We start from the raw sequence: 51,111 nt of genomic DNA, 5'->3' as shown, positions 1-51,111 counted from the left end.
ATTAATGTTGATACCAAATTACAGAAAGGATGGATGTGTAGTTATTGAGAAAAATGTGACGAAAGTTTCATGGGACGGACTGACGGACGGACGAACGGACTGACAGACAGAGGTAAAACAGTATACCCCCCATTTTTTAAAGCGGGGGTATAAAAAAAAAAGCGGGGGTATAAAAAGATTGAATGTTTATGTGGTACATATCACTACAGGGAGATAACTCTGTAAAAAACAGCTGAATGTTCTATTGTAAAGAAAATATAAAGCTTCTCATAGATCAAAATTTGTGGTTGTGAAACTGCTATATATCCAATGAAATTTTTTCTATAGTGTGTGGTTCAAGTTTTTTGTAAAGGTGCTGGGTACAACCTTAAAAGGTTTAAAATAAATATAATTAAAATCAATTTCAATGTGATATTTCATTTATTCAGTATCAACACTTGACATGTTGATTAAACATCAAACACATTCCAACTTTCTTCCAAACAAACGTATCATTAAAACAGGCACACAAATAAAAGACTTGGTGACACAGCAGTTGTTATATAACAGGAAGATTGTATTATTACTATTACTCTGCCACCAATGACGGGACAAACATCAAACAGGAAGCTGCTATATGATGCTTATTGTAAGCACAGTTATGTCCCCTGTCCAGTTCCTCAGGTCAAAACAGGGGAGATAAATAATGGAGTAATAGAAATAATGTGTAATATTGACTCAAATTAGCCTTCAATAGAATACATAGTTCATAATGCCTTCCTTTCCATAATGTTTGGCTTGTCATTAAAACTTCTTTTTCTGAATTTCAGAAAATTATTTAAAAACAAAATACAAGCAACTTGAAAATAATTAGCAGACATTAAAATCAACAAGCAGTTTGTGATGAACAAATTGCATAGATTTCTTTTAAATAGTACACTACAAAGTTTACAGAACTACTACTTATCAATAAATAATATTATTATAATACTATCAGTATGTGTGGTGCATTTACATTCCCTCGAAAAAAAATCATTAAAATACCAAGTTAAAATCAATTGTAAATAGACAACAATATATTAATAACAACAATCTCTTTATTACTTAGAGAAATGTAAATACACCACCATCACTGCTTACAGTCAAATATGGAGGAGCACACAAACATGCATTAACATTAGCAAACTTAACAATAGAGTAGGAAGATTTCATATACATGTTATATTCCAATGCTTCGCAGCAAAACAATATTGAACAAAAGTTAAAAAGAAAATTTAGTTATTTCAAACACATTAAACCCAATAAAATAAGTTAAAAGAGACAAGCTCTGGCACCATAAAGCATGGCTGTATTGAAACATTCTTAAGAATGACTATGAAATTCTATAAAATGAAGGGGAGACAATTTAGTTCTTGAATATGATATCTGAATGAATAATTGTAAAGTAAGACAGTCAAACACACATGTTAATAATGGACAATCTCTTTATGGTGCCAGGCTATCAAACTGCTCCTCAACATGATTTTTCACATTTTAATAGACTAACACTATTTCAATCAACTCGTAACTTTTCTCCATAAAATAATTAATTCACCAGTGCTAACATATTGAAAGACATTGAATATCTAATGTTGACAGTCTTTTCTAGTATTAAATTGCATAGGCAGAAAGCAACCAATAAAAGAAAAAAATCAAGCAAGTTCTCATATCTATGGATGTCTAGGGAGTGAGAAACACTAAAATACCTCAAATTCATTTCACTGTATGGTAGATTGACACAAAAATTTTATTCTTAATCTTACTGACCAAATGAAACACTCATTTAAATAGTACATGGTTATGAACTTTTAGTGAAATGTTTTTTAAACAACTTCAGATTGTCTTCAATTCATGATACAACTAAATTTTCGTCAGGTTATTAAAACATACTTTGACTCAGTAAATTGATAATATCAGTATGGTCCAAATTGTTCTCTACCTAAACAGCTCATTAGAAAGTGTTGTTTATTTAATTATAACACTTTAATTTTCCTTACTTTCCCCATGTAGGGAAGAATCTCAAATGTATGTCTATTCTTTGTTTATAAAAGTCTTCACCAAGTACTTTTAATTTGATTTTTTTAAGTATATAAACAAAACTTTTCAAAAACTGTGATATTACAGGAATTTTCATATTGAGAATTTGTTAGCAGGGGACTAAACATATCTATGGATGCCATTAGGTGCAGCTAAGTCCAGACTTCTTCTTGACAAAGATATCTTTAATATTCATGTTGACTTGTAATTTTTCTCTAGTAACTGGTGTATAATCCAAACAAAATCTGAAATGTAAAATAAAAGTTTGTGTGAAATCAATTAAAATGATAGATGGCCTTCTGTGGTTCTCATTCTCTTATAAGATGTGTCAGCTAATGTTGATTGATTGTTGGTGCTTTAACACCACTTTTTAGATCCAATTTTAAACAATGATGGTCAGTTTTTAAGGGTGGAGGAAGATGGAGTGCCATGAGAAAACCGCTGACCTTTGTAATTGAAGATAATTGGGTATACATTAACCAACTGTGTCAAACAATTTATTTACCTTCACTTCAATCATTGATTGCATAAATACTTCACAATTATAAATTGTGGTAATGACATAAGTCCCCCCCCCCCCAAAAAAAAGGCATATAAATGGCCACTAAAATTGGAAAGGGCTAAAGAGCATAAAAAGTATCAAAAAAAATAACTAGTTAATTGTACATTTTCTATTTTAAACAGTTTACTTATATTTGTTTTCTTTGGGGTTTTTTAATATACAAAATGAAAGATATATGTACAAGCATATTAATTGTTGTAAAATTCAATTAAAATATGTTGTAGACCATTCAAATTAACAATTGATCAATAGTTCTCATCACAATATGTATTACCTTTTGAAGGCTTCAAGTTCTTTTTCAGTTTCATCCAATTCACCATTCTCAAGGTCTGATTCAGACTTGGGAAGGAAAATTTCATCTGTAATAGTGAAAGAAAGTAAATCAAAACAAAAACTCGAAATTAATCTATTCAAACAGCATTTTAGAGATTTCTATATCACTACTGGTATAGATAAAACAAGTGAAACTGCGAGCTACTGCTCACTGATGATACCCCCGCCGCAAGTGGATAATATTAATAGTGTAAAAATATGCAAGTGTTCGGTAAACAGGAAGTTGTTGAGTGATGAATCTGAAAACGCATCACACGGTATAGCTGACTTATAAAAATCCTGAAACCAAATTTCAGAAATCCTTGTATTGTAGTTCCTGAGAAAAATGTGACGAAAATTTTTAACTTGGTTATCATGTGTAAAATCATACAAGTGTTCGGTAAACAGGAAGTTGTCGAGTGATGAATCTGAAAACGCATCACACAGTATAGCTGACTTATATAAATCCTGAAACCAAATTTCAGAAATCCTTGTATTGTAGTTCCTGAGAAAAATGTGACGAAAATTTTCAACTTGGTTATCATGTGTAAAATCATACAAGTGTTCGGTAAACAGGAAGTTGTCGAGTGATGAATCTGAAAACGCATCACACAGTATAGCTGTCTTATATAAATCCTGAAACCAAATTTCAGAAATCCTTGTATTGTAGTTCCTGAGAAAAATGTGACGAAAATTTTCAACTTGGCTATCATGTGTAAAATCAGACAAGTGTTCGGTAAACAGGAAGTTGTCAAGTGATGAATCTGAAAACGCATCACACAGTATGGCTGACATATATAAATGTTGATACCAAATTACAGAAAGGGTGGATGTGTAGTTCCTGAGAAAAATGTGACGAAAGTTTCATGGGACGGACGGACTGATGGACGGACAGACAGAGGTAAAACAGTATACCCCCCCCTTTTTTAAAGCGGGGGTATAAAAACAATATTTGAATGTTACCAAAGCTAATCACTGTTTTACTTTGTGTATAGCAAATATAGTATACTTGTCAACCGTTATCTAATAATATTCTCAGGGGCATGATTTTTATTAACTTTCATTCCTCTTGTGAATTAATGTTAACCTGAAGTACTGGAGGTTGTAGGCTTGATCATGATGCAAGTGTGCAACATAGTAGAAATGGAATAACAAGTTTTGCGGTCGTATAAAAATGGGCTAAAACATGTTTTAATTTTATTTACATTTCATAATTTAGTTCTAGATACTACTGTGCACTAACAACTCATTTCTCAGTTAAATGAAGATTCTATAAACTTACCAATTACGCTTAAATCTTCACTGTTCCTATTTTTCTTTTTGTTCTTGCCCTTTTTCCCACCTTTAGGCTGCTAAAATAATAAAATAACAATTGTAATGACTATTTTCAAATTATTTTTTTAATAAAATATAGATTTCATGTGTATCAAACTGTGTTTATCATAAATCAAAGTCAAATCTCTTCATAAAACTTGAACAAAACAATTAAAATTATGCACACTAAGCAATTAATTTCATTAAAAAAATTACAGGATAAACAATTAAATGTACTTCATATCAAAATTAAGAAGAAAAACACCCCATAACTCTAGGTTTCTTGGTTGATTAAAACTTGTAAAAGCTTCAAAAAATATGAAGAAAAGAAAAACCCTAGAGAAATAGATTTCTTGAGTAGGTTCAATACTCTTTACATTTTTTACAGTGTCATGTCTGTTATCATTGGGTTTGTTTAATGTAAATTGTTTGTTATAAATAAGGCCATTAGTTTTTATTTATTGAATTGTTCCATTTTTTTAATGTCAAGGCTTTTTATAGTCCACTCTAGACTGGTGTTGCTTTTATCCCCTTCATTTGAACTTTGGTGGAAAGTTGTCTCTTTGACAATCATACCACATCTCCTTATTTCTATACTGTTAATCTATTCCAAGTTAATGCCAAGTTTAAATTAAGTTTACATAGGAATAGTTTTAGTGATAATTTTATTACAGACTGATACTAACCTGATCCTGGGGTGGTGATTGGTTAACAACTGCTTTTGTCTTTTGAGTGTCGGCTTTCTTAGGAGAAGATGGCGAGCTTGTAGGACTAGATTTGATTTGTTGTGGAGGAGGAGGAGACGATTTAGGAGGCGTTGGAGTGTTTGCAGCTTTCTTTACTGTTTTATTGTTATTATTCCCATTTAATTGAACAATGTTTTTATTGACAACAATATCATTATTATTGTGAACAGTTTTTCCTTTCCTTGGTTTTACATCACCAGTATCCATTCTTTTCTCTGTTGTATCAACATCTTTCTCATTTTTATTGTCTTTTCTCTTCCCTGATGATTTAGTTGTCTGTTCGGGAACAGGTTTGGCACTGCTTGGAGACGACTGGGAGGCACCTTTAGTGACTTGTACTTTAGGCTGAACAGGGGATGATTTCAGAAGATCTGGCTTTTTAATTGCCTTTAAATTTACTTTTCCATTTGTTTGAAGGGGTTCAACTATTATTCTTTGAGTTTTAACTGGATCGGTCTTGACTATTTTTACTGTTTTCTTAATCTCAGTGGAAGGAGATTTTAATGGAGCATCAGAAAGTTTAACTTGAAGTTTTACATTGTTTTTGACTTTATTGTCAGTATCTTCTCTCCCTAATGGAGGAACCCTAACTAAGTTTGGATCCTCTCGTTTATCACAGCCATTTTTAATCTCTGCTTGCTTAATTTCTTCAACTTGTTTGCGTTTCTTTCTCTTTTTCTTTTCATTTTTACTTTCTTCAAGCTTGGCAGCATTAAGCAAATTTTTTGCCAGTTCTCTTTCCCTTTCCAATTTCTCCTGGTGTAACTTTTCTGCCTCTATCCTGGCCTTTTCTTCAGCCTGAAATGCATTTACATATATCGATGTATCATGGTTTTTACAAGTTTATGTATGCAAGATAATCATAACTGTAATCTAAGCTTTTAAATATTTAAGTTAAAATTCTGTTTCCCATTATAATCTTATCATGCAATTGGGTCAGATGAGATATAGACAGATTCCAGAAAAGAAAAAAATATCTTTTTTACAACACAAAGCAAACACTCTATTTGACTGAACAAGAAAACAGTGCTGAGAAAGTTTCTTATTGATCTAACCTTTCTTTGTTTCTGTCTAGCACGTTTAGCTGCTTTAGCACTAAGTTGTTTATCTTCCTGTTCCTCCTTCTGATTATCTGTACCATTGATATAATGTAGCAGTTCTTCCAATTCTTCTGAGCCTTTATCTTCTAAAGGCTGATGCTCTATCATATGATGATGAGAACAGGTGTCTTTATGTTTGGTGTCACCCTAAAATAAACACAATCATTAATATAAGTATAACATGATGGGAGAGTTAAAATGAAAGAAAATACTGGGTGACTAGCATTGGATTCATATCTGAAATACTGTAGTAGAGGGAATACAGCTAAAACAGTTGATGGGCGTTTCCAATAAAGTGGAAAACTAGAAACTGTATCACACTATTTATAGGGAAACCTTGAGAAATAGAAAAGGATGGATTTGGGTTTTCTCATGCAAAGTTGCACTAAAAAATGCTACTATATATGTCTTATCTTGCAAGTTTTACTGGAGTATGTGTAAATTTGACATTGAATATATCAGTATTGTGCACAATTGTGTGGTGAAACATATATTTTTACATTTAATAATATTTATCAGTAACATTCAAAATGTCTCAGTGGTGCTACTATTCTGATAAATACTTCAGAGAGAAAACATAATTTACCTGAGTAACATATCTTACAACAGAATGTCTGAGTTGCCATCTCCAGAAGTAAAACATATAATCCTTTGGTATAAAACTATGTAAATGAGGGAGTAATGACATACTAATCTGACCAAACATTGTGTTAACTCTGTCATCAATAACAAGGTCAGTGTGGCATTACACTGTATTTATCAAACATCTATTGACATTTGAGCTCACACTGAGTTAATTTGACATGTGTGTACTGATTGGTGATCACTAATTAAGAAGTCACAACTACAGTCTACCTGGACAGGTGTTCTTGTCTAATGATGTCTTAGTCTATACTTAATTGCAAAACAGAAAATAGCTTGATGGTAATAAAACGAGGGAAAGTTGCAGGAGAATATAGATATTATTATATTATACATTTTGCTTTCCTATCAAATATTATAGGGGTACCCACTAATTTATTTTCCAATAATATGGAAATTTTCATTTTTATACAAATCACTATTTACTGAGAAAGAATTTTCAATTCTTGCTAGATTTATTATTTATCCTAAGTCAGTTTGTAATTGTTTTCATCACACCAACAATTTGAGATTAATTTTTTTTTATTGTTATTAATTTTTATCATCTTTAAAACTTTACTAATTGGATTTTCAGATTCAGTTGAAATTTACTCACCTACATTCAACTGTTAAATTATATACATGTACCTCATAACTTTTTAAATTTCAATTTTGAATTTTCAGTAAAAGTTTTGATCAACAATTTTGATAAACATGATATATTTGAGAAAATATGAGGCTCTTGTCTAAAAAGGGAATAACTTGATCATGCTTGTAGATGAAAAACTAAAATGATTAAATAAATGAATGAATCTGTAGATTTTATAGTACTTTTGTTTGTAAAATGCTTTTTTCAGAACCATGAGTACCTACAATGTATTGTTTGAAACAAAATACAATACAAATAAATAAAACCTGAATGTTGTATAAAACTGTGGATATGTCCTTAAGAAATGAATTAAACAGTGACTGCAACATTGAACTGTATATATAGGGCACCCATAAGAAACTAGATGACCATAAGGACTTCAAATGTTTATCTAAATTAATTAATCTGAAATATAGATATCAATTTCTGATAAAATGAGTTTTTAGTATACATGTATATTCAATGAGATAATACATGTTTGATTAAAAATGATGACTGAAAAATATCTTACTTGACTTCCAACTTTCTTCTTTAATCTTAATCTCAGTCTATCTCTCATTTCAGCATAATTCTTACTTGTTGGTGTCTGAGGAGGCTAAAATAGTTCAAATGCATATACATTTTTATGCTTCAACTATTTATCAGGCTATTTAATAGCACAAACATATAAAGAGAATTCAAACAGAGAAAGGTTTTCACTCACTATTATTTGTTGGTTACTGATTTTATTGGATTTTATTGGTATCGGTTAACCAGGGTTTTAAATATTCAACAAAGTACACATTATCTATAGCCTAGTATGCAAATTAAACTATGACACCAAACATCCTCAATAATACATCAATGAACAGACTAGAATAGTATTTCTATTTGTATCCATCTGATGAGTTAAGCCTTTTTAAACTGATTTTTATAGTTTGTTCTTATGTTGTACTGTCCCAGGTTACGGGAGAGTTGGGACCCCCCTTACATGTTTAACCCCGCCACATTCTGTATGTATGTGCCTGTCCCCAGTCAGGAGCCTGTAATTCAGTGGTTATTGATGTGTTACATATTTGTTTTTTGTTTATTTTTTGTACATAAATTAGTTTTCTTATTTCGGGGCCTTTTATGGCTGACTATGCCTTATGGGCTTGGCTCATTGTTGAAGGCTGTAAAGTGACCTATAGTTGTTAATTTCTATGCCATTTGGTCTTTTGTGGAGAGTTGTCTCATTGGCAATACGGCATCTCCTTTTCATAGACATTCAAACCCAACAAATAAACTTACATTGCCATGTCCAAAGAATTCACAATAACAACAATCACAGTATTTGCCATCTTTCTGACTGGAATTGGTTGAGCTTTGTTCTGAACAACTATCATCTATACCATCTCCATTCTCATCACAATGACCTTCACAATCAGGCTCCATACAGACAGTGGAAGTTCCTACACTAACGTTGTTCACAGAGGAGGGAAGTGCTACAGCGTTACGACACCCAGGGGGAGGACCTTCAGTACAGGATTGAACATTTTGAGAATTTCGACAGTTGTGATTGCATGTGTGAGTGTTCACATTAGCATTTAAACTGTTGGCAAACTGACGGATCATTTGCATTCCTTCTTTGGCACCTTCACGTATATTTCTAGCCGCTGTCTGAATGAAGTCCTGAGTAACTTTATCAGATATTCCACCATTGGAATGATTGACAGGAGAGTTATTCACATTTGTAGAATTTGCTGAATTCTGACGTTTACGTGGCTGAGCAGGAAGTTTCTCAGAAAGCACAGGCTGCTTCTGTTGCGGAATGTTTCCTCCAAGAGTTACTGGCCTTGTACAAGGAGGTGTGGCACTATTTTTACTACAATCAGTAGTTGTACTAGAAAGTGTTTGAGAAATACTTTGTACACTAGAAATAGCAAGATGATTGTTAGTAATACTGGCAGTCTGGTCACTATTGGCCTGAGTGGTGGCCAGAGATGTGTGGACGCTAGTGGTGGTCCTGAAAGAACTGGTAGAGGGTGATGTTGATGTCATGACTGTGTCCATTCCTGTCTGTGTTGACACAGAGAATGGCTCAGTTAGAAAGTTTGTTGTATAATTTGTTGTTAACGGAGCAGCTGGCAGTAGTTCACTTCCTAATCCATGACCATACTTTGGTATGTTTGACAGCATCATACGTGAATCATATGTATTGTCCCAGTCTCCATAAGCATGGTAAATATGTTCATGAATTCCATCAGGTGAATCGAAATCCAGTTTAAGCGGAACTTTGGGTGACTGAATTAAAGGTTTTGGTTGTCTTAGTGGCATATGTAAGTCATAAAGTTGTGGTTGTAATAAGGGTCTAACATGCGATCTGAAGCCATGAAGGCCAGCTGAACCATGAATGTGAGGATATAAATGTAGTTCACCAGGTTGAGATGTTGGTGCTACTTGTTGAGGTAAAGATGTAGATACAGCTTTTCCTTGTTGTCGCAAACATACATAGCACTGACACTGATTTTCTTCCACTTTTATCTGAAAAATTGCATTTTCTTTTAGAATAGAGAACCAAATCTGGCAAAAAACATATAATGTATTCTCCTGAACACAAAGAGCTCTTTTATTCTGTCTTTTTTTTTCAATATTGATAGAATGTTACTTAATGGTACCATGTTATGCTGTTATTTTATAATTCAATTGATTCATGTATGTATTTTTGTATTACTGCTTTTTTACACATATACTGTGGATTCAATTGTTTTCGTTGGTATGAATTTTTGTCGATTCAGGAAAACTTTCATTTTCGTGGATATTTGATTTTGTGGTTTTGTTAAAGTCTGCATACAAGGCTTATAGAAAATTTGTCAATCGTTGAACTTTGAACTCATGGTTCACCTGTACCCACGAAACCCAACGAAAATTGGTATCCATTGAATAATAATGAATCCACAGTTCTTATGGCTATGACTTGGCTGTATCTCAAGGTCTTAAAATTCAGTTGAAAAAAATATATTTATATATGATTATCTAAACTTTTGTGTCAAAATCATTGAAATAAATAACTTTGCTTTTCATTGGCCCTTCCAATAGAATAAATATATCTTAGCTTATCTTATACAGAACAATTTTAAATCTAACAGAATTTAAAGGGATCTGTATTTTTTTTTACTGCAGTGATACCCTTAATTATTCACTATAACATAATTTTGAAGTTACCATTTGTTCAGCTTTTGCCTGTGATACACAGTGATAACAATCACACTTTTCTGAGTTTTTAGACTTATTTTGTTCAGCTTTTGCCTGTGATACACAATGATAACAATCACACTTTTCTGAGTTTTTAGACTTAACATTTGTTCAGCTTTTGCCTGTGATACACAATGATAACATTCACACTTTTCTCAGTTTTTAGACTTAACATTTGTTCAGCTTTTGCCTGTGATACACAATGATAACAATCACACTTTTCTCAGTTTTTAGACTTACCATTTGTTCAGCTTTTGCCAGTGATACACAGTGTAACAATCACACTTTTCTGAGTTTTTAGACTTAACATTTGTTCAGCTTTTGCCTGTGATACACAATGATAACAATCACACTTTTCTGAGTTTTTAGACTTACCATTTGTTCAGCTTTTGCCTGTGATACACAATGATAACAATCACACTTTTCTCAGTTTTTAGACTTACCATTTGTTCAGCTTTTGCCAGTGATACACAGTGTAACAATCACACTTTTCTGAGTTTTTAGACTTAACATTTGTTCAGCTTTTGCCTGTGATACACAATGATAACAATCACACTTTTCTGAGTTTTTAGACTTAACATTTGTTCAGCTTTTGCCTGTGATACACAATGATAACAATCACACTTTTCTGAGTTTTTAGACTTAAAATTTGTTCAGCTTTTGCCTGTGATACACAATGATAACAATCACACTTTTTCTGAGTTTTTAGACTTGCCATTTGGTCAGCTTTTGCCTGTGATACACAGTGATAACAATCACACTGAGTTTTAGACTTACCATTTGTTCAGCTTTTGCCAGTGATACACAGTGATAACAATCACACTTTTCTGAGTTTTTAGACTTATCATTTGTTCAGCCTTAGCCTGTGATACACAGTGATAACAATCACACTTTTCTGAGTTTTTAGACTTATCATTTGTTCAGCTTTAGCCTGTGATACACAATGATAATAATCACACTTTTCTCAGTTTTTAGACTTACCATTTGTTCAGCTTTAGCCTGTGATACACAGTGATAACAATCACACTTTTCTAAGTTTTTAGACTTATCATTTGTTCAGCTTTCGCCTGTGATACACAGTGATAACAATCACACTTTTCTAAGTTTTTAGACTTACCATTTGTTCAGCTTTAGCCTGTGATACACAGTGTAACAATCACACTTTTCTGAGTTTTTAGACTTACCATTTGTTCAGCTTTAGCCTGTGATACACAGTGATAACAATCACACTTTTCTAAGTTTTTAGACTTATCATTTGTTCAGCTTTCGCCTGTGATACACAGTGATAACAATCACACTTTTCTAAGTTTTTAGACTTACCATTTGTTCAGCTTTAGCCTGTGATACACAGTGTAACAATCACACTTTTCTGAGTTTTTAGACTTACCATTTGTTCAGCTTTAGCCTGTGATACACAGTGATAACAATCACACTTTTCTCAGTTTTTAGACTTACCATTTGTTCAGCTTTAGCCTGTGATACACAGTGATAACAATCACATTTTTCTGAGTTAATTAATTCCTCTGCTCCTTCATCATCATTTGGCCACGACGATGACAGATCTGAAATACTCTTATTATCTATTTGTTCTTCTAAGCCATCATTTTTATCATCTTCAATGTCTATTTCATCCTCATTTTCATTGTCTCCATCATCGTCATCCTCTACTTCCTCTTCCTCGTCGTCATCCTCATCCTCTTCTTCTTCTTCATCATCCTCCTCATCATCATAGTCATCATCTTCATCATCATCATCTATGTCAGATTGACTATTACCTTCTATCTCCTCGGGAATTTCTTCAGTATTTCTGATGAAGTAAAGAATAAATTAGGTAGTGAAAAACATTAGTTCAATTCATAACATTGTTACTTGACATATATTTATAAGCAAATCATTGTGAAAAAGAATTTTACATATATACATCATTATGTAATTTGAATATTCAATAAGTTTTAGTGCTTGACATGAGATGTGATGTATATGAAAATGAAACTTCAACAAAACGACAAATATACAAAAGATATCTAAAGGGGCCGATAAAGTTATCAATTCAAGTACAAGTTCCAATATTGACATTTATAGTCAAACCCTTTCCAACTGAGTTTTAGACCGTTCTTGTCTTTCGATCAAACACCAATGCCTCTGTTAGGGAGAGGTTGAGTGCTCACAGATATGTTAAATCCTGCCACATTCTTAATGGTGTTGTCCCAAGCTAGTAGACTGTAATTCAGTGGGTGTTATTTGTTGCTGCATGCCTACCATATTTTTCTTATTTTGTTTTTATAGTTTAACACCACTTTTTTTGTGTCTTTCAGATAATTTAACATTTTGTCATTCAGTATTTTCATAGCTTACAATAATTTTACATTATTTTGCTTGCTGTTGAAGGCTTTAATTATTCACATCCTTGTCCTGTGATCTTTAAAGCAGATTTTCTCTCATTGTTAACATTAACATATCTCCTTATTTTCATATGGATAGTACCTGACCAATGTATGTCTCACATCGCTATGTAGTGTATTCACAAAAAGAAAGGCAAATGATAATGTCAAACAAGCCAGTAAATAAAGAAATTAATGTAACTTAAACAATTTTACCTGCTTCATCGATCTTAACCTTTATAATTATAAAATGCATTCCATAATGAGCCTATAATTCTCTTCCCAATAGATTTGACCACATACCTGTCACCCGTCTCATCAAAAGGAAGAGTGAGTCGTTCATGGTCAACCATTATTGGACTAGAAGAACCACTACTGGATGTAGTACTGGACATAGAAGGTGGACTAACATCTATACGATACCGGTTAGGATCATGCAGGAAGTTTATGTGACTGGAATTCTCCTGATCTTCTAATGCTTCAGGGTTTATAATACCACATGTTATCATATGTGTTATAGTACACTCATCACAGGGACATCTGAAATATATAATAAGTGTACAAAGCCAGCAAAAAATAATAAGCAGCTGGGCCTGTTACTCTCATCCAACTGAAATTAAAGAACTAGTATCGAATTTCTATCTACAATGTATAACAAATATCAGTTAGATTTTATAAGTATTCATCCTGAAATAGACCTTAACAAAAAGATATATTACATCAAGATGTGTTTAAGAGGTTGATTTTGACTCATACATAAACAAGAATGTGTCTATAGTACACAGATGCCCCTCTCTTGGCTTCAAAACATTGGCATTCAATTAAAAAGATCATATCATAAGGAAAATGTGTACTAAGTTTTAAGTTGATTGGACTTCAACTTCATCAAAAACTACCTTGACCAAAAACTTTTACCTGAAGCTGGCTCTATCATTTTATATGTTCTGTGGAATGTGAAATTGGGGTTAAAACTTTAATTTGGCAATAAAATTAGGAAGATTATATCTTGGGGAACTTGTGTACCTAGTTTCAAGTTGATTGAACTTAATTAAAAACTACCTTGACCAAAAACTTAACATGAAGCGGAACAGACATATGAACAATCAAACATATGTAAAGACTGAAAAATATAATGCCCCTAAGTGGAGCATAAGAAAGAAATAGAATTACAGCAGAATACATTGAGTGTGCAGGTAAAGGTAGAATCTTTAATTAGCCTGCTTGTTAGCTGAACTGTGAAGTCATTATTAGGTTAGGTATACTACCCGTCTTTTGGGAGTAGTCTAGTCCTACAGACAGATAGATTGATTATCTGTCACCTGTCGGACTAGTCTTCTCTTAAAGGAGAGTAGTTAAACTAACCTAAAAATGATTTAACAGTTCAGCTAGCAAGCAAGCTAATCAAAGATTCTACCTTTAAATACACACTCAATACATTTTGATGTAAGGTTATTAGGTATCTACCAAATTGATCAAGTATAGAAACCCTTCTTGGTTTGAATTTAGTATATTCATATAAACCCTACCTTTTTCTATTACATCTAGGACAGTGACATTCTTCTTGACTTGGTTTGGTGCCTTGTAACATCATCCTCATTGTTTCTGTAAACTGCTGCTCAAAGCTACAAATACACATACTTATTAACCAAATGTTGAAAACAAAAATAGAAAAAATAACTGTATTTTATTGATATTTATTGGGGATGTTTGTATCGTATGCTCCAAATGTATAATATCTGACATAAATGTTTGAAGCGGGACAGGCGGACGGACTAATAAACGAACAAATGGGCGCACAGACCAGAAAACATAAGTCGCCTCTACTATTGTAAGTTGGGCATAAAAATCAAAAGAACAATCCTTGCACTAAGTTTCTTTCTTCATTATTTTCTTTGCTAATTAGCAGGAATCATATAATGGTTATTATTTTACAATACAGTTAAATCTTACAACTAAGAGTATAAGACCAGTTTGAAGTTGTACAAACATAATAATTTACCAAGAAAATAAAATGTGGTTGGCTCATTTAAAATCCAACATATCTAAATGCTTATAAGTAAATATATAATTGCTTAAATACACTTCATTTCAACTTTAGTGGATAGGTGTCTCATTGGCAATCATATCACATCTCCTTATTTTCATTTTAATTAAACTTACTTGTGAGGAGGAAGCGGTTGGTCATTCTTAGCAACCTGTTGTTCTAATATAGTACGCTGTGCTTTGAAAAATTCCCAATCTTCTTTTAACATCTTCTGTTTTAATTTTAAGGCAGCCTATTTACCAAAAGAAAAATATACTATTAATACAAACATAAATGCAATTTTCTATTCAGTGTACTCTGCAAGTCCTTTTAAAATGGCACCATGGTGGAACCAGTAAAGAATTATAAATTAAATGTATGTTAATGTGGTACTGTAATCTAAGGGAAAGAGTGCTTTTTGAAAATATTTGTCAGTACCATGCAATTAATGTGTAATTGTATAAAGAGCCATTGTGTCCTTAAATTATTATTGAAAACTAATGTTTCTTTCATATTTCAAGAGTCCCATTTGTAAACTATATTTAAAGGGAGATAAATTACCTTTGTCTTTCAAATGCCAACTTTATAAATTATTTTTGAATGAAACAAGAAAATTTCTCTAAAATGTCCACGAAGTATATACAACATATCCTTTTGATGATGGCAAAAGTTGATCAAGGTTTACGCTGATGGGAGACACTCAAATCAATAAAAATTGTCTGGGATTATATTTTTCATTGAATTTTGTTAATGTTTATAACCAAATTATAATTAAAATGAAAACTTTACATAATAGGTGGTTGGGACCTAAAAAAGCCATGAACATTAAGGTTGATTGCACAAAAATAAATAAAATGGCTTGTACATCTCACCTGTTCTTCATTATATTGTTCTATTAGTTGTTGACTATCCCTCCATACAACAGATATCACTGACATTTCATCATCAAACTTCAGATATCTATGTAACAAATTAGGGTAGGTATCTTCATTGTAAGATTCTTTCGATGCAGCACCCATCCTGAATAAATAAGGGTATTAAAATGCATATACTGCACTTGTTCTAATTGAGCAGTCAAAATGTGTTGACTGTATATTTCTAAGTCATATACAGTCACTGACCTGATATCACTTTTCCTCATGAATATTTAAATAGAAATTGCTGAAATTATCAATAATTATATATATGACCTATTCAACCTGTTCTTGTTTCCAATGTATACAACGACTCAAACTTATTTCTTTTGCAATTTTTAGGGAAAAAAAACATATTTCACTTGTTTATATGTATGGTCTGCATACCATAAATCATTATGTTTATGCCTATTGTTGATATTTTAGTTCATTCTCAAACAAATTCGTTTTCCATCGATTGCGGGTTTCAACAGGTAATGTAAATTTCATTGTGTTGTATATTTCTCCGCCTGCATGATATGAGGCCTTTTTATAAAAGAGGGAAGTTTACCAATATTTAAATCAAATAATAACATTAACACATTAAACAACAATTGAAAATGTTTTTTTTATAGATTGCAGTATTAAGACAATAAAAGTGCATTGACTTAACATATCAATGATATAAGGATTCGGCCGTAAATGGGGAAAAAGCTTGGTAGAGCTTTGCATTTCCCTGTTTCTAAGCCTCATTCTTATATTGTTGATATGTCAAGTCAATGCACAATACAGTATATTAATAGGATATTTTGCTCATGTCATATTTATTTATTTGTTATATGAATTAACAGTTATAAATCACAGAATATATACATTTCAATTACATCTGAAAGTGATCAGTATGTAAAATATAGTTAGCTTATTTTCTGGTTCTCATCAAATACAGCAGTGTCAGCCAAAAATCCAGTCACTGGTTCCTATTATTGCCAATAAAATAAACAGAAAAAGTGTTTGATTTTGATTTCCTTAAAACTGGCCAAAGGGCAATAACTCAAACAGAGTTTGGAAAATGATTTGTTTCAACTCCAATAATTGACCTGTCAAAATGTTAACTGAATTGGAAATGTTTCTATCCTTGGATGGTCATTAGACTAATACATAACCCTATAATTATCAGAGAATGATATTTAAAAGAAATCTTTCATGTGGATGGCTTGTGCTAACTTCCAAATAAAATCAGATATAAACTGGAAACAATGTACAGGAATTCTTATTTTAATGAGTCAGTAGGCTTGAGTAGGACTTTTAACATGATCTTTCAATATCATTATTCATTAGAAATATACTGATTCAAATCACTGTAATTACTGTTATACCAGTGTGTCTGAACAAAGCAAGAAGTTAGATTCAGATTCAAAGATTATAATTATCAAAATCATAAAAGGATGTTATTGACTCGTTTATCTTGTTGAGATATGTTTACAATTATTGAATTAATTAAAGCTGATGATTCAACTTCTGATGCAAATTTTAACCTTTCAAATAATTGAATGTTGATTTTACTGTACATAATTCCATTCAGACATAAACCATATCACACCATACACACAAATTCAATCCCAGCCTTCCCTTGGCGGTATGATACCTTGCATTTTAATTTCAGAGAGATCCATACAATTTAACTAAAGTAATTGTCTGCTGCCTAAAAAAATGCATGTTTTTGGCCTCTTTTTGGCCCTTCATTTTAACTGTTGGTACCATAACCCACAAAATCAATTCCAACCTTCCTTTTATGGTACTGAACATTCTGGTAAAATTTCTAAGAGATTCATTCACTTAAACTAAAGTTATTGTTTGGAAACAAATGCATCTTTGGACAACACAGACGCCATCAAACCAATATATGACGCTAATTATTTTTGAAATCGTACAAAAATTGTATGGTGTTGTTTTTTTTAATATTGATGTGTATGTGCTGAGACTTATAAATTGTTACCTTAGTTGTGTTATAATCAGATGAAGACTGCTCTGTATGGATGGTTCAGAGACTTATAAATTCTTACCTTAGTTGTGTTATAATCAGATGAAGACTGCTCTGTATGGATGGTTCAGAGACTTATAAATTCTTACCTTAGTTGTGTTATTATCAGATGAAGACTGCTCTGTATGGATGGTTCAGAGACTTATAAATTCTTACCTTAGTTGTGTTATTATCAGATGAAGACTGCTCTGTATGGATGGTTCAGAGACTTATAAATTCTTACCTTAGTTGTGTTATTATCAGATGAAGACTGCTCTGTATGGATGGTTCAGAGACTTATAAATTCTTACCTTAGTTGTGTTATAATCAGATGAAGACTGCTCTGTATGGATGGTTCAGAGACTTATAAATTCTTACCTTAGTTGTGTTATTATCAGATGAAGACTGCTCTGTATGGATGGTTCAGAGACTTATAAATTCTTACCTTAGTTGTGTTATAATCAGATGAAGACTGCTCTGTATGGATGGTTCAGAGACTTATAAATTCTTACCTTAGTTGTGTTATTATCAGATGAAGACTGCTCTGTATGGATGGTTCAGAGACTTATAAATTCTTACCTTAGTTGTGTTATAATCAGATGAAGACTGCTCTGTATGGATGGTTCAGAGACTTATAAATTCTTACCTTAGTTGTGTTATAATCAGATGAAGACTGCTCTGTATGGATGGTTCAGAGACTTATAAATTCTTACCTTAGTTGTGTTATTATCAGATGAAGACTGCTCTGTATGGATGGTTCAGAGACTTATAAATTCTTACCTTAGTTGTGTTATAATCAGATGAAGACTGCTCTGTATGGATGGTTCAGAGACTTATAAATTCTTACCTTAGTTGTGTTATTATCAGATGAAGACTGCTCTGTATGGATGGTTCAGAGACTTATAAATTCTTACCTTAGTTGTGTTATAATCAGATGAAGACTGCTCTGTATGGATGGTTCAGAGACTTATAAATTCTTACCTTAGTTGTGTTATAATCAGATGAAGACTGCTCTGTATGGATGGTTCAGAGACTTATAAATTCTTACCTTAGTTGTGTTATTATCAGATGAAGACTGCTCTGTATGGATGGTTCAGAGACTTATAAATTCTTACCTTAGTTGTGTTATTATCAGATGAAGACTGCTCTGTATGGATGGTTCAGAGACTTATAAATTCTTACCTTAGTTGTGTTATTATCAGATGAAGACTGCTCTGTATGGATGGTTCAGAGACTTATAAATTGTTACCTTAGTTGTGTTATAATCAGATGAAGACTGCTCTGTATGGATGGTTCAGAGACTTATAAATTCTTACCTTAGTTGTGTTATAATCAGATGAAGACTGCTCTGTATGGATGGTTCAGAGACTTATAAATTCTTACCTTAGTTGTGTTATAATCAGATGAAGACTGCTCTGTATGGATGGTTCAGAGACTTATAAATTCTTACCTTAGTTGTGTTATTATCAGATGAAGACTGCTCTGTATGGATGGTTCAGAGACTTATAAATTCTTACCTTAGTTGTGTTATTATCAGATGAAGACTGCTCTGTATGGATGGTTCAGAGACTTATAAATTGTTACCTTAGTTGTGTTATAATCAGATGAAGACTGCTCTGTATGGATGGTTCAGAGACTTATAAATTCTTACCTTAGTTGTGTTATAATCAGATGAAGACTGCTCTGTATGGATGGTTCAGAGACTTATAAATTCTTACCTTAGTTGTGTTATAATCAGATGAAGACTGCTCTGTATGGATGGTTCAGAGACTTATAAATTCTTACCTTAGTTGTGTTATTATCAGATGAAGACTGCTCTGTATGGATGGTTCAGAGACTTATAAATTCTTACCTTAGTTGTGTTATAATCAGATGAAGACTGCTCTGTATGGATGGTTCAGAGACTTATAAATTCTTACCTTAGTTGTGTTATTATCAGATGAAGACTGCTCTGTATGGATGGTTCAGAGACTTATAAATTCTTACCTTAGTTGTGTTATTATCAGATGAAGACTGCTCTGTATGGATGGTTCAGAGACTTATAAATTCTTACCTTAGTTGTGTTATAATCAGATGAAGACTGCTCTGTATGGATGGTTCAGAGACTTATAAATTCTTACCTTAGTTGTGTTATTATCAGATGAAGACTGCTCTGTATGGATGGTTCAGAGACTTATAAATTCTTACCTTAGTTGTGTTATAATCAGATGAAGACTGCTCTGTATGGATGGTTCAGAGACTTATAAATTCTTACCTTAGTTGTGTTATTATCAGATGAAGACTGCTCTGTATGGATGGTTCAGAGACTTATAAATTCTTACCTTAGTTGTGTTATTATCAGATGAAGACTGCTCTGTATGGATGGTTCAGAGACTTATAAATTCTTACCTTAGTTGTGTTATAATCAGATGAAGACTGCTCTGTATGGATGGTTCAGAGACTTATAAATTCTTACCTTAGTTGTGTTATTATCAGATGAAGACTGCTCTGTATGGATGGTTCAGAGACTTATAAATTCTTACCTTAGTTGTGTTATTATCAGATGAAGACTGCTCTGTATGGATGGTTCAGAGACTTATAAATTCTTACCTTAGTTGTGTTATAATCAGATGAAGACTGCTCTGTATGGATGGTTCAGAGACTTATAAATTCTTACCTTAGTTGTGTTATTATCAGATGAAGACTGCTCTGTATGGATGGTTCAGAGACTTATAAATTCTTACCTTAGTTGTGTTATTATCAGATGAAGACTGCTCTGTATGGATGGTTCAGAGACTTATAAATTCTTACCTTAGTTGTGTTATTATCAGATGAAGACTGCTCTGTATGGATGGTTCAGAGACTTATAAATTGTTACCTTAGTTGTGTTATAATCAGATGAAGACTGCTCTGTATGGATGGTTCAGAGACTTATAAATTCTTACCTTAGTTGTGTTATTATCAGATGAAGACTGCTCTGTATGGATGGTTCAGAGACTTATAAATTCTTACCTTAGTTGTGTTATTATCAGATGAAGACTGCTCTGTATGGATGGTTCAGAGACTTATAAATTCTTACCTTAGTTGTGTTATTATCAGATGAAGACTGCTCTGTATGGATGGTTCAGTATAAGCTATTGATTGGAATAAATGTTTGTTATGTAACTCCCAGGTCACATTAAACTTGGCAAGATGGTCAGTTTTCTGAAATAAATTCGAAATTATAGAATTCTTAAATTAAGAAACTCAGAAGAGTTTGAAGTTAGAGACAGATAATCCTTTGAACCGAAAACAATAAAAAAAGTTTCTGCTTCAAATTAGCTTGACCGGATATCTTTGAGGTTATATGACTAAAAACTTAGAAGAAGGTTAAGTGAGTGCCATATTTAGGTCGAATTTTATGGGCATTGTTTCAAGATAAAAAAAAACTCTTAAAAGTGAATTTCTTTTATTGACAAAAACTCCTTATAAAGCGTTGATATTCACACACCCGAAGAAGCAAGATAAGTAAGTTGTTACATAATGTTAAACAATGTTAAAAGATTTTTTTTGTCTATGTATGAGTGCAAAAAATCAAAGGAAGATTAGAGGGAAATCAAAATTGTGCCATTAGTGTCTTCATGAAAAGACCACATTATGACCTTATCAAACCCACTCCTTTAACTTACAATCATAGAATAGCTTTTTTAGTTTGGGCCATTTCTTTCACAAAAAAACATTTCAAGAAAATAATTGTTACTGAATAGTTCAACTGAAACCAACATCAGCAATAATTACTGTTTAACTTGATATTATAGGAAACTAAGTGGTTCTTTTTTTAGACTTACCAGTTTTGTTAATATTTCCGACATCTTCCTTGAAACACCACATAAATGACAATATTCATCTAATAACAATGAAATGAATGCTTTGGCTTCAGGGGGTGTCTTGTATCCTGAATTTAATTGTTTTAATAGTTTCACCTTCATCTCTATAACAAATTCCCTCACTTGGGACTCTAATCTTAAAAATAATTGGTGTGGATCTCTTGTGCATAGTCTGAAAAATAGGAAGATTTATAAAAACAGCATTCAACATTTTGTCAAGTTTCAATATGATTATGTTCTGACATTTTTCTTATTCAATCTGACATAAATTCACGAAGACATACTTATCTATCAATCATTATTAGGTGTGTTATTCTGGAAAGAAGACCTGACCAATTCCATAGCTTCTATTAATTGTGTCACATTGTGTTGTTCTTCATAGGCAACCAACTCATTTACAAATTTCCTAGCCTACTACACACTAGGTGCATCATTTTTCATAGAGGTCCTACCTATTAACCAATTCAATAACCTACTCCTTGTTAGGTATGTCATTCTCAATATAATACTCTTATATTCACTTCCTACTTTTCTAGTCTTCATTATTTGTTTGATTCACCACAGAAGACCTACCTATCTACCAATTCCCTAGCTTCCTCCTCAGTAGGTGTGTCATTATCTGGGGTTATATCTTCTTCACGTCTACCATACATAACTCGCACTAGCTTCCTTAACACCGTCCAACAATTCTGTAATTCTTGTGTTTCTAGATCATGTTGTGCTTCAATTTCTCTGTAATAACAAATGAAAGTGTAAATATATTCTTTTACAATTTTTGAAAAGGCAAACTTTTATTCCATAGCTTTATGGTTAATTTCATGACATTTTTCTTTAAAAAAAAAAAATACTTTTTAAGATAACTAATTGATTAATATAAAGAAAATAATCCATAAATCCTTTTCAAATCAAAATTACATTATGTACAAGAAAAATAGAATGAGAAAAGAGATTTCTCCTGATATTTGCCATACATAAATGCAGTGTCTAAATCAAATCATCAACCGGTGACCAATTGAAATGCTCTTAAAATCTGTTTCCTGTCAAACACTGTGTGTGCAAACCAATTATAGTCGCCGTCACATAAAATTGGCACCATGTTTTTTGTCCAAAAAAAAATAAATATCAGCCGTGTTTACTCGAGATGATGTTTTTCATTTAGCGGAAGTAAAATCCTGTCCAAATATCCACTACTGTCCGACCTTTTATTGTGTTTGCACTGTATAATCCTGACCTTCACATTATTCAAGATTATTTACATTGTATAACCGCCATCTTGGTTTCTATGAGGGTCCCTTATCAGGGCTCGACATTAACGCTTGTCCGATTGTCCGGGACAAGTGGACACAGGTGTCGGGCAAGTAGATTCACCATACTACTTGTCCGATGGGACAAGTGAAAAATCAAGGTCAGATAAAAATAGATCAAATTCAAGACTTATACATTCCCAAAAATATGAATGATTGTTTTCAGGGTTGGCAAAGTATTACCCACCCGGGAATTCCCGGGCGGGAAAACCCGGGTTTTCCCGGGCTGGGCAATACTCCCAGAAATTAGTAATAGTGGGCATTACTGGGCAATATGATTTTTTAAGCTTATTTTAACACAAAATAGTAAAGACTTGTTATAGTTTCATAGTATAACAGCTAAATACATGTATATACTTTTTATACAAATAACCATTGACAGTCATTTCTAGAAAATTCAATTTCATTCTCTTCTTTATTAATTTTATATGTTGGCAGAATACAAGATTTTCACATTTAAAGATACCTTTTAATTACCAAGTATTGTTTCAATAATCCAAACTTTGAAAAATGCATTTTATTGCAGTGTTTAAGTGAATTGTTAATTTTAATTGTTATACATTCATAATGCTAAATAAACACCCTACAGGGTCATGCCATTAACACTTATAAAATTGAAAAGACTGATTATTGTTACATAAACAGTCAGGGGACTTACTTAAACAAGTGATTTTCTAAATCACTGATTCAAGTAACATTATTTCCATAAAGGTTGGAAGTTAGAGTTGTCTTTCTTTAATAATCACCTATTTAAGTAGTACAAATTAATCACTAGAAGAAGTGATTTAATATTAGTGTAGCTTTAAATATAGAATACTAATGATCCAGGGACTAATTATGTTTCTAAACTTATCAGAACCAACATCTGTGTTGTCTAGGATGACCAGGTCATTTCAGGTGATGACCTTGTACTGAATCTAGGATAATGACATAAAAATCACTTGTTTTAGTATCAGACCTCAATTTCCTTCCCAAAAATCACTTCTTTAAGTATCATTCTTTTAATAACCCCCACTAATTTCAACACCCCCGAACAGTGAAATTTTTATCGCGAACAGTAGAATTTTATTACATAATCTGAAAGATGAAACCTTGAACTTCATAGGAAAAATACTCCCACTGCTGTGAAAAATCTTTTAATAAAGTATCAGTTCATTGTGTAAAGCCATTATTATAGCATTTTTTCAACTAAAATAGAATTTTCAGGTAAATGATAGCATCAAAGGCATAAACCTTGCTACTTAAAAGAAGCAAAAAGTTCATATTTTTTAATTTTACTAATTAAAAGATGTTATTTAAACCTATGTGTTTAAAATTTTGAAAAAACTACAAAATCCCAATTTGTGACAAAACCTCGAATTTGCTACTCAAATAAGTGATTTAAAAATCACTTATTTCAGTAAGTTCCCTGACTGATAAACAAATCTGTGTTCTAATCTGAATAATTACTTATTAATTAGTGACAGAACATATACATTATTTAAATGTGATGTTTCTTAAATACATGTAATTGTTAATTCTTAATCTAGGAGCTATATTCAAAATCATTTGAAAAAAAAATATTTATTTGCTTTCTATTTACAGTTTGCCAATCTAGGCAAATGCTAAACAAACAAAATAGGGTATAAATATCTTATTAAATGTATTGCATTAGTGTTTATCACTGAATCCTCTTTAAAATTCAGACAAATATTTTATATTACCCAGTATTGCCCAGTATTACCCACTAAAACCCAGTAAAACCCGGGTTTTCCCAGTATTTCCCACTGGGCTGGGCAATACTCATAAAACCCGGGTTTTTGCCAACCCTGATTGTTTTATTGATCATACTTAATGAAATAATTATTCATTGATTGAACCAGAGACATATAAAACTTGTATAATATGTCTCTGATTTGGAGTATTGAACATGCTGGCAGCCATTGACCAGGGGGATGTAAGTAAGGGGAAAGAAACCAATGTTAATGTATCTTCTTAGTATAAGCTTCCTTGAATTAGGAGCACCTCCATATGGAGTTTTACCTAAACTTTAAAATATTAAATTAAAGTATTTTTCATTTGATTTTGCTTTTATGCATAACAATACATTAAAAAAGGTTTTATTTGATAAGATCTATGATATAAAAATTTAAGATGAAAAAAAAAAAAAAATCTAAAAAGGCAGATTTTTTAGTGTTATGTGTATGTACTTCATGATCATATATATATCAATGTATATACAAATCAAAATAAATTGTAAAAGCTTGTTTTGACATCATCAATAAATTAAAAAGGTTTACTCATATACATGTTCAAGGTGGCCAGGTGTATTTACGTCCTTGGTTTAACCCATACCACTACTAAAGAATGAATAGGTCCATAGGGGAACGTAGTGGTTTGGGAAGAAATGATGATTTAATGATTGACAAATGATAGTGACATTGAGTCAGAGAACACAGTCTTGCAAAAAAACTTTCATTCTGAAATAATGAAATGTATTTTGATGCGGTATTCATATAACATTACAAAATGCTCCTTTTATTAGGTACAATCAAAGCCCAAGTGTTATTATTGCATAAATCATCAATATGTTAGATTTTCAATTATGAATTCGGACAAGTGAGTTAAGAGTTCAAACAAGCTGATTTTCTTGCCACTTGTCCGAAGGGACAAGTTAGAAAAAATGTTAATGTAGAGGCCTGCTTATTCCATAACATTCGTTACTCTCCGGTAATATCATTGTCATTGATGATACAATTTCCCGCGCTTTTTACGTAAAGATGACGTAAAGCTCCCAGAGACACAAGAAAATGGAGAGCACGTGAAACTCCACGGAAACACTTCCGGTAATAACAATGGCGGATTCCACCATACAAAATAATCTTGGATTATGTGAAGGTCAGGATTATACAGTGCAAACACAATAAAAGGTAGGACAGTAGTTGATTTTTGGAATGATATTTGATTCCGCTAATTGAAAAACATGATTTTTAGTAAACGCGGTCGATATTTAAGAAAAATTTGACAAAAAACATGGTGCCAATTTTACATGACGGCGACTATAAATAGAAAGAAATCATGTCAAACTTTGTTTAATTTATTGTTTCTTTCATTTCATTTTCTATATCATGTTTGAAAATTTATTGCTATTATCTCCACATTCTGGGTGCAGTAATTGGAAAATTAAATATGAGAGAACCACTGTACTTAGGCAGGAAGATTGAGTCTAAGGCACATGCATTGAGCAGGGTATAAATTTCCAACCTCAGTGTTGACAGGCTTATACTTCCTAGAGATGAACTTATTTACACAACTTGGCAACAAACATACAAACTAACCTCATTTCTTTACAAGCATCACAAGAACACATGCTTCCATTACTGGTGTTTGGCGGTGAACTGAATCGTAGAGCAGCTTCAGGTAAGAAAGGTGGGGATGATGGTTCTGGTGGTAAATCAGGATCCTACAAAATATATACAAAGTTAATTAATCATAAAACCTCCAACATTTCTATAAATATCTAATGCATGACTACAAGTACTAAATATGGCTTGGTCCACTAGAATCAACATGGCACCCTAGGAAAGTATTTTGAAAATGGAGATAACCATATATGGTAAAGGCAATTTTAGAATTACATGTACTCTTTACTTTCACTTTACAAAAAGACCCACTCATAGTTGAGTCCTGTGTTCTAAGAATTTTTTATACAGAAACAGCCCTAAATAGTTTCCATGTAACAATTGGTAAATAAAATATACAACTTCTATGCAAGTTTGTATGTACTAGTTAAATATGTCATCTATATTTTTTGCATATTCTGCTTAATAATTAGCTCAAGAAAATGCTAAATAACCAGGTTTCTTTTCTTAATTATTCTGACATTTGACTTTCATACTTTGACTTCTTTTGAACAGAGTTTTACTGTCTGTATTGCTGTGTGTTTCTTTATTCTACATTAGCAAGAGTTATAGGGGGAGGGTTGAGGTCTCATAAAACATGTTTAACCCCGCCACATTTTTGCGCTTGTCCCAAGTCAGGAACCTCTGGCCTTTGTTAACTTAGTCTTGTAAGTATTTAAATTTTAGTTTCATATATATGTTTTGGAGTTTAGTATGACGTTCGTTTTCACTGAACAAGAACTGAACCAGCACAAGAAAAGGCCTAATCACCATCATAAGAAACAAATCATTAACCAGCACAAGAGAGACTCAATAATCAGCACAAGCACAAGAGAGACTCAATAATCAGCACCAGAAAAAGTATAATGTAGTAAAATACTTTGAATATGAGTTTACCATAAATCCTGTAATATTAGAAGACATCTTTTTCTCCATTTCTTGGTCAGTTGACTTCCTACATTCAGGACAAACCCATAATGGAAGCTGAAAAATATGAAATTCAAACAATAATTATTTTTTTCATGCAAGAATTTCTATGCATTCTCTAAAAGCTTCAATACAGAAAATATTGGTCAAATTCAACTGAATATTTGCTACATTTTATGTAAACTCCTTTTTTTAATACAACTTATAAACATCAAACCCAATTTAACATAACAAATATACCAGCTTCATTGTACATACCTGTGTTAATAAGTTTGTTTCAACTGCCCTCTTCTCACAATCAGAATTTTCTACAAACAAACAAAAAACACTGAAGTCACTTGCACATGGTATATACATTTGTAGTAAGGCAATAGTCTTGTTTTTCCCACCTTAACTGTTCTTTTAACAATGTTTAACGATGATTCAGTATATATTAGTGTTGTCAAATCGTACACTTTTTCCTAACCGGTTACTAAGATAATTGTTCCACCGATTAACCGGTAGTTTAAGTTGGTGTTTGAAAGCCTTATCAATAGTACCCTACACATAGATTAGATGTGGTATGAGTGTCAATTTGACAACCTTTCATCCAAGTCATAAATTTACGCTTATGGAATTGAAGTTTGTCCTTTGCCATTATAAGGCTTGTCTTTGAGGATTCCTGGCAAAGTTTGACTTTTAATAATTGAATACACTGTATCAACTATAGCATTTGTACCAACTTCAGATTGAAAAATAAAAAAAACTTCTTGATCTCGTAGAATTGAATATGTCTGAAACCGATTATTCTTTCCTTTTCTCTTGTTGTCTCCGAAAATAATGTGGAGTGTTACAATTTGAAATGATTAATTATTAAAAAGAAGATGTGGTATGATTGGAGACAATTCTCCACAAGAGACCAAAATGACACAGAAATGAACAACTGTAGGTCACTGTACGCCATGTTACTCGTACTATAACGTATAAATTGAGTACAATCACATTGGTTTGCATTTCACAATTTTTGAGTTACATGTAGCATTTCGCTTAAAGTTAGACTAAGCCTTGCACTATGGAGGTTGCACATTTAGATGTAGGTTTACACAATATTAGATCAAAAACGAAATAATGAAGTAATTGGTAAAATTTAATCGCATTACTGATTTAAAGTAACTGTTCAAAAAACATGTTTACTTATTATGTTTCTTTAAGATCCTGCCCCGAGCTCTAATTAATTTTATGTTTTTAGGATTAACAATGGCAATCAATATACTGGACAATTAATCTGTCAAATTAATTACCACCACGATATTTTTCAAATAAAACATAACTATTTATTGATTTCAATACAAATTTATATCAAATCTATCACAATTGAAAAAAAGTCAGATTAACAGGTTAGCGTTTTTGGTAATCGGTCGTTCAACCGGTTAACTGAACCAGTTAACCATTATATATCCATATATTTGTTGTGATATATACATGTACATGTTGTAAATCACATTAAGGAAGTTATGTTTAGCCCCATAAGTAACATTTGTGGTGAACATTTTAGTAAGAGAATCCATGAAAATTAAAAAGCAGGTGAAAGAACTTATGTCCAGGAGGAGAATCTGCTCAAGTCATGCCACTTCATGCATAGTGAGCTTCAACGTCTTAAATTTAACAAAATACATGCGTCTTCAATTATTTATTGACACTTGAGTAAAAAATAAAATTAAAATATTCAGCATCAATGTTACGACTTGGATGGATTTAATTTACCTATTTTATATGCAGCAGCTTCAGGAGGGTCTTGTCTTTCACAGCCACACAACAAACATCTCTCCTTATCTAGGTAAGGGTTAGGTCCACGTGACAGAGATAACAGTTCTAAAGAATCTGCATCATCACTTGCATCCATTAATTTCTCCAATCTTCTCAGTGTCTACAACAGAACAAATATGTCACTTAAGTGTACCACAAACAACAATATCAGATTCACATAAGTGTACTTCATAGTCTATAGGTCATGTAGGTCAAAAGGACAATAACTCCAAGAGTTTCTACCTGGCAGACTTACAATGTATTTGATTAAGCTTATATTGTTGATAATTACTTCTTCCTCCACTAGACAGATCTTAAAAACTCTGGATAAGTCTGATTAATATAGAAACAACCAACCAAATCCTTGTTCGGAGATCTCCATGACCTGTTTACTGATGACACACAGACACTGCTTTCTGTGTTAAAGTTAATTTCTGCCATTTTCAAATGATCCCCCCATTTTTTAAATATCTTCTGTAATTGTCAAATGATCCCTGCCATTGTTAAGAAACTGCATAATGTTTGAAAGGTGTAGTCAATATTTGTTAAAGTTTCACAAGCCTCCACTTTGTAAGTAAATATAAATTGATTGTTTACTGTTTTACAGCCCTGAGAGATATCCAACAAACTTTAACAATTACTTGTGACTTGTACATGTACATAAGAATCAAGCACTGTCATGAAGAGAGAAAGAATGTATCAATTAATACTTTCTTAGTTAAATTTGATGAAATTTAGAATAAAAAATTAAATTAAATCTAATGTCTTAAGTCAAATGTAATGAATGTGTGCTTCACTAGCATTGACTATCAGCATCCTCAGATTCCTCTTTTTCAAACAAGCACAAGGTTCAACTCTTAATTATAAAACAGAACATAATTTCATGCCAAATAACATCATTTATCATCATAATAAAAAGGCGCTATGATGTCGCTGTAAAGTGTCAAAGCAGGAAAATAATAGCCTTTTAATAGGTCATAATTATTCGGACTAATATTATATGTGTGGACAGAAATTCATGCATCTAGGAGACTCCTAGTTAAAAGGAACAGGCTATTCTGTTGCTGTATATCATTTGTATATTTTTTTAATGACAATGTACACATTGTAAGATGCACAATTGATTTGAATCAGAAAAATCTTAAAAACAATGTTGATAAAATTATATAAGAATTTTCAATATCTAATTAAAAATTGTTTTTTTCTTGTAAAAAATTCAAAACAAAAAAGTTTGAACAGATAATTCATCAATTCAACCTCACATTTAATCCTGTAATTTACAGGCAACAGCCTGCAACATGTTTAGAGTAAAGTCAATACAAACTTCACAAAGTCAAAGAACATGCAGTAGAAGGTTTTCGAGCAATTCTCTGATATCATTGGTTCTTGATAGATTTTTTTCAGTCAAGACTTATATCAAGCAAACTTTAAAACAAATATGCAATCATTTGAACTTTTATCAGAATCACTTGTACTGGACCCACTGTTCGAGACCTTTTGTTTGGACGACATTCCTAAAATATTTAGCTTCAATCACATGATCAAATATGTCGCTTATAATATTAAGAGCATATTATGCATTGATGTATTGTTCTAATTTGAATACCTCACTATCTATTGCTGGAGACAAAATAGTTTCTGAAGGTGAATTGGATAAGTTTGACGCTTCCGTCCCATTTTGACAAGTCGACGACCGGGGGAGATTCTTGGCAACAAGACTTTTCTTGATTTTTCGACGCTTCGCCTTTTTGTCGTCCGCAGCACTCATATTTAGAAAAATTATATGCACGTTACTACAAAACTAGTGTTTCAAATGTTTCAAATATGCTAAAAGACTATCAAAATATGAAATAGTAGTTTGACGGGTGTCCGTCTATCAAATTCAACATGGCGAATATCGGGCAACAATCCCAGAATGCAATTCGTGTATTCCGAATATGGACAAGGGGAGGTTATTCTCGAGACACATCCCAAATTATTACCAGCTGCTGAAAAAATATAATTAATAATAAAATTGTAATTCAGAATAAAAGCAAATACCAGTGCATTTCTCTTTTCTTAGGTATAAGCGCTTCTTCTTCTCAATAAAGTAAATGCATCCGTTATTGGAGCACCTATTTATATTTCACTAATAATTTAAAGCTCCCCCTAAAAGATCATAAATGCTAGACTCCAATGATTGGTTTATAATCATGATACTAACGTGACGGTACCCAAATTGCACCTATTTTGACAGTTTTTTCACCTACGTCTTTTTATGATCAAGAAAAAAATTTCCATACTGTGTTTATTTTGTAGCCCTATCATTCTTTATTGTATAGGTACACCAATTTAATTTTTATTCCATATTAAGTCATAAAAAAAAATGGGTTTGAATCAACCTCCAAACTATGCATGATTCTGTAATGAGGAGTACCCAAATTGCATCCATGCTTAAATTCACATCGTCAAAAGTTTAATAACCGAGCTTTTGTTTAATTTCTTCAAATATTTTGAACAATTGGATATTAGTCCATGCTTAATCTTCATATTTTACGAAATGGATACTCATAATATATTGTATTTGCTAATTTTAAAAATATGACGTTTTGATGACGTCGCATGGTGACGTTTTCGTACATTTTGCTTTTTCAGTAAACAGTCCATTTGTTGATAAATACTGTGAACGTTTTGTGTATATCTAAATATGTTTACCTATGTTGAAAGACGTGCATAGTATCAAATCATAAAAATACAAATTGTTTAGGCTCTAGGAAATCTTGTAAGATTTCCGTTTCTATTTTTTCTAAATAGGTGCAATTTGGGTACTCGGTGCAATTTGGGTACCCTTACGTTATACTTTTTTTAATTGTCCTTTTATATTAATATTTCAAACAAACAAACAGTTAAATGAATAAGATTATGATAATCATGATAATGCGAAGTTTACATTCATGAATCAAATACGGTGGTGTCTTTAAATAAAGTTAAAAACTATACAAAATTGTAAAACCGTAATTGATGATGATGTTTGCATCTAGTATAGTGCATGACAGTTAGTAGAAGAAATTTTATTTCGATTCGACATTTTTAAAACTATACAACACAAGCCCGAAATATAATATAATATATATTATCGAATATAAAAACATGCAGACAACATAAGAATATACAGAATTACAACATCCATTGCATCATGTACACATAATCAAGTTGACATTTATATGTGAACAATCTCGCCGGTTTAATATCTCTGAGCAAGTAAATAAAATGTTTATCTTCTAATACATTTGAAATACGCAATGCGAATATTTTGCACATATTGGTAAAAATCGTGATAACTTTGAGATTTGGAATTTATAAACTAAGATTTTTTTTTAAATCAAACGATATGAATAAAAGTACGAGCTATCTTTAACATGACAAAAACAAGTAATTAAAGATCTGTGTGATAATTAAAAAACTATCTGCAGTCAGCAAAAAATGTTATACATTATGCGATGCCAGAGTCACAAATTTGTGAACTCCGAAAAAACATGTGGGTTGAACATATGATCCAATCGGTGACCATGGCCATGCGACTATGTTCAGTATTGGAATGGTTTGGCAAGTTGTTCTTGGATTTTATACTCCAGATTCCAGCTTTATATTGACTAAGTCACTCCAGTACACTGAATGAAGCATTCCCGTTACGAGTTGTGTACGCCTCAAGTGCAATTTTCCTGATTCTTCTCACCAGTTGGATTTCGAAAAAGAGTAGGCTAATGCCGCTACAAGGCAGCACTCTCACCCGCAAAGTGGAAAGGAATTAATATAAGTTGCAAAACTTGTTTCCCAATCCACTATAAATAAATATGTTTATTAAGCTAACTTCTAAGGGTAAGTATCCACGCAAACGTGCCACACCAAAGAAATTACTTAAAATAAAATTATGGAATATTGTCAGTTTACTATCTTATGTGTTTAGTCTCATAACATAAAGACCTCAATCGTTTCATTATATCTAGTTGTTGTGACGCCTCTCTTGCACTACTTGCTTATATGGTCACCTAATTCAAGTTGGTAAAAGATATCAGTGCAAAGCAACGCGACATTATATCATTGGCGTGCATTCAGTTTAATACCTTGAACCTTGAACAAGTCTATGAGCACTCGAGACTCAGATTTTAGCGTTGAAATAAGTGATACAAAATGTTATCATGACCGTTAAAAGACAAAATGTTATCATCATCATAGTTATATATAATACTCACGTTTTTCACCAAATTAAAAATATCGTTTATGAAACATTTTATAACAGACGGCCTAAAATTGAGCCTCGAGGTACACCTTTTTGTATGTAAGCCCAGAACACAATTTACTTAAATTTTCGGTGTTCTTTCAGACAGATAAATGAATGCAAGGGAGATCTGAATGTGTAGATAATCATAAGCTAGTAATTTGTCAAATAAAATATCGTACTAATTTAAATTTTTTTCTAATATTGCTAAACATAATAACTTATGATTAACATTTAGGTAAGATGAGAGAAAATTTTAAGGAGTACTTCATGAGTGAGTACGTCCTTTAAATTGTAATTGAAACTATGGTTTGAAATTTCGGGTGGTATTTTATTTCAATCTTTGATTGTTTGCTAGAGAATCAAAAACTGAATTTGTTGCATTGGTGCTGTCTGTCTATTTGTTGATGGGTCACGTTGTTTTAGACTAGCTTTCTATGAGTAAATCTTGCAAAGGTTTTGCAATTTAATTGTGGAAAAAAATGAAGTTTTGTTTTTATTCTGCATTACAGTATATCCACCCAAAAAGGATATATATATATATATACACGTGAATCCTTCTGGTAGAAAAGTATCATAGTTTATAAGAAATTGTCCGATTAGGGGGTAAATTACCGAAAGAGTAACGAGGGGCTGGACAGGGTATTGGGAGCATGGGAGAGAGGGGGCGGGAGAAGGGAGAGAGGGGGAGAGAGAAGGGAGAACAGGGGCGGGAGAAGGGAGAGAAGGGGCGGGAGGAAGGAGAGAAGGGGCAGGAGAAAGGAGAAAAGGGTATATAAAGGAGATAAAAATGTGTATTAAAATTATTAAAATTTAGCAGGAAAACAATTATTTAATAAATGAGTGGATCAAAAGATTCAAGAAAATGGTATTAAAAAGTAAAACGACCAAAAAAACAACCAAAAACGACTCCGACGAAATCTTAAAAAGGAAAGTCCTTAATCTAACTGCAAAATCAAACAAATGGATAACAACTGTTATATTCCGAATTGGTTCAGCTTTAGGCATTTTCTTATGCTGAAAATTGTGGATTGGACCTGGTTTTATGGTTAGCCAAAACTCTCACTTGTATGATAGTCGCAGAAAATTGTGCATAGTAATGAAAAAACTTTTCACTAATTCATTACAATCTCTTATATATGGAGAAAGAATAAAAAACTAACAATTTCCAGGATTTTATTGTGAGCCTGTGCATGTATAGCGATACATGTCACCATCCTTATTTTTTTTTTTTGATAAATTGCTTCAAATTTGACCTATATGCATAGAATTTGGCCAAAAAAGGATGACATTACTTAATATAGAGTAACGTTTTTTTTATTTCCCCTGTCTGGTTTCATAAATTTCCTATTAATTCTAACTGATTTAGTTTTATTTCCAACTAACAGGGTGGAGTCTGAGATTCAGCTTTCAAAATTTCATTGGGTGAACAGTGATTTTCAAGAATAATTTGAATTTATTGATTTGAGGTTGCAAAATGTCTGGTAGAAAATATTTCAGGCATGTTCAGAACCATACAATACATTTTGAAATTGTTCTGTCTTTCGTGAAAAATGATATAATAAAAAAATCTGAGAACATACATGCATCGTCTATAGGTAAAACACTTGGTGCATTATAAAAGTTCCACCTTGAAATTGTACACTGTAGAAGAAGTCAGACTCTGTGCTCTGAATTTGCGCACTTTTGGTTCATATATATATTTATATTAAAGATCATAATGGAATATAGTTGGGAATCTCAATTGTAAATCATGTCCAATTCAACAACAAAACACACCCATCCCTGTACACCAAGTGTTAATTAACATGAACCAAAATGATATTAAAATGTTTACGTGTTTCAGTTTGTTTCTGCATTTGAAGAAATATATCAAACAAACATATCTTTTTTATTTTGTTTTGTCGTTCCGAGCGCTTTTCTTGGTTTATTTTCGACAATTATTAAAATAATTAATTAAACGATTATTCATTTATTGTTGGCCACTGGGTTTTATTTTAATGAATTTGTGATTGTAAATTTCAAGAAATAATTTTTGAAATACTGAATTGAAAGAAAAAATATGTAACCGGGGGTCTAATAGATATCATTTTATTTTGTTCAAACAGATGCGCATTAAGTGTTGACATCCCAACATGACAGGCCTTTGTTAACCTTTTCATCATTTCGATGTTGCTGTCCTGTGTAAACTGTATTTATAAGATTACAGTATCGGCAATCTATTTTTTAAAAGCTTCCGGAACCATATTATCTGTACAGTCCAATTATATTTCAAAACGGGTTACACTTGGAACATATAGGAAAAGTGTGCCAAAATAACCAAGTTCCAGGACAATTGTATTATTCTTCATTGTTAATTCTGATTTCCAAAGACTGCTTGTACTATGTATTTTCAACAAATCATATTCAGTATTATTTTCCAAAAGAAGCTTTTTTTTGCAACCAATTTAACACGAATTGGTTTCTTACGAAATTGCACAAATAGTGTCACAAAAATTCCACGTATTTTCACAAATTAAAAATAACCTGCGTTTCTAAAGTTTGGATTTACAGGGGCGTAGCAGCCTGCTGTCGTACCAATGATTTTCGTTGGTATGGCATGCCATACCTTTTTTTATAATTTATTGAAAAAAAAAAAAAGTTTTTTCACGGGATTAAAGAAAACAAAGTTTTTACAGGAAAAAACAAAGACAGAAAATCCCATTTATGAGTCATAGGCAATATAAACGGTATATATATATATAAACATTTATTAATACTGGTTCAATAGAAATAAAGGGATGTGGTAGATTAGTAGCCAATTAATGAGACGAGTTAAACTCTTAATCCAGGTTTCATAATGTGTTAAAAGTAAACAATTATTTAAAGTCAAACTGAGTACGGCATTCAATAAGCTAAATAAAAAAGTGGGCACCGAAATGAAAAAATAAATTATCGAATCTTTTTTAAATACTTTTTTATGTCTAGATGATGCAACCTTAGCCTACCAATTACGTTTTTTTGTGCAGCTGAACTTTATGTGAATTGTTTTTAAACTTATCACATTTTTTTTAGAAATGATGGTGAATTTGGGATGTCCCTTTCAGAATCGGCTGAAAATGTTCTATTTCCCCTTGTTTATACATTGTCACAAACATTGTCGGCATTCAACTCAAAAGCTACTTATTTTAAGAAGGGTTAGTTACGATACTGTTGTCAGTTCACTAAAGATTGCTTATTTTGGCTTTAATATTGATTCACTTGGACAGGGTTCTTTCTTCTCATATATTTTATGATGGTATACTACTAAACCCCTAACGGCAGGGATCGTGCTTGATATTCATATGATGAAACGATATCATATATTAGTTTAATTCAAGTCTCGAGCTCGCATGTCAGTATGTAACTGCTAGAAGTATGTGTTAGTTTATGTATAATTGCCAATTTGTTTAGTTTCTTTGGTGGCCTATTCTGACATCAGACTCAGAATTCTCTTCAACTGACTTTTACTGTGCGTAGTGTTGTGTGTATGTTTTTCTACATTGACTAAAGGTATAAGGGGGAGGTTTAGATCTCAAAAACATGTTTAACTAGCCGCAACTTTGCGCCTGTCTCAAGTCGTGAGCCTCTGGCCTTTGTTAGTCTTGTATGATTTTTAGTTTTACTCTTTTTCTTGGGAGATATTGAGGTCCCCGTATTAAAATCACCATAAGGACCATAACTTATATATAACATAAACTTCTACAATTGAACCATATGTCTTTGACGAAAGATGTGTAAAGAAGTCATCACTAGAAACCTCTCAATAAATGTCAATAAGAAATTCTAGCGTTGGAACCATCTAATCAATTTATAATAGAAATTTAATGGAGTAGAAGACGGCATCAAAAATGTTTAACCCTTACTCTTTATTTATATACAAGCCTCACGTCAAGAACTATGAAATTAGTGCATTTTACACTTATTTTATGTTTTGAGGCGAAAAAGAGGTCATAAAAAAATCTGCCCCGCTACGCTCGGCAAAGAAATTTATTATCTGTACCACTATAAAAAAAAACCTGTATGCCTAGACACATTGAATGGCATCCGACACAAAATTGGAAGTATAAATTTAAGCCAAGATATTCCACTTGTTGTATCCGTTTGGATTGTTGACTTTTTGACACATTTCATGTTTCAAATTCTTTTCTTTTTTCTATATTTTGAATTAGACTTTCAAAAAAGTGAGATAACTCAAATTGTTAGTGAAAAAAATGATAAGCGAAATTTAAGTGTCAGAATGCAGGATTTTGCACCATTTATCCCAAAATTTCTCTGGCTCTTTAGCTGCCCCCAAACCCCTGCCGAATATCTGCCTCAAGGAGGCAGATATGAGTTGTTTTGCGACCCATAATATTTCACGCCGTACCAATATAAATTTGAGTGCTACGCCTCTGAATTTTATACTTTAAAAGTAATCGGGAGACGGCGTGTATCAGGCCTTGAAGGCATAAAACTTTGCTCAGTGCTCGGAGCACAAAAATCATGCTCGAAACATGAAATCCAACAATTTGATTGGTTGATTACGAGTCTGAGTAGAAAAATCATGCTCGAAAGATTTATGACCTTGAGGTCTGAAATAAGCTGGAGGCACACATTCACAATTTTTACTGCCGTCCTTAACAGGACTATTTCCGATTAAAATTTGTCAAATATTGAAAATATGGTAGGTTGCATTGGAATGTCCCTCATGGATGGGAATTTGTATGCGTCTGATCATGTTGCAGGCATATTGCACCCTATACGTCTATTAATGTATCTCTTTTAAGTGCATCTACTCCTGAAAAACTGGATGGATATAGAAGAAATATTTACATGAGAAATTTCGAAATGTTAAAGGGGAGATACTCGTTACTTTAATAGTATGGCATTACTAATCTTCAAAGCGAAACTCTTCCTGAATGTCTTATGGATTTTAATGAAATGCATGTCGGAAAAGGTAAGGGAGAGAGAAAGAAGAGGGAGACGGGAGAAGGAGGGCGGGAGAAAGGAGAAGGAGGGCGGGAGAAGGGAGAAGAGGGGCGGGAGCAGGGAGAAACATACCCCCCTGTCCAGCCCCTCAGTAACCTATATGACCAACAAAATATGCAAGCACGGGTTTTATAAAAAGACGAAGAATAAAATTTTATAGCACGTCTATGTTGTTCTTTCGAGATTATCCTCAAACTTAGAATTATTATTATTTTTTGAATATCCGCATACGTAGTTATTAAACTAAGAATTGAGTAGTTTGTATCAGATTTGTCGTTTACACCATTATTTTTTACATAAGGACTTTTTTTAGTGTTTTTTTTTTCTTCTTCAGAAAGTTTATAGCCTCGCGTTCTTGAGCGAAGTTGTAGTCCCTGTAATAACCTGTTTGGTCAAAGAATGCTTTAAGCACGTTGCTTTATATAACATAAGAATATGTGGTATTATTAATATTGCTTATGTATATATAGGATACAACTATATGGCCCTCAACAGTGAGCGAACTTTATAAATTTCCAAGCTTAATATACTAATTTCATATAACCTATATTTTGGACTCCGGAGTATATAATTTTTCGACAGGTTACAAAACACAGGCTAATGTCTCTGAATATTTCCCCCAAGATACGTTAGTATATGGTATATGGTTAGTAGTCTGTTGTTATTTATGTATTATTGTCATTTTGTTTATTTTCTTTGGTTACATCTTCTGACATCAGACTCGGACTTCTCTTGAACTGAATTTTAATGTGCGTATTGTTATGCGTTTACTTTTCTACATTTGCTAGAGGTATAACAAACATGTTTAACCCCGCCGCATTTTTGCGCCTGTCCCAAGTCAGGAGCCTCTGGCCTTTGTTAGTCTTGTATTATTTTAGTTTCTTGTGTACAATTTGGAAATTAGTATGGCGTTCATTATCACTGAACTAGTATATATTTGTTTAAGGGCCAGCTGAAGGACGCCTCCGGGTGCGGGAATTTCTCGCTACATTGAAGACCTGTTGGTGACCTTCTGCTGTTGTTTTTTTCTATGGTCGGGTTGTTGTCTCTTTGGCACATTCCCCATTTCCATTCTCAATTTTATAGTAAAATTGAGAATGGAAAAGAGGAATAGTTCAAAAATACAACAACCCGACCAAAGAGAAGATAACAGCCGAAGGCCATCAACATGTATTTTTTAGAGACAGAGAATAGTGTCTCAGTGGTAGACATTCTGATACTTGGTAGACTAAAAGAGGTAAAATCGAAGTACAATCTGTGTAATTTACGAGAATAAAATGTTTTCGATGATTTTTTTTTGTGTATAGAAGACACTTGATTTTTCCACAAAGTTCACCGATTGTAAGCATGCAGTGGCGTAGCCAGGGTTGAAATGATGTGGATGCCTTCGCCGAGCGGAGCGAGGCAAATTTTTTTTTAGACTATTTTATGCAGATTTTTTTTCCAGACATTGTTCCTATAAGCACATGTACTCCCCTAGAATCCGACACTGGTTAGATTTTTGTTTAATTTCAAAATACCCACCAATTCATATAATTATTTTCAAACAAAATTTTAATGTTTTCTCGAAATTCTCGTAATTGAATGCAATTCATAATTTATTTATTTGATGTAAAGGTTTCCCACCAATCTTATTTTTGACATCTCATAAACGTCCTCATCACAGCGGCACTTCTGTATAAAGGAATTGAAGTGATCCCCTTTCCTAGCATTTCTAAAAAAACGGCCCCATCACAGCGGCACTTCGGAATACAGAAACTGAAGTGATTCCATTAACGCGTCGCAGGGGACATCATCGAAATTCTTGGTGTCCGTCCATCCGGTCTTGTTTGCACTCTCATGTGTACAATTCTTGCCAGATTTTTATATCATCAGCAATGACAATTTCGAAAATAAGTCCTAAGCTTTGACCTTTTGAAATATAAATTATAACGGAAATATTATTGCATTTTCTCTAAAGCTTTTATTTCTCCATTAAAAATAAAAGGAAAAGGAAAAACATTATTTTTTATTTGTTATTGCCCTTGTTCCTTGGTTACATAAAATATGTGCAATACAGGGGACATAGGAACTTTGTTCTTTTATTGAAAATAAAATTAATATGTGGACCTAGATAGAAACTGGTATTACTGATAAGCCTAGGAATGATCACACTCTATTACAGATTAGTTGTTTTTTCACGTCGTATTTCATGTCACAGGAAACGATATCAGGATATAGTGGTTTAGTTGTCAGTTATGTTGTTAGTCAGTTGTAGAAGCCATCGCTCCGCTAGGCTCAATTTCAGATGAAACATGTCCGAGGATCTGTGCATCGTCCTCTGCACTTGCCGTAGCCGACGACGTAATCTTTTTACGAAAAAAAATCGAGAACACTTTTCTGCGATTTATCCATCTTACATGAACTAAATTATCCTTAATAAAAGACCACGCATACTTCATCGGAATATTATTGGATGTTATCCTCATATCCTAACCCTTGTTACATACGGATACCTCCAAGTTTAACTGCTGCGAACATATCTTTTTTTATAATTTTTTTCCTGTCAAAATGAGGTGGATGCTTGAGCATCTGAGCATACATGCAAGCTACGCCACTGCCATGATTTTACATCTTTTAGTATACTTTTCCGAAAACCAAAATGTCCTACCTTAGCGAAGGTAACACGAAAAAGGTGTTGTGCTGAGCTGTTTAAGTCTGTAACAAGAAAAAAATCTAATTGAAACCAGAGACATATAATACATATTGTATTATATGTCTCTGTTGAAACTAAAACAAATCCCAAACTGTTACAACAAGCTCAATCTAATTTAAATACAAATCACTAATTTCTTTACTACACGAGCACGCGAGTTAAAAAAGATTGTTACATGTATGCAAAATGCGATATTTTTATTGAATCCGTGAAGATGGAGTCATACTTTCGCGTTAACAAGGATTTGTATATAGTCTTACTATACAAATCCTTGGCGTTAAGTAACCAATTTCGGATAAAATATATTATCTTTACTAGGTTGTGGGTTAAAGCGTTTCTTGTGATGGAATTTCCTAAATCTATTCGTTCTCTATTCTTTTTATATAATAGTCAGAGATATCGATGAAAACCAAGAGAGAAAGAGAAATGTACACGAGTTCAATGAGATGGGACCAGAAGAACATCACCACAAGCAAAAGGAAAACTAACATCCACCAAAACATATATACCAATTCATGTTTTAAATGCATTTCTCTCGTTTCGAGACTAGACATATCTTTTCGTGAAAATTTAGTACTTCTGTAATCTTAAGTAATATTGAACTTATATATATATATAGATCGTCTCGGGACTTTGGTCGTGGGTGGATCGAGCACACTTAATAATTTCATTTATCAATGGTCTTGAATAATATTGTAGAGGCCATTATAAAACCTGTAACAGAACTTAGTTTTACAACATCAGCTCGTAAACAAACTTTATCAGTTTTTGATCTACACATATAGTTTAAACATAAAATTAAGATGTTCACAGCTCCGATATGATATACACATGTAGTTCAAACACATTATTAGATGTTCACAGCTCCATTGTAATATACAACACCACATACAAAAGTCAAGTTTTCTAGAAATTACTATGAACATGTAACTATAAATATCACCGTATCATCACTGACTCCTATTACTGTTTCATTGATTACTGCATTTGTATTGTTTATAAGGTAATAAGTTCCAATGATGTCACATTTACCATGCAATGGATTGTACAGAAACATCCTACACACAGATTGGTAGGCAATGCAATGTGCAACACAGCCAGTTGGTCGGGACACGTATCTAAATGACTTGATTGGTTCGTCCATGCCCAGAAGTACTTCACTCGTGGCCACCTTTCGTCCATGTGCTATTATTTTGGATCCATTTACTCCTGTAATGAAAACAATTGATTTAGAAAACACTTCTTATATTTGTAATTTTATTGACTACTAGTATATCTATATAACTGAGACCCTCTTTTGATATTTTTCTAATTTAGCATAATATTCAATCGAATAATTTGATTGTAACTTTCCATGTATTTTATAAACAAACCGCACATTTTTCAGTTTCTGAATAATTTTGGCTTTGATCATGTCGGGAATAATAAAGGAACGCTGTCAAAAAGAAAACTCACATCTTCAATGAAAAACTATGATTAAAAAAATGAATTGAAAATTGTTTCTTTTCACGTTGTATATCTATAAAACACCACAGCACCAAAGAAATACATGTTAGAATACAAAATTTAGTTTCATTAATATGATTGGTTGTTGGTTACTTAACGTCCAGTGGCAAATGTTTGATGCATTTTCAGGACAACAAATGTGTACTTTTACAGGGTTTTTGAAATGTAAATAAACAGGAATTTCGTTAAAGGAAAATAAAACATACTTATAAAAAAGATACAAACCTTTGATACACAAAAGAAGAATGCAGATAACTAATCCCAAACCTATAAACTTACTCTCCCTCGTAGATGGTTTCATTTTGAATAATGAAAAAATGGCTTTAACAGTACTGTCTTTCAACTTTTAATATTTTGCATTTGTTGCTTAATTCGTAACTATGTTTATGCTTAAATTCATATAATTCTGATTCTCTGTGAAATAACAATGCATGATCCAATCAAGCTGAATAATTCAGAATTCATTTTAACAATGCATATTACAAATGAATCATTGAATCTTTCACAAACTTTATAATCTGTCCGCATAAAACTTCAGATAAATATATTTTCATTCGGAACAATAGTGCAATGTGACATTATAAAGTAATCTCTATTTCTCTTTTATAATATCATAAATGTCCTGTTAACATTCAAATTGCATTTTCGATTATATTCATTGCTTTTCCTTTGTTACATGCATGGAATCATGATAATTTCATTCATAGAGGAACCGGCCTTCTGAATAGAGACAAATAGTACAATTATATTGTATTATATGTCTCTCGTAGCACATTGTAATATACGTGGAATCAGTTTTTTAAGAAACATTTTGTGTATATAAATAAGGATGAATGTTTACAGACTTTTTCACAAATGTTTGATTGAATGTATACCAAGAATCTATTCCTACACAGTTGTGGATCCAGATATAATCTTCATAAGGGGGTCCGCTCCAGTCATGCTTTATTGCTTTCCTATGATAATCAACCAAATTTTTCCCACAAAAAAGGGGCCCAGGACAACCGGGCCTCATAAATCCATCTCTGCTACACATGTTATTTTTTTATAATTAGACATGTAATTTTTAAATGGACTTAAGCTGTCAAAATCATGTTCACAGATTTCACTCAAATTCTCGCATTTCATGTATATAGCATGCTCAGAAACCGGTATGTATACAGTTAAGAAAAAATAGAAATTAAACAATTAACAACGCATTGACTCGATAATATGTATCAGCGTTTCGTGTGTAATTTTGTCTAGACGTCATCTAATCTGCACCATCGACGAGATGATCCCCGAAGACTGCCGACGGTTATATATAACCCAATTACATATGGTTTGATTAATTGTTCTCGTTTTGGCCACGGTATTTGTACACTGTCACTTGTCTCAGATTCCCCCCAAATAAACCTTAATATATCATTAAGGTATATAAAAAAACTGATTCTGAGACAAGTTCCTGTAAGTATCAAAGGTCAGCATAGTACAGTCTTCAACAAAATTGCAATTCAATTTGGCATTATGGTATGTAATCTTCTGACATCGGACTCGTACTTCTCTTGAACTGAATTTTAATGTGCGTATTGTTATGCGTTTATTTTTCTACATTGGCTAGAGGTATAGGGGAAGGGTTGACATCTCAGTCATAAACATGTCACGTTTAACCCCACCGCAATTTTGCGCCTGTCCCAAGTCAGGAGCCTCGACCTGGCCTTTTTGTCAGTCTTGTATGATTTTTAATTTTAGTTTCTTGTTTATAATTCGGACTTTAGTATGACGTCAATTATCACTGTACTAATATACAAAAATTTTAAGGGGCCAGCTGAAGGACGCCTCCGGGTGCGGGAGTTTCTCGCTACATTCAGAAGATCCATTGGTGGCCTTCGGCTGTTGTCTACTTAGTCCGAGATTACTCTGACGTCCAACGGCTGTTTTGCCAGACAAGCTGGGGCCGTTGGACCCTTGGCCCAGCTTGTCTGGCAAAACAGCCGTTGGACGTCAGAGTAATCTCGGACTATTGTCTACTCTATGGTCGGGTTGTTGTCGCTTTGACACATTCCCCATTTCCTTTCTCAATTTTAAAGTTTTTAATTGTCACAAGGTGAAAACTGAAGATATCGCTTCTCTCTTCATAAAATATTATTTTTTTTTTAATAATAACAAGTGTGGACACAGATGAGTGTGGATAGTATGTTTGGATGTTGGACATTGTCTTATGACAAAAGGAGTTGTATGTTTTTCCTTTATGGTGTTATTTTTTTGTCTATCTGATGAGTTAAGCCTTTTTTAACTGATTTTTATAGTTCGTTCTTATGTTGTACTGTTATACCACTGTCCCAGGTTAGGGCTTGGGATCCCACTAACATGTTTAACCCCGCCACATTATTTTTGTATGTGCCTGTCCCAAGTCAGGAGCCTGTAATTCAGTGGTTGTCGTTTGTTTATGTGTTACATATTTGTTTTTCGTTCATTTTTTTACATAAATGAAGCCATTAGTTTTCTCGCTTGAATTGTTTTACATTGTCTTATCGGGGCTTTTTATAGCTGACTATATATGCGGTATGGGCTTTGCTCATTGTTGAAGGCCGTACGGTGACCTATAATTGTTAATGTTTGTGTCATTTTGGTCTTTTGTGGATAGTTGTCTCATTGGCAATCATACCACATCTTCTTTTTTATATTATTAACTGTGTTGCACGGTGACAACCAACCTGAGCATTAGAACTGTTATTTATTTAATATTTTTTTTTAATGTTTAAGACAGGCATGGAGGAGACAGTAATAACACTAGTTACCGAATGATTATGATAGAATATGTTCTACATCTTTGATTTTGGATACATTTTGTATCTAGGAGAGCAAAACATAATAGATTAATTTTTTCACGCGGTTTTTTTCTATATGGGAGATGATATCTAGATTTGAGAACATGATATAAGGAGCCTGTAACTCTGTGATTGTCGTTTATTAATGTGTTACATATAAGTTTTTTGTTTATTTTTTTTTTAACATAAATAAGGCCATTAGTTTTCTCGTTTGAATTGTTTTATATTGTCATTTCGGTGCCTTTTATAGCTGATTATGCGGTATTGGCTTTGCTTATTGTTTATGTCCGTACAGTGACCTATAGTTGTTAACTTCTGTGTCATTTGGTCTCTTGTGGAGAACTGTCTCATTGGAAAGCATACCACATCTTTTTCATATGTATTTGCTTACTATTGGTGTTGTTCACTAGATTTAGTTAAAAAAAACTTAAGTTAAGACTAAATAATTCTTCAATGTTTCCATTTGTAAAAGGACATAACCCTAGAATGATAATCAAAGTGCTTGTAATCACTGAATGGTTATTGAAGACTGCTTTAATTTATCAGTTGGTAGTGAATTTTGCATTGTATATTGTATAAAGCATTAATTTAAGTTGATTAAACTACTATTCTGGACAGAGAAAGACAACTCTAATTTTCAAAGAAGATTTCATAAAGCATTGGTTTTAGGTAATTCAACAACCATTCTGGACAATTTATGGTCTCGACTCTTGTTTTTGGCCCTCAATTCCTCGACTGTTTGCCCCAATAACCCTTAAAATATACCCCAACCTTCTACTTATGGTATTAAACATTATGGTACAATTTCAGAGCAATTGAAATACTTATACACAACTTTTTGTACTGACACTAAATTAATGCTTGTTTTGGGCACCTTTGGAACCTAAACCTTATGGACTATAACCCCCAAAATCAATCCCAAGCTTCCTTTTGTGGTTATAAACATTGTGTTATAATTTTATTTATTTCGCTTATAGTTAAGTTATTATATGGAAACCATCTGTCTTGGACGACGACGAAAGGATACCTATTTAGGACCGCAAAAATTTCTGTGGCATTATAAAAATTTCAAGCATGAACAATGAAATATAGTTTAAGAAATCGATAAGCCTAGATAGAACTTATCGTTTTTTTAACATAATTGAACAAACATAATATGTTTGGTTCAAATTAAAATAGAATGCTTTTATCTCCCTAATACTTACATTGTACATAAGAGGTGATACTACTTTGACAAATCCTTGTACATGAGAGTTGTCTGTCAAATCTTTATTTTACAAAGAAAGAATTGCATAACAATGAACTTAGCTCAAAGCAAAGTAATTTAATAATACACTTAGACAAAGAGCTAAATCCAGTGATATACTTTGTACTACAGGTCCTTTGTGAACATCCATCGACCAAAACCATATCTCAAGAACATTCCATACTACATGGTTGGATTCAGAAGTCCTGAAAAAGACATGATTTTTTTATCGTATTTTAAGTATATATATGCACAGGTTAAAACTTTCTTGTGGTATAATCATTCAGTATCTAGCAACTATCAATTTGCTTCATGCACATATTGATATAGGTTTAGTGTCCTTCTGTTGGAAATAAGAACACACACACCTCCATCTAGTTTTAGTCAACTGACAAAATATTCATAACTATAAAATGTTATCTAAGACCATAGGTGGATCCAGGGGGGCCGCCCCCCCTTTTTATGGGAAAAATTTGGTTGATTATATAGGGAATCACTCACTGAAGCATGACTGCCCCCCCCCACCCCCCCCTCCCCCCCCCCCCCCCCCCCAATGAAAACTTCTGGATCCACCATTGAAGACTTGTCAGTGTCTATTTATCATTGCCACTAAATCAGTGATATATGTACACATTCATATATGTAATTATATACATGCAAGACTAAAATTATAAAGTACATATATAAGACTAAAACTGGCATTCAGCCTTTACTACATCTTCATTCCCAAATATAAAAAAGAAGATGTGGTATGATTGCCAATGAGACAACTATCCACAAAAGACCAAAATGACACAAACATTAACAATTATAGGTCACCCTACGGCCTTCAACAATGAGCAAAACCCATACTGCATATATAGTCAGCTATAAAAGGCCCCGATAAGACAATGTAAAACAATTCAAGCTAGAAAACGGCCTTATATATGTAAAAAAAAATGAACGAAAAACAAATATGTAACACATAAACAAACAACAACCACTGAATTACAGGCTCCTGACTTGGGACAGGCACATACATAAATAATGTGGCGGGGTTAAACATGTTAGCAGGATCCCAACCCTCCCCCAAAGTCATTTTCAAATTGGACTTCATGATAAAATAAGATTCTATATATCTACTACCAATGAAAATGAAATATCCCTCTAATAGACTAGCATTTAAATCACTGTTTTCTAAACTGGTAGCTAGGTCACCATGGATCTTAAATATTTCAAATGCATGTACATTTAATAATATAAATTCTCCAAAATTCACTATATTTTCCCTTTTTTTTCCCTTCTGTTTGATATACATGTACCATTTTTTGAGTCTATATATTGTCTATATATATATATTGTCCTTTATATTGAGGTAATTTTTCACAAAATAAACCCACTTAATCTGAACTTTAAATGCAAAAGACCCCTAAATGGCTAACAGATATTGCTATAAAGAATTATAGTCCATGATTTATATACATGTGATTTAAGAATTCATGAAATTTACACTGATGCACAATACTATTTTATGAGACCTGTTTTAACTTAAGGACGACACCAAAAGTTCAATGAAGGATTAAAAACTTAATTCACATAGTTTTTTCACTGACCCCCCTACCCCCTTCTTAACTTAATTTGGGAAAAACTGATTGACCCATATGGATATATGTAAAAATCAATGTCAGATAACCAAATTTTGCAGCACTTCAACCCCCAAACTATTTGAATTAAGTTTTTTATCTTACATTCATCTTTAGATGTCGTCCCTTACGGTAAAAACTTTAAACAAAATAATTTTTTACTACAATTTTAATTTCGAAAAAAGTGGATCATACTATATTAAGGAGCCTCGAGGGTATAAAATTTTCAGAAAAAAAATAAACATTTGTTTTTCATTACAAATTTTATTTGTTACCTTTTGTAGTTGTTACTTTATCATATGGTACAAAAATCATTCAAAACAATAAATTTGTGTTGGCCCCAGATGACTTTTACAGGGACTAAACTTGGGAATTTCAAGCTAGGAGCCCAGACCAGATATTTCATAATTAGTTTGTATATGTTCAACTAAAATTTAACTGAAAGTTTAGGGGCCCAGCTCAAAATATAGGAGCCATGGGCGACTGGGCCCCCTTTAAGTTTTGTCCCTGTTTTAGAATGTATTCATCATTGAAAAAGTTCCAAATTATCTCCCTTTGGTGGGTAAATGCCATTTTTTTGGTTTAAAATTGAAATATCTTTTTCAACTCATCTGTGACCTATATTTTTTAATATCATTTTTCATGTAAGTTGTACTTAAACTAAATTATTGTAAAATTTGAGCGATTTCTGTAATAAATTTCTTTTTTTATTTCGATATTAACTTTATTTCTCCTATTACTTCAACAGAAAAAAAACACTTTTACATAAATATATGCTTCTTTGGAAGACTGAATATGAGCGCAATTGAAAGGTAACCCCACTTTTTTTATTTTATTTTTCTATTAACTATAATATAAAGTTCATTTATAGAATAATATAGAGAAATTCTATATAAATGATTTAGACCCACCACCCCCTTAAAGTTTCTTGATGATCCCTTTCTAAAGTTTTTACTCCCTCAGCTCTCTACTAAAAAAACTCTATTTTCAGCCACATGACCCAAACAGGGAGTTGTACATTTGACTGTCTTTCCGAGATTGGATTAAATAGCGATAAGGTGTATTTTTCGTATTTTCCGGGATTGTTGAAAACTTGCATATTCATCACTATCTGATTTTGTGGTTTTAACAATCTAGACAGACAAATGGTTCGAGACCACAATTGTCGTCCCTTGATTTTCGTTGTTCACGAATAAAGTCCCTAGTGTAAATAGTGGGTTACTTGCCATTAATTTTAATACCCCTTCCAAATTAATTTATCCATGTTTAATGCCTCAAATTGTAAGTAGGGGGGTGAAATTACACTGTAAAAAAATTTGGGTCCTGAATTTAAAAGGAAAGAAGTGATTTGGTCCAGCTGAAAAAGGCTGAAATATAGGATTTTCGGAAGCTGTCAAAAGATTTCAAGACGCCCTAAAGATAAAATTGTTCATATTTTGAGTTAGAGACGATGAAGTTTTCTACAATTTTGATATAATTTGTCCAAAAAGTAGTACAACACACTGTAAAAGTTTCATTGAGAAAGCGCAGGTGGGATTTTTTTTATTTTCATTTATGTTCTATAAGAAATGCACTACGAATAAATTGTGTTCTCGGACCTAAGAGGTGAAGTCTGTCAATATAGAATCTGTACTTGGGCAACTTCTTTAAATGATTTGGTGGTGTCAATTTGTCAAATAGCATGAAACTAAAGGATTCAAACTTTTATTCTATAGAATTTCTACAAAAATTACCAATTTTGGCATTTTATGGTCAAAATAGGCATTTTATGGCTTTTTCAATATTAATGCATACATTTGTACATGGCATCCTGACTTTCTATCTGACAGGTTTTCATGAGTCAATACTTGTGTTTCTATGCCTTTATCTAGTTTCCTTTACTTGTTTATGAACTCAGGATCTACAGAAAAGAAGATTATCTCAGACAATATGTGCAAAATGTGTTGTATAAATGACCCTTGTCTAACGCCCTGTTTGGATGAAGTCAAAAGTGGGGTTCTTGGTACATAAAATTTGAAGTCCATACCTGCCAACTTTCACGATTTAGGCGTGTACTACACGATTTTGACCCTCTGTCCCGATTACACGATCGTGATCGTGAAAATAGCCAAAAAACACGATTTTAGTAAAATTTACACGAAAAATATTTTTGTTCCCGATTTTGAACTTTTGAAAGTTTTCCCAAGGGAGACAAATTGTGTCTGACAAATTTCATCCAATCAAAATTTAGTGATCACGCATTCACCAGTTGATTAATGTCGGCATAGTAAACAATCAAAGAATCGAAATTTTGAGTTGTTTTTTTTCAGCTTGGGTGTTAAATTTATAAAGATTGGAATCATGATGGGCGAGTTATCACTTGCAAAATAGTTCTGTCACCGCCTAAGAGAAAAAAAGCGTGTTGCTTCGTGCAAATACTTAGAGAAATGGGAGAATGATGTCAAGTACAGGGGCTGGTTGTCTAAATCAACGTTAGTATTGTCACATGCCTTTTGTAAAGTTTGCAACAGAGACTTTAAATTTGACCACGGTGGCCTTAATGATGTCTCCAAACATTCTAGTACTTCTTGTGATATTGATCTATATAATATATAAGGGTTTGGATGGGGTTAAATTTATTAGAGAATATAATGCCCTTAAAAAATGAAGATAAGGGAATAACGGGCAAAAAAAATGAAAATTTGAGAAATGCGTGGTCAAAGTTTTTGAAGATTAGAGAAAAAAGAGGTTATTTTTTTGAAGATTAGAGAAAAAAGGGGTGAAAATTAAATGTTTACAGAACAACAGACCCCCCCCCCCCTCCCATTCCAGACCCTCATATATTGTTGTTTTTTTTTTTTGTTATTAAATTATTA

General features: G+C 32.6%; 1 protein-coding gene and 1 long non-coding RNA gene across 3 annotated transcripts; both read right to left on the bottom strand.

Moving 5' to 3' along the window:
• Positions 1-401: 401 nt before the first annotated feature.
• Positions 402-31,060, bottom strand: LOC139519319 (protein FAM193A-like). 2 transcript variants are annotated; one of them, XM_071311307.1, is made up of 20 exons: positions 30,737-31,060; positions 29,089-29,251; positions 27,604-27,653; positions 27,316-27,402; positions 26,356-26,480; positions 22,308-22,466; positions 21,696-21,906; positions 20,948-21,072; positions 15,849-15,996; positions 15,114-15,229; positions 14,480-14,575; positions 13,257-13,493; positions 12,028-12,379; positions 8,629-9,861; positions 7,871-7,954; positions 6,045-6,236; positions 4,930-5,787; positions 4,212-4,281; positions 2,892-2,976; positions 402-2,300 (listed from the first exon to the last, which is right to left on the bottom strand). In XM_071311307.1, exons 1-20 carry the CDS (start codon positions 30,896-30,898, stop codon positions 2,198-2,200), a joined length of 4,656 nt encoding a protein of 1,551 aa, XP_071167408.1. In that variant the 5' UTR covers positions 30,899-31,060; the 3' UTR covers positions 402-2,197. The 2 variants fall into 2 exon arrangements, with proteins under 2 accessions (XP_071167408.1, XP_071167409.1); XM_071311308.1 differs by lacking the exon at positions 8,629-9,861 and having other exon boundaries at positions 30,737-31,049.
• Positions 31,061-41,981: 10,921 nt separating this feature from the next.
• On the bottom strand, positions 41,982-42,949 carry LOC139519318 (uncharacterized). The gene is made up of 2 exons (XR_011663565.1): positions 42,804-42,949; positions 41,982-42,281 (listed from the first exon to the last, which is right to left on the bottom strand). It is a non-coding gene; the product is annotated as an uncharacterized lncRNA (long non-coding RNA).
• Between the last annotated feature and the right edge of the window lie 8,162 nt (positions 42,950-51,111).

This window comes from Mytilus edulis, chromosome 4, assembly GCF_963676685.1.
Source record: "Mytilus edulis chromosome 4, xbMytEdul2.2, whole genome shotgun sequence".
Lineage (NCBI taxonomy): Eukaryota > Metazoa > Mollusca > Bivalvia > Mytilida > Mytilidae > Mytilus > Mytilus edulis.
The sequence above is the reverse complement of the archived record's forward strand: the minus strand, read 5'-3'. Positions and strand labels throughout refer to the sequence as shown.

What these genes read in the sequence shown, in the direction of transcription:
- LOC139519319 (XM_071311307.1), bottom strand. Translation starts at nt 30,898, where the DNA reads ATGAGTGCTGCGGACGACAAAAAGGCGAAGCGTCGAAAAATCAAGAAA. An exon ending in CTCCAGCAATAGATAGTGAG is followed by an intron (nt 29,252 to 30,736) that starts GTATTCAAATTA and finishes GTTCTGTTGTAG; the next exon opens with ACACTGAGAAGATTGGAGAA. An exon ending in CGGAAATATTAACAAAACTG is followed by an intron (nt 21,073 to 21,695) that starts GTAAGTCTAAAA and finishes AATTTATTTCAG; the next exon opens with AAAACTGACCATCTTGCCAA.